The 72,089-nt window shown below is 41.8% G+C and overlaps 1 long non-coding RNA gene across 1 annotated transcript; it reads right to left on the minus strand.

Moving 5' to 3' along the window:
- Positions 1-14,310: 14,310 nt before the first annotated feature.
- On the minus strand, positions 14,311-49,788 carry LOC144263803 (uncharacterized). The gene is made up of 3 exons (XR_013345848.1): positions 49,765-49,788; positions 27,130-27,294; positions 14,311-14,393 (listed from the first exon to the last, which is right to left on the minus strand). It is a non-coding gene; the product is annotated as an uncharacterized LOC144263803 (long non-coding RNA).
- Between the last annotated feature and the right edge of the window lie 22,301 nt (positions 49,789-72,089).

Raw genomic sequence — 72,089 nt, forward strand, 5'->3', positions numbered from 1 at the left:
GCCCCTACTAAAACAGCCCAAAATGCCGTTGGCCTTCTTGGCAACAAGGGCACATTGTTGACTCATATCCAGCTTCTCGTCCACTGTAACCCGTAGGTCCTTTCCTGCAGAACTGTTGCCGAGCCATTCGGTCCCTAGTCTGTAGCGGTGCATGGGATTCTTCTGTCCTAAGTGCAGGACTCTGCACTTGTTCTTGTTGAACCTCATCAGATTTCTTTTGGCCCAATCCTCTAATTTGTCTAGGGCCCTCTGTGTCCTATCCGTACCCTCCAGTGTATCTACCTCTCCTCCCAGTTTAGTGTCACCTGCAAACTTGTTGAGGGTGCAATCCATGCCATCCTCCAGATCATTAATGATTAATCATTAACCTCCTAGACGTGTGGGGTAAGTTTTACTCCTGATGAGAAATGCCACTTAACAAGCAAGTTGACATACAGTCTGTACTAGCTTCAGTTTCTAACTGACTTCAGGTGTAGCTGTGTGCTACACAGAGCACATTGCAGGAAGCTATAACCTCAGGGTGCAAAGTCATTGCCACAATGTCCTTGCCAGATGGAGATTTTAAAAAGCTTGGTCAGCCTAATGACAGCTGGGGATCCAGCCCAAGAAACAAGTGATGATTTAACATCCATCCTTCACCTTCCTGTGTCCGTAAGGGCCAGATAATCCTTGGTACATCTTTGGCAGTTCCCTCTGTACTACGAGCATCACTCCATCTTTTGTGGATTGAGTTTCAGCCAGGTAACCTTCATCTATGGTCCAGTCTCTACCAAATTCAGGCACTCACCAGCACTGGCTGGGTCAGATGAAATATAGACATAGAGCTGGTTTGGATTAGTTTATAGTGTTTAGTAACCATAAGTTAACATTAGCCTTTTGTGAAATTATATGCCATCCTGAGTAGGATCTGTAAAGCAGCCCGTAGACACCAATATGGAAATATCTGGCAACATGTGAATGTACATACCTTTCAGCTGAATCACTTATCCAATGAAAGTCTTGTAATTAGGAGGACATGCCTATTTTTGTAACTCTTTTTGCATGGCTTGGCATACATTTGGAAGGAAATGTAGAATACTTCTACAAATGAAGCCATATGCCCTGAAAAAGCTCCAGCTGGTACGAAATGCAAATAGCCCATCTATTTAGTCTCTCTCCAGTGCTCTACTCTCTGCACTGGCTTCCCATTGAATACTGAATTCAGTTTTCTGACCTGATGCTCAAAAACCTTCACATACTTTGCTCTCACTAGTTGGCAGGTCACCTCTCTTTCCACAACCATAACCACCCACAGCCGTTACTTTCCGCAGTAGAGCTGTCATGCAATATGAGGAATCTCAAGACTGCCTCAATCAGAACTGCTGGAACTAAACTATGGAACTCATTCCAGCAAAAGCAAATAATGACCCCAGAACTAAATGGAACGTAACTTCTTTGACTTAGCTTTCCATCAGTAAGTTTGTCTCACACACAAACATAGACACAACACACCCATTTACTTACAAATGCAGACATAAACAAGCCAACAAAAGCCTTATAAACTTATCCAGCTATTTTTTTTCTGCAGACTGGGAAGGGAGAGACTGTTGGTATTTCTATTTTTAAATACATAGGAGTCCCTTAAATTGTAGGATGAGAGCTTTATAAGTACTGAGAGAGAGAGAATGAAACAAACATAGTATTTCCTTTTCCTCTGTAAGAAATAACGGTGTTCTTCATGTTATTTAAAGGTAAATTGCACTAATTTTGCTCAGCATCTTAATGTGCATGTTCAGAAACATGACTCATCCTGAATAAATTATAATATCTGTTTATAATTTTAGGGCAATTTATTGCTCTCAGTTACACTAGTGTAAATCTAGAATAAGTCCAATGAAGTCAAAAGCAGAATAATTCTACTGAAAGTAGCATGCCGACAGAAGGGGATATGTCTGTATCAAACTGTGAACTCCATTTTGTTTTGTGAACTCTGTGTTGTTTTGTATCTACCATTTTGTGTGCTAGCTACCAAACTGTGTTCTGTGATATAAAACCATTCTGGCTCTGACAAGATCAGTCTATTCCAGATGTGGCCTTGCTCAGAAGGGGTGTGGGCTATCTCAAGAAAGACATTCAGTGAGAGAGCTCCAGCAAGAGATATTAGATCTGACTTTCTCTTGCCTACTGGCACATCTACAAGAACTATGAATTCTCTACACAGAAGCCTGGTTGGGGAAAGTGGCTGGTTTTCCTCATCCTGGGAAAATAGTCAAAAAGGTCAGAGATTGTTATTAAAGTGGAAAGCTCTCTGGGGCGCATCTATCACCTCCTAGGAGACTAGGTGTGTGAGAGAGAGACAGAGAGAGAGAGATCAGTAGGGGTCTGTCTTGCTTAAAATTCTGACTGGACCCAGACAAAATATTTTCATTAACAACTTGGATGATGGAGTGGAGAGCACACTGATAAAATTTGAAGATGGGGGTTTCTAACACTTAAGAGGACAGAATTAGAATTCAAAGGGATTTTGATAAATTGGAGAGTTGGTCTGAAATCAGTAAGGTGAAATTTAATAAAGCCAAGTGCAAAATACTACACCTAAGATGGAAAAATCAAATTTACAACTACAAAATAGGGAATAAGTGGCTAGGCAATAGTATTGCTGAAAAGGATCTGGGGGTTGTAGTGGATTACAATTTGAGTATGAAACAACAATATGTTGCTGTTGCAAAGAAGGCAAAAGTAATTCTAGGATGTATTATGTATCCTGTATCATATGTAAGATACAGGAGGTAATTTTTTGACTCTATTCACCAGTGGTGAGGCTTCAGCTAGAATACTGTGCCCGCTTTTGGGCACTATACTTTAAGAAATATGTGAACAAACTGGAGAGAGTCCAGAGGAGAGAAACAAGAATGATAAAAGGTTTAGAAAACATGACCTATGAGGAAAGATTGAAAGAACTGAGCCTGTTTAGTCCAGAGATGAGAAGGCTGTGGAGGAATGTGATAACCGTCTTCAAATATGTTAAAGGTGGTTATAAAGAGGACAATGATCAATTGTTCTCCACGTTCACTCAGGGTAGGACAAGAAATAATTAGCTTGGTTTGCAGCAAGGGTGATTTAGGTTGGATATTAGGATAAACTTGTTAACAATAAGGATAGTTAGGTACTGGAACAAGTTCCCTAGGAAGACTGTGGAATCCCTGTCACTAGAGGTTTTTAAAGAACAGGTTAGACAAACACTTGGTAGGGATGATCTAGCTATGCCTAATTCTGCCTCAATGCAGGGGGATGGACTACATACCTCTTGAGGTACTTTCCAGCCCTACATTTCTGTGATTCTGACACTCTCAGAAGAAGCAGGATCAGACTAATGGGGTGAGAGTCTCAGGACTGTTATTTTGTTATTGTACAGCTTAACTCTATAGTGTTTTAAAGAATAAAAGTGACTGTGATTAAGACATTTCTTTGCTAAGACTATGTTCCTTCCTTGCCAGCCATGCTGTCCCTGAAGAGGTTAATTTAGAAGCTCAGTGAAGTGGAACTCTGTGGGAAGGTATATAAGCAACTGGGTGGCTCGGGGGGACTGAGGTATTGATTTCAGGGTCTAAAGCAGCTGGGCTGTGGAGCCCCACATCCCAAGAAAAGGTAGCATTAGAGACCCAAAGTGAGGAATAGTGACAGGCACTTCCCAGAGTCAGGAGTCTTAGCAGCATATGGGATCCAGTAGATTGTTCACTCAAAACAGACTATTGACCATCCACAGTGGGGGACAGGGCCACGTTTTGATAAGCATCAATCCCCAAGATGCTATGTGTCCGATGCAGGAATTACTAGGTGAGGTTTACGGTCTGTGTTATGCAAGAGGTTGTACTACAGTATTGTAGCTTATTTGGGGCTGGGACCATCTTTGTGTTTTGTGGTTGTTGATGCACCTAATTCTATTGGGTTCTGATGCATAACTGGGGTTCATAAGTGCTACAGTAATGCAAATAATTAATCGTTATCATCCCTTGAAAGCTTAACACAAAGAGAAATTGTGACTAAAATAATCAACTACATGAAGAACAAAGGATTACTAAGGCAGAGACCTCTGTGGATGTGGGAAAGGTAATTTATTGAAAGGAGTACTACTGTGTCTTCCCAAAAACGAATGGACAATTTACCTCCATCATAATAAAGGAGCAAGGGTGGGGAAAATGGGGAGGAAAAAGGGTAAATGGTGAAAAACGGGATCATTGCAGAAATGATGTCTAGATACTTGAAAGTCTCAAGGCTGACAACTCCTGGGCTAGGAGGCGTGCATCTGACAATTCTGAAAGTTGTCTGTATCATTTTATTGTTTTTCATTGGTTTTGTTCAACATCTTTATTAATGATCTGGATGATGGGATTAATTGCACCCTCAGCAAGTTGGCAGATGACACTAAAATGGGGGGAGAGGTAGATATGATGGAGGGTAGGGATAGGGTCCAGAGTGACCTAGACAAATTGGAGGACTGGGCCAAAAGGAATCTGATGAGGTTCAACAAGGACAAGTGCAGAGTCTTGCACTTAGGATGGAAGAATCCCATGCACTGCTACAGTCTGAGGACCGACTGGCTAAGCAGCATTTCTGCAGAAAAGGACCTGGGGATTACAGTGGACGAGAAGCTGGATATGAGTCAGCAGTGTGCCCTTGTTGCCAAGAAGGCCAATGGCATATTGGGCTGTATTAGTAGGGGCATTGCCAGCAGATCAAGGGAAGTGATTATTCCCCTTGATTTGGCACTGGTAAGGCCACACCTGGAGTATTGGATCCAGTTTGGGTCCTCCCACTACAGAAGGGATGTGGACAAATTGGAGAGAGTCCAGCAGAGGGCAACAAAAATGATTAGGGGGCTGGGGCACATGATATATGAGGAGAGGCTGAGGGAACTGGGCTGTTTAGTCTGCAGAAGAGAAGAGTGAGGGGGGATTTGATAGCAGCCTTCAATTAACTGAAGGGGGGTTCCAAAGAGGATAGTTAGATCCTTAGAGGTTTTTGAGTCCCATCTTGACAAAACCTTGATTTAATTGGGGTTGGTCCTGGTTTGAGCAGGGGATTGGACTAGATGACCTCCTGAGGTCTCTTCCAACCCTAATATTCTATGATCATGACATATGCCCTTCCCCAAATTATTTAAACTCTGTGTGCATAAATCAAAATCACAGTGTAACCAGAGAAGTGGCAGAAAAAAATTATTTATTTTGGAACACAGCTAGCTATCAAAGGACTGAAGACAAACATCCCTAATAAAATAACTCCACTGAGAAGGGATCTAGGAGCAAATAAATTTGGGGGACTGCCAAATCCAAGCCAGGAAAAAGGGCAGATCCGGTTCAGTTAGAAAAGATGGTTCTGGTTTTCTTGGCTCAGATTCCAGGGGACCACTAATTCATTCCATAGAATTAACCACCCACCTGCCCTTTTCGATATTAACTCCTCTCTACAATGCTGATAACATCTAAGCAGTCTGCTAAATCATCTGGTGCTTTTTTTCTTTTTAATTTAAGGCTCATAGTTTCCATTATGTTCACAGATCTGTTCTGAGCTGAACTGATAAAAACACCTTGGTGATCTCCCCTGCTGTTGAATGAGGCAGGTGACAGTCAAGACATCTCATAAGACTCAAAGGAATTGAGTTGAACGTTATCCCAATAGGAAGTGATTTAGGCATCACCAAAGTGGATTAGTACAAAGCATTCCCTCTTTGAAGATAAAATACATAATTATTTAAAAAGAAAATAACAGATGGTAACATTAATTGCTAAATTCAGTTCTGCCTATTAAAAGTTGAATGAGAGATCCTGACAGACTTTGCCTCTAATGATTTTATAATGATGATAGATAGACAGACCGACAGATATCAGATCTTTTTGATTCTGGCCTCACTTAGCTTGAACTTGAAAGTGGCCTTGATCAGATCATTGGACCACCATTTCTGATATTCCATCACAACCATCAGTGGCCAATGCCTGGTATTTCAAAAAAATGGCAAAAGCAATAGCAATGATTCACCCAACCAATTCTATAACACTGTTCATGGCAGCAAAATATCCTTCCTGACTCATATGCTGGTCCATTTACACCCTGAAGATGAGACTTGATTATCATTACTAACTGATTTGACATTCTTCTTTGTCGTGAGGTCTACAAAAAACTCAACAACAGTTAGGCAGCTGGTGTGCAGAGATCACTGCCTATCATCCTGCCCAGCATTGTCTCATTGTTTCCCTGTGCTCTCCATCTGTCTGTCTCCACTTCTTGTCTCTTGAATTATACGCAAGTTTTTGGGGGCAGGAGCTGTCATTTTGTTCTTTGATGACAATACAAATATTCAATAGGAATTATTTGGCTACAGTGCAACAATTATTATGCTTTTGTATTACAGTAGAGCCTAGATTTCCCAATCTCTGGCCTCTATTGTTCTTTTTAATGGAGGGGGTTCCAGCTCTGACAGCAGTACTGGTTGCAGCTATGGGTGTAAGGCAGGGAGAAAGGTGCCCTCTTAGGTAGCTTATCTGAGGCTCTATGGATTAATTAGTACCTAGGGTAGCCTGAAGATTTAAACTTTGTGAGAAGTAGTGGGGGGGGGGGTTGGATAGGAGTAGAGTATCCATGAGCAGATTCTTCTCCCACTCAATGGTCTATTGATTGAGAAAGCTTGAAACCAATGCCTATCATGCTGACCAATATTGTTTCATTGTTTACTCATACGCCTCCTTCTGTCTGCTAAAATATTATAATATTCTGTTGTCTCTTTTCTTATACTTAGCTTGGAAGCTGCTTGGAGTAGGGACCGTGTTTTTGTTCTGTGTTTGTACTGCGCCTTGCACAATGGAACCCTGGTCCATAACTAGGGTTGCTAGACACTTTAGTAATACCAATAATATTTTAAAATATCCCACTTCCTTCAACAGAATGGAATCTGACCCACTAAAGGGTTTGTGTCCTTGGCCTGCTTTAGGGCCTGATCCAAAGCCCACTGAACTCTGTGGGAGTCAGACAAAGATGTATGGTCAGATTGTACTCTCATCTAGACCAGTAGAAACCCACACTGAAGTCAATGGGGTCAGACAGTGCAATGCAGAATTTGTCCCATGGCTCTTAAGAAGTCATACAAAATGCTTGGTATCACATACCGTTAGTTCTTTGAGGGGGAAAAAAGTCCACAGAGGCCTATTGAAGCTGATAAGTGTTTACAATTATAGTATTTTAGAAATTTTTAACCTAACCGGTTCACTGTGACTGCTAATGTAGAATTATTTAGAAGGGAAAGGTGTTTTGGCACTGGAAGTTTTCCACATGAAAGTGGTTTTGACACTGAACTTTTTCTGACACCAAGTTTTCTATTCAAACAGTGCTTGCAAATGAGAGGTTTTTTGAAAGTCAAGAAGGCATTTTCTGCATGTAATTGGTTTCTATATGAAAGGGTGATCTACATAGACTTTTTTTTCTTAAATACACCACTGTAGAGGTGCGACAGATGTATACAGTGGAATTCAACTTACAGGACATTTGTTCATTTTATTTCAAATTCTAAATTAGCTCCACTTACAAGAAATTATCATGATAAAAGCAAGAGAAAGTTGGAGAAAATTGGTCATTTCTCAAGTGAATTGTTCGCACTGCAATCACACATCACTTCTGTTGTTTCCATAGCCAAATTACCATTTAAAAAAAAAACTATTTACCTACTTACCCACCCGATATATTTTTAAAGGTATCCAATGCTGTGGTACGTAAACCCTGATTGTACTAGTGAAAAAACAGGCAAAATGAGGTTATTTTTAAATGAATGTTCAGAAATTCACACAGCCCCAGTTTTCTTCCAAGAAAGTTTTACATCTCATTGAGGCTATCTGCATAGAAAGTATATTATTTGAAGATTGTTTCTGAAGACAAAGTGCTGTATGATAATGAATTAATGAAGAATGTAATATGAATCAGCACTACTGTCTATAAGATTATTCAATGAAAGAAAAATGATGAAAGTTCTAATGTACGGTAGTAAATTAAGTTTTGATGTTCCATCTCCACCAGGTTTAAAAGTGGCTGTCCCTTACTCAAGTCTGTCTACCTGGTGTACATTAAAGTTGGGTCCTCCTTTGTCCACCAAGTACACCCATGTGTTAGGACACTTTCCTTTGGATTTGTCCCTCAGCTTGGTCTCCTGAAGACCAGATCCCCTCTTTCTGCTCACCAACAGATTTCTCATGGGCCCCTGATCTGCATCTCACTCCATCATGCCATTCCCAGTGGAGTCCACCCCTCCACCAACAACACTGCATATCCTTTCCCCAGCAGTTACCCGACCCAGTACACCATCTGGGTCCTAGTCAGAGAGATGACACTATTGAGAATTTGTTGTGCAGGACAGGGGTGCTAGAACAGTTTGTATAGTGGGGGTTCTGAGAGCCACTGAACCAAACTATAAACCCTGTACATGATGGAAATCATTTCAGGCTGCTGCACCCCTACTTCCAGCCCCTATGGTGCAGGATAATCTTGAGCGAGTGCTTAAGTTTTCAAGGTTTTACTGAGAATTGACTTGTTACTCAACAACACTCAGTGGCAGACACATGTATTCACGAAGATTTTAATGACTAAATATTTCAGTGATGAAAGCATGTGTCACAATATTAAGTTATCTGGATTTGACAACCAAATGTTACACAGCTGGAAACATGGACACATATTCAACATGTTTTAGTGATGTCTAGATTTCGTCACTAATGTTCACTCTGGAGTTATAGCTAGTTCTGATATCACACCTGTCCATTATACTCCTTTGATCATGGGACCATCCCATCGCCAGTTGGCTCCCTGGGGTGAATTAGAGCACTGTAGTCTGCCAGTTCCCCCCATCCTAAAAGGGCTATTATGCCAAGCGGATAGTAACTGGTACAGTGTTGGTCTGTGAGTCACTGTGATGGGGGTGGGGAGGGGCGGGCAGGGGAAAGAGGGCAGGCCAATGACCTCATCCACTCTGCTCCTCAGAGAAGATTTTCTCACCACAGGGGAGGGTAGGCAGTTGTTGGCCTTATAAGCTAAGTAGAATTTGACCAGCTTAATACTTGGGTGCCATAGGAAGGGATGTTGGCAGTTCAGTAGGTGGTACTCCTCTGAATCTATATTGAATTATCACCATAGCATAGTGAAAGGACCAAAGGGCAGTGTTATTAGATGGAATGTATCTGATTTTGATCACATTTACACCAGTTTTATACTAGTTTCAATCCATTGTGATTGCCATTGACTCTAATGATGTTACTACCAATTTACCCTGCTGTAAGTGATATCTGAATGGGTCTTTTTTAGAGTTGGCTGAATTTTAGAAACTATCTGAAGCTTCAAAATTTGAATCTGGATTTCCACCCTAAAACAAATGCAGGTTGTGGAGGTCCCAGCATTTGGTTTGGGTACATTTCTATTGCCCATAAGTGGTGGATTAAGTTATTCCTTAATAGAAAGAGCTCACTGAGGTCCTCAGAATGAAAGGCACCATATGATGCAAAATAATTTTCATATTGCTAAAGCAGTGGTCAGAATATCTTATTTCCACTCATTGGTTCCTTTCCTAGCCTCTAGTTCTACAGGGCATCCAGTATATACACTATGTAGTTCGTCTTATCAGTACATGCAGTGAATTTGCCTGTAGATTTTGCTTACTGGCTAAAAGCAATTGTTTGTATTTTCCTCATCTCTGTAGAAGAGATGATGACCAATATTTTCAAATCTGACTAGTGTTTTTTTTGGGTGCCTAAATAGACATATCTTAAATAGGCCTGATTATCAGAAAGTGTTAAGCACTTGTTTGATTCAATAGAGGGCCCCTTCATTAAGGTGTATCAAGTTAACCACCCAAAAAATCAAAGCACCCCAATCACCAGTGACTTTTGAGAATCTTGGCCAATTACTGTCTATCTGCTTTTCACATCTGTGTTGTGTACACTCCTCTCTGGCTTTTAGATACCTGCAGGAATCTTTCAGATCATTGAAATGAGGAAGTTGGTGGGTTCAGGCCCAGTCTGTGGCCACTGATTCATTACAGATTGACATGTGTGTTAGATTTAACTAAGAACCCTAGCTTCTCTGCACAGCACTCAAATCTGGATGCTGCATTAAGAATGGGGGAGTATACAATTGTGATACTGCCATCTGTGAAGAAAAATAAAGGAAGCCCCATTTTTAAAGAAATTTCAAACTAGACTTCAGAAAGCAGTCGAGAATAAACTCTAGGGAGCAACCGTACAGTGGCTGGGGTGGAATAGGTGATCTATACATTTTTTTAATCCCTGGCATCTACGCTTGTGTAATCCTCTGACAATCAGATGTGGTTATCAAGGTAACCCTGTTTTATCATTCCAAAGATATTAATATTGCATACAAATCCTCCTTTGTAAAGGGTGGTTTTGTTGCCAGTGGAGACAACTAAACAAAAATCATATAATTGAAGAAATCTTTGTAAAAAAATCTGCATATCTATATTGCCTCTCCCCTTTTCATTTAGGTGCACTATTCTTCTTCACACCCTGTGCTAACACTGTTGCATAGCATTACTGAGCACTGTTAAATGGCTGCCATGTTTCAGCCTGCACTTCCATTGGGATGGGACGGTTACTATTGGATGGAAAGTGTGTACTTCAGTCTGGAAATAGTTTCAGGATCCTTTGAGATGAAATTTGCTGTAGTAGCATGTCATTATCATTATTATTACACTAACGTTGAGTAGCCCCATGATAACCCTGAGGAATGGTGTCCAATAATGAAAAGGCTTCATTTTAAATTATTCATAATCAGTGCCCCCCTTAAAATCATCTGCCAAGAGACAAGGAAAGCGGAGGTCATGAGTGAGCTATCCTCCGAGCTGATATGCGAACATAACCTTTGTGATCATTGTTGTAAATGTTTTAATTAAAAGGGTAATATCAGACACCACAACATCTGGATCAGATTTAGTTCACGATTCCTATTTTTCACCTTATAATACCTTCAGCTCTGAGGTAGCTGAAACAGCCACAGCTAATTATCTTCTCCTTTCTATTCTTCTGCAGATGCATTATAAAGACCACTCTAATTTTTAAATTGCGGCACTATATAAAGGCATTTCAGTGCGTCCACCTCAAGAGAACTGCACTGTTCAGGCTACACAGCTGACACAAATCCCTTTAAGAGGGTGAAAGGCCAGATTTATTAAGAGGGTACAGTAAGTATCCATTATAACCTCTCATAGCATCCAACCTTCAATGCCTTCTTATAATCACAATTCAAGGTTTGGTTGTTGAAGTGAAATCCTCTGAGGAAACAATAGCCCAATCTTAGTATAACAATAAATTCAAGTGAGAGAGATAGACAGGGGGAGAAAGAGAAACGAACAGCACCAAGCTCTATAGTTAAGGCTGCAAAGCATTTTCCATTGCTTAAATTTTAAGCCCTTTGGGGGCAGGGTCTATTTTTTGTTCTGTGTTTATACAGCACCTAGCACAACAGGATCCTGGTCATGACTGGGCCTGCGCTAGAAATAAAGAATTATCTTTCTAAAGAATGATCAAAAAAACCTTGCAATTTTATTTTAAAGCAACCTTACAGCCCAAATGGCTGAGGCTTGAAAGATGAAATTTGGAGGAGAACGGCTCCTGCTGAGAATATAGTACATGGCCTTCCAGTGAAAATTAGTTTTGGTTTTAAACAGAATATGATTTTGCTAACTTGTTAGATTTGCCCTTATGGAAAGATACGACATACATGCATGTACCACTATACTATACTAAGTTACAGAGAAATTTAGGTAGGTAGATTGCAATTAATTAAATTAATTTTGTCCAGGACCCTGACTGTATCTATCTAAGGTACTTATGTTGTCCAACACTATAGTGTCTGAGCACATAACAATCTTTAATTTAACACCTCTGTGAGGCAGTGCTATTGTCCCTATTTTACAGAGCGGGAACTGAAGCACAGAGAGGCCGACTTGCTCAAGGTCACACAGGAAGTCTGTGATGGATCAGGGAATTGAATACACATCTCTCAAGTCTTTGGTTAATGCCCTAACTCCTGGGTCATCCTTCCTGTCTATAGGTAGGAGTCATCTCTCTTGTGATACAAAATTCCATGGGGCCTTTAATGAAAGGAGAGGTATCAGACTGCTTGTAACACGTGGTTTAAGATTAGTGAGTCAGACATGGCAATCACATGCAGTAACTTTGGAGACCAATTAAATCTATGAATGGTTTATGTGTGATTGTGTTCTACTCAATGGAGGAGAGTTACCACCGCTCCTATGTGAGCTAAAATCAGTGGGAGGTAATTAAGGTGAATGACTTAGGTTCTAAATGCCTCCAGAGAGGTACCATCCCCTGGGAAGTCTGGTTTATATTGGCTCACACTGCTTTTTCCAGAAAACAAAAGGGCTTTTGATATAAAAAGTTTGGGTTTAAACAGACTTGGGGCCTTCTTTCTGATCCAGCAAATAGGACTTTTTATCCAGGCCCTCACCCTTGCAGAGGGTTGGAAAGACCTTATCCTACTAGGGCCCCATCAGACCACTGGGAGACTCGTGGTATGTTCCATGTGTTCAAATCTGTTTGTTGTTTTGACGTGCTTTTTTTATACTGCTTTTACTTAAGAATAAATGTGCTTGCTTAGAAAAGGCTTTGGGGTGACTTGTAACTGCTGGCAATACACTGATCATAGCCCTCAGAGCAAAAACAAAAATGCACAGGTGCTTTCCATTAGACAGACTGGCCTGCTGGGGATATCACAGTGTGAGGCAGGGAGCTGTGCATCTTTCAAACCCCCAGTTAGTAGAGAGTAGGGAAAGGGACCCTGCCCTGAGACACGTGACAGCTGGAAATCTCAACCTGACTGGGGAATTCTGGAGTAGACCATGAAGGGGGAGATAGAGGTGGCCACCCTGAAACTGTGACGGTATGGGTGTGGCTGTCAGAATATCTGTGGTAAGCCTGTTAGCATGCTCCATGTGTTTCCAGAGAACTAAGCAGCCACAGGCTGTACTGAGTATTTGTGCAGTTAATGAAAAGTGCTGTGCCTTCTCTGCTGACAAGCTAGATTACTGAGTGTTTGTTCGTCATTACACCCAGAACCTTGGTTTTAAATCTCATCCGAAAGATGACACTTGGAGCAGCGCAATAGCCCCTGACCCCAGGCAGAAGAAGTGATGCCATCAACTGAATCTCATTCAGTGCTGGAAAACAGGAAGACCAAAAAAAATGTGGAACAATAATACAGGAATCTTTTATTCTAGCACAGTGGTTTTCAGTTTTTTTAGGTTGCATACCCCTTTCCAAATAATGTAGTCTACTATGTGCACTCATCTGAGATAGGATCCATAATAGACCTATGAAAACAGGAAGGGGGGAAAGATCTGTAAAGGGTAACACAATACATTGTCCATCATTACATAATTTTTCTCATGTATCCCCCTATTAGAGCTCATGTACCCCGAGGGGTACACATACTCCAGTTTGAAAATCACTGTTCTAACACAATCAGGGCTCAAAGGCTTTCTGCCTGCTTCATCCATACAGAAACAAATGTCTCTGAGCCAAGGAGACTGACATATGACAACTCTCTCCCTCTCTCTATTTTAGTGGTCAAATTCAAGCCTTGCTGACAAACTAGGTCATTCCCTCAGATGTATATTCAAAAATACTGGCATAGCCAATCTTTCAGGGTAGCTGCATGAATCACAGCCAACTACTGGTCCAGCAGCATGTGCCTTCAATCTTAGGTACCTATCTTATCTCCATCATCCTAGTATTTGTGCTCCTGACAATCTTTAATGTGTTTGTCCTCACACCACCCCTTATGGTAGGAAAGTTTTACAGATGGGGAACCAAGACACTGATGGCCAGATTTGTAAAGATTCAGATAAGCTCCCAGTAGGATTTTCAGAAGTGTCTAAGCATCAAAAGTGTCTAAAAGTCAATGGGAATTAGGCACTTATCTGCTTTTCAAAATCCTAGTAGGTACCTCTCTACATCTTTGGCTGCTTAAGTAGCTTCCAAAATCTGGCTCTAACTGTTTCCCATGGCCACACAGGGAATCTGTGGCAGAGCAGGAAATAGAAACTGGATCACCCTAGTCCTAGTTTAGCACCCTAATCACTGGACCTTCCTTCCTCTTAGAACACATATGTTGCTCCAGCTCTAACCAGACAGTCACCTGATTAGATTCATTAGCTTGTGAACTAATGTGGCCATTTGGTGGTCTTCTGGGCTGAAAAAAGAATACGTTTTAATCTTTGAGAAGCTAAGTGATTGCAACTCCATAGACTTCAGAACAATTCTTTTTGGAAAGTGCTGGGCTGATATCTTTGCAGACAGAAGATTTTTGTTTTACCTCCAGCACAGATACATCATGGGGCATTTCTGGAAAACATGCCAACAAAGGTGCCAATTAGACTGTTAAATTGCACTTGTTGGCACCAGATTTGATGCTGGCCTCTGAGTCTTTTACTAAAAATATTGCTCTATTCTGGAGGCTACATGACTTAGGAGACAGGTCTGTCCACCATTGCAGTCACTTTTAAGTGACTAGCTGATAAAGCACAGGTCTGCAGTGAACAACAGTCACTATGACCTGAAGACCATTTGGTGAAATGAGCTGGTGAACTTACATAGTTTCTAGTGGACAGGTGTTCGTATAACAGGAAGTATCACCACTACAACTGTCTCTAGCTGAAACCCTCATTGGCAAGGCCCGCAGATATGCCAACAACTGGAGATGGAGCTTCCCTCTAGCCCTGAGTTTCGGCCTTCCAGAACATGTCTAAGCTATAATGGAGAGAAACTCATGCTGATGCCGCTTATGTCATACATGTCCTATTGAACAGAGGACTTCAGTCTCCAGGGCTGTCCGTCCAACAGCATTCATAAGCACTAAAAATTCACTTTAAATTTCAGTTAAAAGAAAAAAAAATCAACATTCTGACTCTTTCTAGAGTGTTTCTTTCCCTAATGTTATGCAGTCCCATGTCCCAGACCACTCTCAGCGGCACTGCCTACCTGTAGACAGTCGGACAGATGTCATTCGTCTCTTTACTGCACCTCCTCTTCCTTGCCATGCTCTTTGTCAGCCTGTCTCTCTTCCGCCGCATTACCAACACATGCGCCCCACCGCCCATGTCACTAGTGCTATCATTTCTTCTGAGTCTAAAATCAACCACATGTCACTGGCAAAATGCTAATATTGATTGATCTTCCTGGAAACATCAACCTGTGTCACTATCTCTACCATCCGATCCCTTCGCACAACAGCTAACAAACTGACACTACTAATTACAAATACTGTTCTTTTTCTACTCGGCCCTAGCAAGGAAAAATTCTTGACACTCAATATGCCACATTGTACTTGCTAGAAAATTAGGTATTATTATTATCATGATTGTTACATGCATTTATAAGGTGCCTGCTACACCAATACACTTAACATGCTTTAAAATGGGGTCTATTAAAATTTCTGACAAAGAGAGAGCGCAATACTAGTCCCTGCCGCTTTGACGGTATTCAATTCTCCCCTCAGACTGGGGTGATTTAGGAATAACTCCATTGAAATCAATAGAGTTGCAACAGATGTACATTAGTATGGGGTGAGAATCAAGCCCATAAGTTGAAGAATCACTGGGCCAGTCAGTTCAGAGCAAAAGGTATTCATACCCCCACAGTTAATGGGGCAAAGAGGTATATCATGCAGTTTGATAAAAATATGGCAATCTTGTGGTTTAAGCGTGTATCCTGTGGAATTGCCTTCCAGAGGCATGAGCCCACTGATGAGAATGTCCTGCCACTGGCTCTTTTATACATTTTACCTTTGGGACACTTCTAGCTTTGTGAACGAATGTTAATGATTTAGTAGGTCAGAGATGAAGAAATCAGCCTTGCAGGCAATCTGAGCCTAAATTATTGTTTAAACGTGACCTGCAAACGGGAAACATGTTTTTGGGTGTGTAAAGGCCTGAAAGTTTGCTTTGGTGCCTTAGAAATTCAGGTTTTATCTATCACATTTTTCTTAGAAGACCACATGGATGATTGGAGGGTTTATGAAACTGCATACGGAGGAAGTGAAACCCAACCAAATGAGAGAGGAAGACATTTTTTATTCAGACTGGTTGAAATGCTTTGCCAAATGTTTACGTTAATTATGGGAGAACAGGAAGAGGGGGTGTGACAGGATGCTCCACTCATTGCTAAGATGGTGCCTCCTCCTGCTCATTCTGGGGAATAGCTCAGAAGATCAACACCCCTTCACAAGGTTGCACTCTGTCTCTTTCTCTGGGTTGGCAGACACTCTCTCGCTCCATGAGATGCTATTGCCTCTTTGTGACTCAGCCCTCCAGACAGGTCACCAAATCATAGAAGATTAGGGTTGGAAGAGACCTCAGGAAGTAATTTAGCCCAACTCCCTGCTCAAAGTAGGGCCAGCAACAACTAAATCATCCCAGCCAGGGCTTTGTCAAGCCAGGCCTTAAAAGGATGGAGGTTCCACCACCTCCCTAGGTAACCCATTCCAATGCTTCACCACCCCCCGTAGTGAAATAGTGTTTCTTAATAGCCAATCTAGACCTCCCTCACTGCAACTTGAGACCATTGCTCCTTGTTCTGTCATCTGCCACCACTGAGAACAGCTGAGCTCCATCCTCTTTGGACCCTTTCAGGTAGTTGAAGGCTGCTATCAAATCTCCCCTCACTCTTCTCTTCTGCAGACTAAACAAGCCCAGTTCCCTCAGCCTCTCCTCATAAGTCATGTACCCCAGCCCCCTGATCATTTGTGTTGCCCTCTGCTGGATTCTCTCCAATTTGTCCACATCCCTTCTGTAGTGGGAGGACCCAAACTGGACGCAATACTCCAGGTGTGGCCTCAGCAGTGCCATGGTTTCCCATTCTGGGGTTGGAAAGTCTCTTCCCACAAACAGGCTCAGGCAGTCTTTCTATTCACCACCTCATAGTGCCATTCCCTCAGTGGCTGGCAGGGGAACCTGGGCCCACCCTCTAGTCTGGGTTCCAACTGATGGACCTCTAGCTAGCAGTCAAGGTCTGTTCCTTGATAGACCTTAGAGACTTTCCCTGTGCTCTATCCTACCATCAGACACACACACCCTCTCTGGGTTTTCAAGCTTCCTAACTCCCTCCTCCAGGGAGCAACTGTAGGCCGCCTATCCCTGTAGCCTCAAAAAACCTCCTCCCTTCTTCTATGCAGTAACTGCAGATTTCCCCAGCAGCACCCCTTTCTATGCCCATTTCCTGTCTTTTTTATTTCAGCCCAGCTCTTTCCTCACCAGCTGGGCTCTCTCCCTTCCTCAGGGGATTGATGGGGCACCTGATTCCCCTCAGCTGTGGCTTATTGAGTTAATTAGCCCCTTTCTTGGTCTTCAAGAACCCTTACAGGGCAAATGAGAGATGAATACTCCATCACGGGGGGGGGGGGGGGGGGGGGGGGGGAAATGAGCTGGAAGTTATGTTAAAGGACAACCTGTTGGGGTTTGTGATTGTGTTAGCTCTCATGAATTCAGCACAATTAAGCCAGGTCAATAATTGACTGGGAGACCGGTGATTTGGGAGTGGGCAGTCTTCCCCTCTGAATGAATGCTAATCCAATCCCCCAGCCTGTTAAACAGAGGGAGTTTTTGTGCTGCCAGCTCTTTTGCAAGGTTTAGGTGTCAATCCCAATGCCAAGTCAGATTCCAGCGTGGACTATTATTGCAATTTTAACTGGATAATGATTTTTCCCCACCCTACTGTTAAGTGCTGTACGTATTGCTATCTCTTGCTAATCAGATGTAGTATTTAACCTCAGAAGTGGATGTGTTACTTATGTTGGGGAAGCCATTCCTTTTTGGAAAGCAGTTCAAGAGCCTGTGAAATAAAACAGGGACTATAAACAGAAGATCTTATTAATATTTCACCAAGGTTAATAATAGTAAAATCTGTCACACTGAATCACTGTTACCTTTCAGGCTAGTTTTGAAATCCAGTTTATTTATTTATTTTCATGCCTCTTTTATTCCCATTGTGCCGCAAGGATCTGGGCTACTTTCTATGTGCTAGTTTTCATTGTTTGTCTTGTGTTCTTCTGAATGCAGGGCAGATAAAGTATTGAGCTGGAAGTTGAGGAATAAGAAGCAAAAGAGCAAAGCAAAATAATGATTTGACCTTGTGTCCAAAGCACAGACACATCTCACGGTGAATTTCAGATGCTATTTGATTACACATTCACACACTGCTGAAAGTTTGTTTATCCAGTTTGACAGTGGTTCTGGGGGAGGGTTCGATAAGTCCTAATTGTGTTAATTTAAATGGAGCCAGAGGCTTTTGCTGAATTACATTTACCATCCAGTTCCAGGCAGAGCTTTTCATGCTGGTCATTTCACATTTGGATAAAATATCTGCTCCTTCATCTGATGCTTTGCTAGGTCTGAGGAGGTGAATAATTACTAAGACTGATCAGAGGATCTAATTGCTTCTATTTGTAAATAAAACAGAAGTAAATGAGGCAGTGGAAAGAAAGGCCTGGAAAGAGGGCATGGGGTGGGGGCAAAACAAACACTCCCTCATCCCTGACTTTTGTTTTTGGCTTGTTCATTTGTTAATATTCAGGCTCATTAAATTTTGTTCCAGTTGGGAGAGGGAAGATAGTCTTTCATGTATTTACAAACAAAAGCAACTCTCTGAGTGAAAGATGTTGACATTTGGTAAGGCTACAGAATCAGAGACTATAGGTTTGCCTGTGTGCTACTTGCTTGATGGGTCTGATCCTTCACTCATTTAAGTCAATAGATGTCTTACAATTAAAGTAGGGGCAATATTGGGCTTTGGACCTTCAGGTTTTGTATGTTGTTGTTGTAACATTAAGAACAACCCAAGAGCAGAGGGCCACATACACCCTGATATCTAGTAATTCATTTCATCTCTACTGTACCCTAGTTCTTTAATGTTATGAGATGTATCCAAGTGTCATATAAGGTATCAATGAAATGCTCCTATCTCCCTGGTTACTAATATCATTGCATAATGTAGGTGCAAGCAACTGATGCAAAGTTATGGACAAACTGAAATTATAATTCTTAAAATGTGTTTGCCAGCCAAGCAGAAGTTATCCCATCCTGGACAAAGGAATGTAGTTTCCCCACCTGGGAGTTACTGCGAAAGTACTTTGAAATACTATAAGAATATATTTACATCTTGCATCAACAGATCATCAAGCTTACAAGGGGTGGAGGTAACTTCATATTATTCATGGTGGGGGAGGAGATTGACAATCATCTGTTTAATGTTCATTCATAAACACTGAAGGGGGCAGGAATTAAATAATTTGTATTATAATGGACAGCTTCCACTGGGAGACAAGGCAGCAGGACACATCCTTCAAGATAGACTTCACATTGCTTGCCTCGCAGCTGACAATAGACGTTTATCTGTGGATATCCTTCAGAAGAATCCATTTCAAAGATTCAATAGATGCTAAAAGAGAGGGGTACAGAATCCCAAGGTATCTTTCACCTAAGAAGACAAAGGTACCAGCCCTTTGACATTGGGGGATAGATCCTGACCTAGAAGTTCAGTCAGGCATCTTGCTGGAAAGATGGGGTGAGGCTTTTACCTTGAACAAAGCCTAGTTTGTTAAGTTTTAGTCATTAGAAAGTTCTCTATCTTTATTTATTTTGTAACCATTTCAATCTTTAATCCTTATACTTGTACTCACAACCTCTCTCTTTGGAATTAAATGGACTTGTTTTATTTTAAATCTAAACCATTCTAGTGCTGTGTTTGAACTGACCTCCATTCTTCCTGGGCTTGCCCACACGTACACAGGAAGGTTTGCAAGTAAACAGAGCCATTGTGTGTCTGTTGCTTCTCACTATCCCATGTCCCTGATAATAAAACTGCAAACCCAGAGCACCTACAAGGCTGGAGTTCATGGAGAAGATGTACTTAAGCTACTGTGGAGACTAAGGAAGGGGAGACAGCAGTGGTCCTGGGGACTAGGCTGCAGGACCCAAGTTCTGTGAAGGGGTAGCAGATTGACACATTTTCTGGGCATAGGTTCTCTAAGAGTCCAAGGGAAAAAAAAAACAGTGCTGCAGCCTACTTAAACCAAGGGAAACTTAAGTTAATGGATCTAGTGTATTGGTATCCTACATTCCTACCACAGCAGTTTGTTGAGTATCCATCAGAAGGAGCTTTACTGGGTCTATGTGTGACACAAGTCAGTAAGACTCAATATAGGGAGCACAACAGAAGACGGTTTTCAGAGAGACTTAAGCCTTAAGATGACTTAAGAGACTTAAGATGGCCGGGGCCTTGCAGATGAGTCCTGGGACAGGTATATCATGTATAATGGGTCACATGAACAAACCTACAGAGGTGACAGCTCAAGAGACTGATTTGCAGGTAGACAAGGGTAGGACTGAGTTCAGGTATGTTGTGACTGAATGCACCCTGTGTGCACATTCTAAACACTATTGTAGTAATCTTTGTGCAAAATATGCCTTGTGGGGAATCATTGGAAAACTAATAATTTACTGGTCAATTATACCATGGTGAAATGTATGTAGCAACATGGTGTGTAAAGTTGTGAACATAAACTGAAATTATGACTGAAATGTGTTTACCAGACAAGTCTGGGGAAGGGCTAACCCTGTTCCTCAAAGACAAAAGGACAAGTTGACGCCTCTAGTCAGGTGTCATCAAAATTGACTGTCAATCACTGGTCACGTGGCCATTCTTTGGCAATGGAGGGGGACAGGAACAGATCAATCTGCATTTTAATAAACAACAACATGGAACCTTTATCACCACAAGACAGAGTGTCTCCATTCTCACAGTGGGAAGGAACTTTATCTAGAAATAACCCTTGGGAAAATGCATTTCAAAGGGTGACTGGACACAAGGTGTGGGGGGACACCCCAGGCGTTCTCTTGCTTTCTCTCTCTCTTTCACCTAAGATGACAAAGGAACCAGGCTTTGGACATTGGGAGTGGTTCTGACCTGAGAATCTGGACAGCCCTCTTGCTGGGAACATGTGGTAAGGATTGTACCTTGAACTGAGTCTAGTTTGTTATGTTTAGATACTAGAAAGCATTTTATCTTTATTTCTCTTGTAACCATTTCTGACTTTAATGCTTTATACTTGCTCTCACTTAAAATCTCTTTGTTGTTAAATACACTTGTTTTACATTTAATCAAAACTAATCCAGCGCTGTGTTTAATCTGAGCAGTTTGGTAACTCCAGTTAAGGTAGCAAAGAGTTGCATATTGACCTCTTACGGGGGCAACGGATCTCTAATAACTGAACTGTCCAGGGGAGGGCTAGAAAATGCAGAACACACGTTTTTGGGGGAAATTTGGGACTGGAAGTGTGTTGGGGCCACTCTACAAGTAGTAACTGAGGCTGATAGGAGCCAGAGTGTGGTGTGTTGCTGACAGGCTGCTGGGGTCAGGCTGCTGCATCAGGTCTGGAGCTATACAAAGATACACAGGGTGTGACCTGCATGCTGTTTGTGAGGGGCTCAGATTGGAAGCTACAACAGCAAAGCATGGTGAGGGACCCAAGATTGCAGGGTAGGTGTGACATAGCCTCTCACCAGTCTGGATTGCACCCTGGAATGTGACACATGCCAACAAAGGTCAATCTTGCAGTCAGTATTCTTATCCGCCTTGTTGACTCAGCTATTTTTAGTATTCCTGGCGCAACACATTATTTTACCTAAGTATACCATAACTCACTGTACCTTAGCCAATGATCTCAAGTTTGAAATCTCATCAGATACTTTCAATAAAATCTATTCTTTTCACATTTAAAGATGGAACAATATTGTGCAGCTTAGCCCTCTGTGGAGATAGAGGTGGTTAGGGACTATTTAGAAAAGCTGGACGTGCACAAGTCCATGGGGCCGGACGAGTTGCATCCGAGAGTGCTGAAGGAATTGGCGGCTGTGATTGCAGAGCCATTGGCCATTATCTTTGAAAACTTGTGGCGAACGGGGGAAGTCCCGGATGACTGGAAAAAGGCTAATGTAGTGCCAATCTTTAAAAAAGGGAAGAAGGAGGATCCTGGGAACTACAGGCCAGTCAGCCTCACCTCAGTCCCTGGAAAAATCATGGAGCAGGTCCTCAAAGAATCAATCCTGAAGCACTTGCATGAGAGGAAAGTGATCAGGAACAGCCAGCATGGATTCACCAAGGGAAGGTCATGCCTGACTAATCTAATCGCCTTTTATGATGAGATTACTGGTTCTGTGGATGAAGGGAAAGCAGTGGATGTATTGTTTCTTGACTTTAGCAAAGCTTTTGACACGGTCTCCCACAGTATTCTTGTCAGCAAGTTAAGGAAGTATGGGCTGGATGAATGCACTATAAGGTGGGTAGAAAGCTGGCTAGATTGTCGGGCTCAACGGGTAGTGATCAATGGCTCCATGTCTAGTTGGCAGCCGGTATCAAGTGGAGTGCCCCAAGGGTCGGTCCTGGGGCCGGTTTTGTTCAATATCTTCATAAATGATCTGGAGGATGGTGTGGATTGCACTCTCAGCAAATTTGCGGATGATACTAAACTGGGAGGAGTGGTAGATACGCTGGAGGGGAGGGATAGGATACAGAAGGACCTAGACAAATTGGAGGATTGGGCCAAAAGAAATCTGATGAGGTTCAATAAGGATAAGTGCAGGGTCCTGCACTTAGGATGGAAGAATCCAATGCACCGCTACAGACTAGGGACCGAATGGCTAGGCAGCAGTTCTGCGGAAAAGCACCTAGGGGTGACAGTGGACGAGAAGCTGGATATGAGTCAGCAGTGTGCCCTTGTTGCCAAGAAGGCCAATGGCATTTTGGGATGTATAAGTAGGGGCATAGCGAGCAGATCGAGGGACGTGATCATTCCCCTCTATTCAACATTGGTGAGGCCTCATCTGGAGTACAGTGTCCAGTTTTGGGCCCCACACTACAAGAAGGATGTGGATAAATTGGAGAGAGTCCAGCGAAGGGCAACAAAAATGATTAGGGGTCTAGAACACATGACTTATGAGGAGAGGCTGAGGGAGCTGGGATTGTTTAGCCTGCAGAAGAGAAGAATGAGGGGGGATTTGATAGCTGCTTTCAACTACCTGAAAGGGGGTTCCAAAGAGGATGGCTCTAGACTGTTCTCAATGGTAGCAGATGACAGAACGAGGAGTAATGGTCTCAAGTTGCAGTGGGGGAGGTTTAGATTGGATATTAGGAAAAACTTTTTCACTAAGAGGGTGGTGAAACACTGGAATGCGTTACCTAGGGAGGTGGTAGAATCTCCTTCCTTCGAGGTTTTTAAGGTCAGGCTTGACAAAGCCCTGGCTGGGATGATTTAACTGGGAATTGGTCCTGCTTCGAGCAGGGGGTTGGACTAGATGACCTTCAGGGGTCCCTTCCAACCCTGATATTCTATGATTCTATGATTCTATGAGATGTAGTGCAAGTAGATGCATTTTCCATAGGCAAAAAGAAAAGGAGTACTTGTGGCACCTTAGAGACTAACCAATTTATTTGAGCATAAACTTTCGTGAGCTACAGCTCACTTCATCGTATGCATATTGTGGAAAGTGTAGAAGATCTTTTTATATACACACAAAGCATGAAAAAATACCTCCTCCCACCCCACTCTCCTGCTGGTAATAGCTTATCTAAAGTGATCACTCTCCTTACAATGTGTATGATAATCAAGTTGGGCCATTTCCAGCACAAATCCAGGTTTTCTCACACACCCCCCCCCAGCCTGAAGGATGACCCAACACTCTCACAAATCTTGGGAGACAGGCCAGTCCTTGCCTACAGACAGCCCCCCAACCTGAAGCAAATACTCACCAGCAACCACATACCACACAACATAACCACTAAGCCAGAAACCTATCCTTGCAACAAAGCCCGTTGCCAACTGAGCCCACATATTTATTCAGGGGACACCATCACAGGGCCTAATAACATCAGCCACACTATCAGGGGCTCGTTCACCTGCACATCCACCAATGTGATATATGCCATCATGTGCCAGCAATGCCCCTCTGCCATGTACATTGGTCAAACTGGACAGTCTCTACGTAAAAGAATAAATGGACACAAATCAGATGTCAAGAATTATAACATTCATAAACCAGTCGGAGAACACTTCAATCTCTCTGGTCACGCGATTACAGACATGAAAGTTGTGATATTACAACAAAAAAACTTCAAATCCAGACTCCAGCGAGAAACTGTTGAATTGGAATTCATTTGCAAATTTGATACAATTAACTTAGGCTTGAATAGAGACTGGGAGTAGCTAAGTCATTATGCAAGGTAACCTATTTCCCCTTGTTTTTTTCCTACCCTCCCCCCCCCCCCGGGACGTTCTTGTTAAACCCTGGATTTGTGCTGGAAAGGGCCCACCTTGATTATCATACACATTGTAAGGAGAGTGGTCACTTTAGATAAGCTATTACCAGCAGAAGAGTGGGGTGGGAGGAGGTATTTTTTCATGCTTTGTGTGTATATAAAAAGATCTTCTACACTTTCCACAGTATGCATCCAATGAAGTGAGCTGTAGCTCACAAAAGCTTATGCTCAAATAAATTGGTTAGTCTCTAAGGTGCCATAAGTACTCCTTTTCTTTTTGCGAATACAGACTAACACGGCTGTTACTCTGAAACCTTTCCATAGGCAGAGTATGGGTGCCCTAGAGATGTTACTGCACTGGGCAACAAAAAGATTCCATATTTTAAGCTTTACATCTATTATCATATATGGCTTGCTCTGCATTTCCCTGCAAAGTTTCCAGGGAGACTAGAGATTGAACTGAAGATGGAGAGACTGAAGACACCACATATTAAAAAAAAATAATCAAGAAAACAAAAGACATTAAGAAAAGGAATTCTTGAATTGCCTATATACTAATCCTAGAAGTCTGGGTAACAAACAAGAGGAATTGGAATTGCTCATTTATTAACATAAATTCGATCTAGTTGGTATTACCAAAACCTCGTGGGATGATTTGCGCAAAATCAGTGGTTATAACCTACTTAGGAAGATTCAAGTGGGCAAAAGGGGATGGCGAGTGTCACTTCACATCCAAAATGGCATTACCCGTTTCCAAATCACTTATAATTCAGAAGAAAATGAACCTGAATGCTTATGGATCAATGCCCTAACAGATAAAGCATAAGATAAGGTTTTAGTTGGTGTCTGATATAGACCACCAAATCACATTAGGGAACAGGATGACCACCTCCTACACAGCTATCCGTAACATGCAGGGAATAAAAATTGTGTGATCATAGGGGACTTCAATTTGAGTGACATATGCTGGAGGTCTCATGCTGCCAGTATGAAAACATCCTTGGAATTTATAAACATTATAGATGGCAATTTCCCAACTCAAAAAATTTTGCAGCTAACATGGAGATATTCTATATTATACCTCATCCTAACAGGTAGAGGAACTGATCATAGAACTAAAAATAAATGGTAACTTAGGGACAATTGAACATGACTTGATCACATTTATATTGTGCAAACAGACTAAAGTCCAGACCAGTAAAATATATACTTGGTGCTTTAATGGGGCCAATTTCACAAAACTGAAAACCATTATGAGCCAAACAATATGGGAAGAAGAATTTAATCAGAAAAAAAATGTGAATACTAACTGGGAACCATTTAAGAACACCTTACTAGATGCCCAAAAAGCCATAATCCCATAATTAAGGAAGAAGATTGTGCTGGTTAAAAAAACAACGTGGTTTAGAGGGGAAGTGAAGACAGCTGTAAAAAATAATATATAACAAAAGGAAGAAAGGGGAAGTTGATAGGAATTGTAGAAAATTGACAAGGGAAGCCAAGGGACACAAAAAAATATCTATGGTCAGCAGAGTTAATGACAGTAAGAAGATTATTTTTAGCTATATCAGGAACAAAAAGAATCCCGAGAGTAGTATTGGTCCATTACTTGATGAAAATGGTAAAATTGTTATAATAATGCAGAAAAGGCAGAGATACTCTATTAATATTTCTGTACTGCATTTGGGGGGAAATAGATTATATATTTTCATCATATGGTGATGATAAACACTCTTTCCATTCCATTAATATCTCTGGAGTATGTTAAACAGAAACTACCAAAGGTAGAGATTCCTTAATCAGCAGGTACAGATAAAATTCCTGGATGCAGGTTAAGAGCTTGCTGAGGAGTTGCTGGACCGTTAATGTTGATTTGCAATAAATCTTGGAGCAATGAGGTAGTTCTATAAGACTGGAAAAAAGCTAACGTCTTGCCAATTTTTAAAAAGGATAAATGGATGACCTAAGTAATTATCGGCCTGTCGGCCTAACATTGATCCTAGGCAAGATAATGGAGGTGCTGATACAAGACTCGATTAATAAAGAATTAAAGGAGGGTGATGTAATTAATGCAAATCAACACGGTGTGTGGAAAATAGATCCTGCCAAACTAACTTGATTTTTTTTTTCGGAGATTACAAGTTTGTTGTTAAAAGCAATAGTGTTGATGTAATATATTTAGACTTCTGTAAGTTGATTGACTTGGTAATGCACAACAGTTGGATTAAAAAACTAGAATGATATAAAATTAACATGACACATATTGAATGGATTAAAAACTGGCTAACTGACAAGTCTCAAAATGTAACTGTAAATGGGGAATAGTCGTCAACTGGGTCTGGTTTCAGTGGAATCCCACAGGGACTAATTCTTGGACCTATTCAATATCTTTACCAATGACATGGAGGAAAATATAAAATCATCACTGATAAAGTTTGAAGATGACACAAAAATTGGGGGAGTGGTAATTAAGAGGACAGGTCACTGATTAAGAGCAATATATATTGCTTAGTAAACTGGGCAGAAGCAAACAATATAGGTTTTATTATGACTACATGAAAGTATATACATCTGGGAACAAAGAATATAAGCCATACTTACAGTATGGGGGACTCTATCCTGGGAAACAGTGACTCTGAACAAGATTTGGGGGTCCTGGTTGATAATCAGCTGAACGTGAGCTTCTTGTGTGATGCTGTAACCACAAGAACGAATACGATCCTGGGATCCATAAACCAGGGAATCTAAAGTAGTAGTAGCGAGGTTATATTACCTTTGTATTTGGTACTGGTGCAAGCACTGCTGGAATCCTGTGTCCACTGCTGGTATCCACAATTCAAGAATGATGTTGACAAATTGGAGCGGGTTCAGAGAAGAGTCACGAGAATGGTTAAAAGATTAGAAGACGTCTTATAATGATAGACTCAGGAAGCTCAATCTATTTAGTTTAACAAAGAGAAGATTAAGGGGTGATTTGATTACAGTCTGTAAGTACCTATAAGTGGAACAAGTATTTAATAATGGGTTCTTCAATCTAGCAGGAAAAGCTATAACCTGATCCAATGGCTAGAAGTCGAAGCTAGACAAATTCAAACTAGAAATATGGCATACATTTTTAATGGTGAGACTAATTAGCCATTGCAACAATTTACCAAGGATTGTGGTAGATTCTCCATCACTGACAACTTTTAAAAGCAAGATTGGATGTTTGTCTAACAGTTCTGCTCTAGGAGTTATTTTTGTGCAGTTCCTGGGCCTGTGTTATACAGTAGGTCAGACTAGATGGTCACAGTGGTCCCTTCTGGTTTTATAATCTATATGTTTAATCTTGGATCAAATGGAGGCACCACATATGTTTAATCTGGGACCAGATTTACTTTATAGAAAGCCCACAAAATCCCGGTAGACACATGAGTCCTGCTAAAACACTTCTGAGGGATACTGCCTAGAAGATGGCAATGTTCTCCAAACAGTGGTAAGTGCATGGCTTTGAGGGACATGTCACTTTGTGAAATGAGCCTAAAAAGCGCTAAGCCTTTCCTCAATCTGTAGGATGACAGTCCCAGTACTGATGTGCTCATGCTGTAATGTGGACATGGTGCAACAAGAATGGATGGGGAAGTAAGATGGGCAGAGAGGATTTGGGGGATGGCCACTCCATCACTTAGGTGTAAAAATATTCTTTTTGTTACAAAATGTGTTCCCCAATATGTATAAAACTCCACACAAAACTCCACTAAAATCCTTTTCCAGGAAAGATTGACCCTTACCTGACCTAGACATGTTCCCACCCAATATCCAGCCATCCCCATTGCTCTGCAACCCTCTCTTCCTCTATCCTTCCTTACCATCAGACCACTCCTTCAGGTGGCAACCTCAGATGAGACAACCTGAGAACACCCCATATGTCTTCCTGACAATTAATTGCCTCCCTCAGCACAAGACCCATTCCTGTTATCATCATTACTGATATCAGAGGCTCCATGGGATGTGAAGGCCATTCCAGTTCTGTCCCTGTACCTAGCTCACCTACAAGACATGACCAGACAGGAACTCCTGCCTCATGTGGAGTCGTCCACTTGGTCCTTCTGCTGCCTCATCAATATGTATATAAGCAAGGTCTGAATGAATTCTTCCCTGGCAGGTAGCTGGGAGTGGGAGAGACTTTAGGTGTGTTCATGCAACCACAGTTTGCTGCTGATCTGCTTAGATATCCAGCAGATAGAGAGGTGTTTTGCTCAAAGTAAAATCAACTTTGGCTGGTGTTGGGTTACAAATCACTTTAGTACTGAATGCAGGGGTAGTGAAATGCTGTTATGGACATGTTGTCATTATGGTGTGAATGAAGGGGAATAGAACTGTGCTTAACCTGTGCCAAATGAGGGGGGTCACCTTCAGTTGAAAGGACCTCCTTAAGCTAGGGGTTCGAATGCCAGAGCCCTGTGAAAGTAAGAGGGGTGGGGACAGGTGTCCCAGCCCTGAGATGTGGACCCTCCCCCAAGGGTCCTCCCTGGACTGGTTTATGTGTTCCCCGCACTGTTCAAAAAAAGAGCTAAACAGGCTTCATTAGGAGCTCTTTGTTATTTTAAATGCTCAATCAGAGCTGAAATCAGTTGTGGTAGGACTGTGTTTCTGCCCTGCCAGTTAAGACCTAAAAATCACTCAGAGCTGAAATCACTTGAGATGAGGCAGTGTTTCTGTATTTTCTTTTAATAATTTGTATGAGGCCTGTTGCCTCATTTAAAAACAACAGCAACAAATATAAATAATTTAGTGACCTAAAATGGCATGTGTTTATGTAATATATGTATAGATGAAATTGTGAATTGTCTGTACCAAGTGCATGAAAATTTACTTTGGCTGAGGTTATGATAGACTCCCCTACTTTAAGCACTTCAGAGCAGTTCAACCATTGTGGATCAAGCTCTCAAAGGGCTCTTAAAATAAACAGCTGCAAATTGTGCATGTGTTTAAAAGGCAGCTAAGTATTTCTGAGGACAGAGAAAGGGGTTGAAGGACAGCAGCGGCTGGTCCCTGTACTCTTCCACTGTCACTATTTCCTTCTGCTTTAACATCAGATAACATGGCCTCCAAAGGCTTGCAAGACAGTGGAGTGTTTGTCTCCATAAACTTGCACTGGCATTGTTTCCTTTCTTCTTGACATCTTAATTGTTATTTTCATAATTGATATTATCATAAGATCACTGAGACCGAGCTCAGACCCATTCAGATGAATAATTCATGACTTGACAAATTTGTGACTTGTGGGAAGCCTCCTATTGTGGGTACTCAGACACACTTCAAATCAAAATATTTTGGTGATTTCAAAGCATTATTTTGGCAACACTAAAAAGGCCGATGTTGCTGTCCCTGATAAAGTTTAATAAGGTTTTATCCTGAACTTGGTTTAGAAAATAGTATTTGCAGCGGAGTTCAAATTATGTTTTTCCCCCCAGCAATCTGTGGCCCTGATTCAATAGCATACTCCAGGGCTCTACCCACATGCTTACAGTTAGGAATGTGCTTAAGTATTTTGCTGAATCTAAAGCCTCAGGCCCAGTTCCTCAAAAGTATGTAGGTGCTTATCTCTTGAAGATCTGGGCCTCAATCTCTAGAAAGGGGGGTTTAGAACAGACTCCTTTGAAAACACAATGGCATAACCAGATAAAACCACCGCTTCAAAACCAGCTATTGTACTTCGAGCCTTCATTATCAGAACACATGAACTCTGCAATGTCACATCCAGACTGATGACCTGAATGCCAAGTGTCTGTCCCATACAAATGATCACAAAATGACAGAACAATAGAAACTGAAGATGAAGAAGACTTATAGGCCATCCAGTTCATCCCTCAGTGGACACAGCATCATTCTGTATAATACAGTGTATTCTGTTCTGCATATTCCTCTGCTTTGTATAGCCTTGTTCTCACATCTCAAGTTCCTGGGCATTAACCTTTTCCTTTAGGAGACTATTCCACAGTTAAATAGGTATAGTCATTTGGAAGTGGATCCTGATATCTAGCTTACATTTCTCTCCCTCAATTCCATTCCATTTTTCCTAGTTATATCATTCCAGATACACTAAGCAGTTACTGGTGTTTGCAACCTTCAAAAATGCAGTTATCACACTCCCCTATTTCCTTTTAATTATCTTTGGTACCTATAGGACCCTCATTACCTCAGTATCTGAACACCTCAGTCTTTAATGTATCCTCACAACATCCCCACGAGGCAGGGCAGTGCTATTATCCCCATTTTACAGACCGCGAACCGAATCACAGACAGACTAAATGGCTTGTTCAAAATCACACTGGAAGCCTCTGCAAAGCAGGGAATTAAACCAAGGTCTGCCAAGTCGTAGAATTGTAGGACTGGAAGGGACCTCAAAATGTCTTCTAGACCAGTTTCCTGCACTCAAGGCGGGACTAAGTATTATCTAGACCAGTGGTGAGCAACTTGCGGCCTGTCACGGTAATCCACTGTTGGGCCGCGAGAAAGTTTGTTTACATTTACTATCCACAGGCATGGCCACCCACAGCTCCCAGTTCGCCATTCCCGACCAATGGAATCTGTGGGAAGCGGCAGCCAGCATGTCCCTGCAGCCTGTGCTGCTTCCTGCAGCTCCCATTGGCCGGGAATGGTGAACCGCGGCCACTGGGAGCTGCGGGCGGCCATGCCTGCGGACGGTCAGTGTAAACAAACTTTCTCAGAGGTTGCCCATAACATATCTACACCATCCCTGAGAGATGATTGTCTAACCTGCTCTTAAAAACCTCCCAGTTAGCACCGTATTGAAACCGGTATGTTAAAACAATCTTGGATCACTAGGGACTGTTGCTGCTAAAAAGTATTCCATTGGAAAGTGGCTACAGACTAGTATTCCACAAAATATTCCACAAAAGTGGCTACAGACTAGTTCACAAGCACGAGAGAAAGAAGAGATGAATATAACTGAAAAATCTTGTCAAGTCAATATCTATCTGCAAGAATGTTTTTCATTTACTATAATTTCCACAAGCTATTTATTGACTTTAAGAAAAAATAGGTTTGGATTGATTTTCTTAAACATGAAATTGTGAAATAAATACTGTGAAGCAGCACAAAAGCAAATAGTAAAACTAAGTGTGGGAATATACGTCTAGAGAAAAACATAGAATCATAGAATATCAGGGTTGGAAGGGACCTCAGGAGGTCATCTAGTCCAACCCCCTGCTCAAAGCAGGACCAATCCCCAACTAAATCATCCCAGCCAGGGCTTTGTCAAGCCTGACCTTAAAAATATCTAAGGAAGGAGATTCCACGACCTCCCTAGGTAACACATTCCAGTGTTTCACCACCCTCCTAGTGAAAAAGTTTTTTTCTAATATCCAACCTAAATCCCCCACTGCAACTTAAGACCATTACTCCTTGTTCTGTCGTCAGCTACCACTGAGAACAGTCTAGATCCATCCTCTTTGGAACCCCCTTTCAGGTAGTTGAAAGCAGCTATCAAATCCCCCCTCATTCTTCTCTTCCGCAGACTAAACAATCCCAGTTCCCTCAGCCTCTCCTCACAAGTCATGTGTTCCAGTACCCTAATCATTTTTGTTGCCCTCCGCTGGACTCTTTCCAATTTTTCCACATCCTTCTTGTAGTGTGGGGCCCAAAACTGGACACAGTACTCCAGATGAGGCCTCACCAATGTTGAATAGAGGGGAACGATCACATCTCTCGATCTGCTGGCAAAGTCCCTATGTATACATCCCAAAATGCCATTGGCCTTCTTGGCAACAAGGGCACACTGTTGACTCATATCCAGCTTCTTGTCCACTGTAACCCCTAGGTCCTTTTCTGCAGAACTGCTGCCGAGCCATTTGGTCCCTAGTCTGTAGCGATGCATGGGATTCTTCCGTCCTAAGTGCAGGACTCTGCACTTGTCCTTGTTGAACCTCATCAGATTTCTTTTGGCCCAATCCTCCAATTTGTCTAGGGCCCTCTGTATCCTATCCTTACCCTCCAGCGTATCTACCTCTCCTCCCAGTTTAGTGTCATCTGCAAACTTGTTGAGGGTGCAATCCACACCATCCTCCAGATCATTAATGAAGATATTGAACAAAACCGGCCCCAGGACCAACCCCTGGGGCACTCCACTTGATACCGGCTGCCAACTAGATATGGAGCCATTGATCACTACCCGTTGAGCCGGACAATCTAGCCAACTTTCTATCCACCTCATAGTCCATTCATCCAGCCCATACTTCTTTAGCTTGCTGGCAAGAATACTGTGGGAGACCATGTCAAAAGCTTTGCTAAAGTCAAGGAACAACACGTCCACCACTTTCCCCTCATCCACAGAGCCAGTTATCTCATCATAGAAAGCAATTAGATTAGTCAGGCATGACTTGCCCTTGGTGAATCCATGCTGACTGTTCCTGATCACTTTCCTCTCCTCTAAGTGCTTCAGAATTGATTCCTTGAGGACCTGCTCCATGATTTTTCCAGGGACTGAGGTGAGGCTGACTGGTCTGTAGTTCCCAGGATCCTCCTTCTTCCTTTTTTTAAAGATGGGCACTACATTAGCCTTTTTCCAGTCATCTGAGACTTCCCCCGATCGCCATGAGTTTTCAAAGATAATGGCCAATGGCTCTGCAATCACATCCGCCAACTCCTTTAGCACTCTTGAATGCAGCTCATCCGGCCCCATGGACTTGTGCTCATCCAGCTTTTCTAAATAGTCCCGAACCACTTCTTTCTTCACAGAGGGCTGGTCACCTCCTCCCCATGCTGTGCTGCCCAGTGCAGTAGTCTGGGAGCTGACCTTGTTCGTGAAGACAGAGGCAAAAAATGCATTCAGTACATTAGCTTTTTCCACATCCTCTGTCACTAGGTTGCATCCCTCATTCAGTAAGGGGCCCACACTTTCCTTGACTTTCTTCTTGTTGCTAACATACCTGAAGAAACCCTTCTTGTTACTCTTAACATCTCTTGCTAGCTGCAACTCCAGGTGTGATTTGGCCTTCCTGGTTTCACTCCTGCATCCCCAAGCAATATTTTTATACTCTTCCCTGGTCATTTGTCCAATCTTCCACTTGAAGAAATGGTTCCACTTCTTGTAAGCTTCTTTTTTGTGTTTAAGATTAGCAAGGATTTCACTGTGAAGCCAAGCTGGTCGCCTGCCATATTTACTATTCTTTCTACACATCAGGATGGGTTGTCCCTGTAACCTCAATAAGGATTCTTTAAAATACAGCCAGCTCTCTTGGACTCCTTTCCCCTCATGTTATTCTCCCAGGGGATCCTGCCCATCAGATCCCGGAGGGAGTCAAAGTCTGCTTTTCTGAAGTCCAGGGTCTGTATTCTGCTGCTCTCCTTTCTTCCCTGTGTCAGGATCCTGAACTCAACCATCTCATGGTCACTGCCTCTTAGGTTCCCATCCACTTTAGCTTCCCCTACTAATTCTTCCCGGTTTGTGAGCAGCAGGTCAAGAAGAACTCTGCCCCTAGTTGGTTCCTCCAGCACTTGCACCAGGAACTTGTCCCCTACCCTTTCCAAAAACTTCCTGGATTGTCTGTGCACCGCTATATTGCTCTCCCAGCAGATATCAGGGTGATTGAAGTCTCCCATGAGAACCAGGGCCTGTGATCTAGTAACTTGCCTGAGTTGCCGGAAGAAAGCCTCGTCCACCTCATCCCCCTGGTCCGGTGGTCTATAGTAGATTCCCACCACGACATGAGAGAGTTCGTATTACTATTGAAATTACTCAAAACAGCAAAGACTTCTGAACCAAAACACAACACTACCAGAGGAAGCTACAGAATGGTAAGATGAGAAGATTTTGGGTAGGTTACTTTCTGACTTTATGAAATCCAGGGATGGAGTAACAATTTTTTTTTTTTTGGCCAGGGCATCAGCTGGTATAAATTGGAAAGTTTCCATTGAATCAATGGAGCTGCACTGATTTACTGCAGCTGACTATCTGGCCCCTTAAAAGTTAATTTCTTTCTTCACATCGCTAGCATAAGTCACAAGGAGGGAAAGAACTTGACTTTCTCTCAAAATCAGATCACACAACAAGTTGATTTGAATTAACATGATTTGATTTGGGACAGAAAATTAAGCCAGATTTTACCAGCTAAATGCTTTTAGATATTTTTTGTACCCATTTACATTGAATAGAATTACTTCTTAGGGCACTGAGGGTTATTAATTGGACCATGAGATAACTACAGAACATAACAAAGACAAGGGCCTCGCTCTCTCTCTCTCTCTCTCTCACACACACACACACACACACACACACACACACACACGCAGTGTAAAATGTGACATTTATTAGTACTTAAATGTATTAATAGTGCTACATTTGTGCTTAGAGCCCATCACCATATCAGGTTATGCTATGCTATTGTGCAAGGTGCTGTACAAATCCCTGCCCCAAAGAGCTTACATTCTAAATAGAGAAAGTAAAGAAAAAAACGGGGGGGAAGGAAGTGTTATTTCTATGGGAAACTGCGGTACAAAGAAATTAAGTGACTTGCACAAGGTCATGAGGAATTTGTGACTGAGCAGACCACTGAACCCAGATCTTCCAAAGCCCCACAGAACCAGCCATCCTCTCTTAAATGCATGCCTTCTCATCCTGATGACACATGCCCAGAGTCTTCTGCAAATTTGAGGGATACTGCTCCTTATCTTCCTTTCCCATGTGTTTCATGTTTTGGTCATTTTAGGTCAGTACATAAAGTGCCTTTCACTGCTTCCATGTCTTAAATCACAGGGGGGATGATTTGGACTCAATCTGAGTTAGGAAGTGGGTGTAATTCCAATCCTTACAATTTTAATCTATCCAACCTCATTGTTCACGTAAAGCATTACACTGGAGATCTCTCCTCCAGATAGGCACTCCAGACTATGAATTCCATGGCAACTATAAGGATAGGAGAATACAGCATATTTATAATACATAGCATTTTTCATTAGTGTGTGTAGAACTTTTACAAAGGTGAATAAGCCTCATGATCCCCATTTTACAGAGTGCGACACCAAGAGGTTAGAACCACAAGTTAATGACAAAGCTCAGAGTAGAATAGAACCCAGGTCTGTTGCTTGCCAGGTTGGTGTCTCTTAAGTTCTGTTTAACACAGGCTGAGAGAAGACTATGTCCTGTTAACCACTATAATTATTTGGATCCAAAAACTGTAAGCAGAGGGTGACAAATTACAGAAAATGCCAAAATTGCAATTTGTGCAAGTAAAAGTTGGAACCATGAACAGCAAATGACCTCAAGGGATTACCATTGCTGTACTATGGCAATATTCTAAAAACTTAAGTTTCTCCACAACATGGATCTTCCTTCCAGAAGAAAGTTTATCATAGAACAGGGCACATAAAACTCACTTTAATTATTTAGAGGATGGTTACCTGTATTAGGACAGCATATTAGGGCTCAGTCTGAAATCATCACGAAGAAAGCTCATGTTTTTAATACTCCTGCCAGAGTAGAGCAAAATATCCATTTGAAAAACAAACAAATGCATCCAATGAAGTGAGCTGTAGCTCATGAAAGCTGATGCTCAAATAAATTGGTTAGTCTCTAAGGTGCCACAAGTACTCCTTTTCTTTTTGCGAATACAGACTAACATGGCTGCTACTCTGAAATAATTTTAACAAATTCTTACTGGTATCTTATTTCTAAGAAAAAAAACTCTCCAAATGGATATGGCCCCTAAAACATAAAACCCATCCATGCATCTTGTGGTTTTCTATGGTTGATCAAAACACACACACGTACGCACACACACACACCCCCCCCCCTGAAAGTAAAGTTTTAATATACAAATGTTTTTAAGACTAAAAATCTGGTTTTAGGAACTGACACTGTTCCAGCTGTTGATTTATGACAAGTTCTTTCTGCAAGTGATGGCAGTCTGCCTTGTGCGTTCTCATTTTAAGATAGTTTATGATTAGAACACTGTGTGTAAATCATAGACCAAGTTGATCATTTTCATGGGCTGATGACAGGGAATATAATTAGGACTCTCTCTGGTTTGCCAGCGATACATACATAGGTAACAAAACTATTCAAATTCTACATGTTTTCAGTTTGTCGCGGGGCAAGCATATTCTGTCCTCCTTTGGGGTGCAGAAAAGTTATGATAGCTCTGCGGCTGAGACCACCTAGCCTCAGAGAAGAATGATCCAGTAGCCACAGTTGATACAATTGCCCTCTCTCACAGGGCTGTGCGTCCCAGTGGCCAGAGTCAATATGGTGGCCCTCCCTTGCAGGGCTATATGGCTTAGTAGCAAGAGTCAATATAGCTGCCCTTTCTCACACGGCTGCACAGTTTAGCCAGCAGAGTAAATATGGCTGCCTTCCTTAGAAGGGTTGTGTGGCCTGATGGCCAGAGGGGGGTAGGGAGGAGAGTGGCCAGGGTAGCGTGAATCAGGCCCTCTCTACTCCAATGGCCCAGCCCAGGGCCCTGTCAGCAGCAAGTGTATTCACCACTGGGTCAGTGGGTATCCGACTGTAACATGGTGACTTATTGCTCAGTTCTACAATAGGGTCAATGGTTAGTCTCCCATGGCTACTTCCTACCTTGTCTTCCATTGACATGGTCCACAGTTCTCCTAGGTCTTCGGCCTGTGAAGTTCCCAATGGTTCTGATGTCTCCTGGGCATCCTCTGGTAGCTGGGTATCCACCTGGGTTTCAATGTGACTGACCTCCGCAGTCTGGGGATTTAGTAGCTCCTGGGCGGGAGCCTGCAACATGCATCCTCTCTCCTCAGCAGCCCACCCTGACTGAGCTGGGCTGTGTTAGTATATAGACTTTTTTGACAGACAGAGATAGAATTTTGGGTTTGAATTTTTGATACTCTTATATCTTATATTAATATTTGTGAAGAACAATGAACAAAGACAGTGTGTTGCATTTCCACAGCGAGATGGGGCTTTTAGTACAATGGGAAGAGATAAGGGATAGAGCAGTTAAAGTATTACATGGTATGGTGGGAGTGTAATATATGAGCATACACTGGAAGGCTGCCTGGCTCTTCTCTCAAGCCAAGATCAAGCAACCAGTTAGGAGGGGCAAGGGGGATTGTGGGGGGAGGCATAAGAAACACTAAAAGTCGAAGAAAGGCCTGGGCTTGGCCAGAGCACAAACTCACTCCTTACCCCTCCCATGGGGTACAAAAGGGGTGGCATGAAGAACCCAGACCCACGACCCCCCAAAATTGAACATGGCCATACAAGGTAAGAGGTAGGGCTGTGTGTGTGCATTGCAGGTATATTTGGGCATGCTAAGAAGGCAGAGGTAGGGAAATGGGAATGGGGGTGGGGGGTGAATTGGGGAACAGGGACACAGGCAAGGCTCTATGGCATTACAGCTGGGAAGGGGGACATGGGGTAAACGCTCTGCGGCATCAGAGCTGGGAAGGGAACACTGGGGAACAGACTCTGCCGGTGTGTAGAGCTGTGAATATGTTTGCTTGGAGCTATCCCCAATGAACATCACATTGCCTGCACTTCGGACTTCTGCTTTCTGTCTGTGTGACAAGAACCAGGGGAGGGGGTGAAGGGAAAGCCCTCCAACAGGCTTCTCCATTTTATACTGATGCTTCAGCTACAACATGCCCACCAAGGACAAAGGGGCATGGTTTCCTCTGTCTTCACGAACAGAGCATGGGGTCAACCCATCCGTGTCCAGTGGAGGGCAAGAGCGCCTCATCACAATTTTCTTTACCATAAAGATAATTAATATAATAAGCTTTATAGACTCTGGTGCAATTACAATACTGAGGTGTCATATAACACTTTTCATAGGATGTCATAGAATCAAAGAATATCAGGGTTGGAAGGGACCTCAGGAGGTCATCTAGTCCAACCCCCTGCTCAAAGCAGGACCAATCCCCAACTAAATCATCCCAGCCAGGGCTTTGTCAAGCCTAACCTTAAAAACTTCTAAGGAAGGGGATTCCACCACCTCCCTAGGTAACGCATTCCAGTGTTTCACCACCCTCCTAGTGGAAAAGTTTTTCCTAATATCCAACCTAAATCGCCCACTGCAACTTGAGACCATTACTCCTTGTTCTGTCATCAGCTACCACTGAGAACAGTCTAGATCCATCCTCTTTGGAACCCACTTTCAGGTAGTTGAAAGCAGCTATCAAATCCCCCCTCACTCTTCTCTTCCACAGACTAAACAATCCCAGTTCCCTCAGCCTCTCCTCACAAGTCATGTGTTCCAGTCTCCTAATAATTTTTGTTGCCCTCCGCTGGATGTTTTTCAATTTTTCCACATCCTTCTTGTAGTGTGGGACCCAAAACTGGACACAGTACTCCAGATGAGGCCTCATCAATGTCGAATAGAGGGGAATGATCACATCCCTTGACCTGCTGGCAATGCCCCTGCTTATACATCCCAAAATGCCGTTGGCCTTCTTGGCAACAATGGGACACTGCTGACTCATATCCAGTTTCTTGTCCACTGTCACCCCAGGTCCTTTTCTACAGAACTGCTGCCGAGCCATTCGGTCCCTAGTCTGTAGCGGTGCATGGGATTCTTCCGTCCTAAGTGCAGGACTCTGCACTTGTCCTTGTTGAACCTCATCAGATTTCTTTTGGCCCAATCCTCCAATTTGTCTAGGGCCCTCTGTATCCTATCCTTACCCTCCAGCGTATCTACCTCTCCTCCCAGTTTAGTGACATCTGCAAACTTGTTGAGGGTGCAATCCACACCATCCTCCAGATCATTTATGAAGATATTGAACAAAACCGGCCCCAGGATGGACCCTTGGGGCACTCCACTTGATACCAGCTGCCAACTAGACATGGAGCCATTGGTCACTACCCTTTGAGCCCGACAATCTAGCCAGCTTTCTATCCACCTTATAGTACATTCATCCAGCCCATACTTCTTTAGCTTGCTGGCAAGAATACTGTGGGAGACCGTGTCAAAAGCTTTCCTAAAGTCAAGGAACAACACATCTACTGCTTTCCCCTCATCCACAGAGCCAGTTATCTCGTCATAGACGTCAATTAGATTAGTCAGGCATAGAATCATAGAATATAAGGGTTGGAAGGGACCTCAGGAGGTCATCTAGTCCAACCCCCTGCTCAAAGCAGGACCAATCCCCAACTAAATCATGCCCTTGGTGAATCCATGCTGACTGTTCCTGATCACTTTCCTCTCCTCTAAGTGCTTCAGAATTGATTCCTTGAGGACCTGCTCCATGATTTTTTCAGGAACTGAGGTGAGGCTGACTGGCCTGTAGTTCCCAGGATCCTCCTTCTTCCCTTTTTTAAAGATGGGCACTACATTAGCCTTTTTCCAGTTGCCCGGGACCTCCCCTGATCGCTATGAGTTTTCAAAGATAATGGCCAATGGCTCTGCAATCACAGCTGCCAATTCCTTTAGCACTCTCGGATGCAGCGCATCCGGCCCCATGGACTTGTGCTCGTCCAGCTTTTCTAAATAGTCCCGAACCACTTCTTTCTCCACAGAGGGCTGGTCACCTCCTCCCCATGCTGTGCTGCCCAGTGCAGTAGTCTGGGAGCTGACCTTGTTCGTGAAGACAGAGGCAAAAAAAGCATTGAGTACATGAGCTTTTTCCACATCCTCTGTCACTAGGTTGCCTCCCTCGTTCAGTAAGGGGCCCACACCTTCCTTGACTTTCTTCTTGTTGCTAACATACCTGCAGAAACCCTTCTTGTTACTCTTAACATCTCTTGCTAGCTGCAACTCCAGGTGTGATTTGGCCTTCCTGATTTCACTCCTGCATGCCCGAGCAATATTTTTATACTCTTCCCTGGTCATTTGTCCAATCTTCCACTTCTTGTAAGATTCTTTTTTGTGTTTAAAATCAGCAAGGATTTCACTGTTAAGTCAAGCTGGTCGCCTGCCATATTTACTATTCTTTCTACACTTTGGGATTGTTTGATCCTGCAACCTAAATAAGGATTCTTTAAATACAGCCATAGATCTGGACGGAAATAGTCCAACAAAAGCTTTCTTCGATGGAATTTGCCAATTCACTAAAATTGAAACATTACACAGAAACACTTTGATTTTGATAAAGTTTCTCTGGAAACCAGGTGTGGTCCTGTTGTTTCCTCAGCAGTCTGCCTGGTGGCCTCATGAGGAGCCCAGGCTTCCAGGGTTTGTGGCTGCAGAGCAGCAAACCAGACTGACTGATCTGAAGCCAGGGACCCCAGAACTGCCACAGTCCATGGCAGCTATCCCCGTACACACATAATTTTGAAATGTTTACCTTTTGTTACAAATCAGAACTAAGCCACGTTTCAAAAACTTCAAAATCCTTCATGAGAAGGAAGACCTTTCTCTGCCCAGTCCACAGATGGGGAAGCAGAGACACACAGATACTAAGTGACTTGGTCAAGGTTACCAAGAAGGTTAGGGGCTGAGGTGGGAACAGAACTCAACTCTGCTGAAGTCCAGTGTAGTGTGCTAGCCACCAGAACACACTGCTGGATGCTGATGTGTCTTTTATATGGACACTCAGCTTAGTTGGTTGAACTGCTGTTTGAGGAGGAATCTGAATTCTATTCTATTAAGGACACACGTCAGGCTTATTTAAACCTTAAGTTAACTCATTTTATTTTCCATCCAGGAAAATTCTGAGTGGAGAAATTTGTTGTGAGAAATTACTTTCTGAAGGAATTAATAAGTATGGTGCAATTAGAAGCCACAGTGAAAAAAAAAAAAATGAAACCAATTGCAGTGGCAATAGTAAGAGAAACCAAACAAATATGAGAACATGCCTAGATTTAAAAGAATAGTAAGACAATATAAAGAAAGGGCACTCTCAGCTCCCAGATGTGGAAAAAATAAGCAAAATTATTTTATTTCTTCGGACAGATCCAGTGGCTGCTGCCAAATCTCCCCCTATACAGAAAGTTCTAGATACAGATTTATAATGCAATTTGACAAATGCTGTTCCCTTTGGTTAAAATTTGGTTTGAAACATAAGAGTTCCACAAGGAAATGGCAGAGGTTAGAAAGAGAATAGATAGTAGGACTACTTACATTGTAAACACAAAGGGACATGATGCTAGAATAAGAGAGTCTGAATGTTGGCAGGGAGGAGAGTATGAAATTTTATGAAAAGATGCTGTGTAGAAATGTTACAGTAAAAATATGTGGGTAATTACTAGATTTCAGGCACCTCCGTTTGAAAATGTGGGTCTGACATTCCAAACAATAAAAGGAAATAATGCTATGTCATACTAACAAGGGATGTTGGGGTGTTGAATTATGCAACAGCAGAACCAGATTAATCATTTAATAGCCTAGTATTAACATCTAGATTTTTGGTATGATTTTAAAAAGTTCAGGCTGACAATATTATTCATATCCACCTAAAGAATCATTAAGTCCTCAGCAAGTACCAAAAACAGCACGGCAGAGGGGACATCAATTGATGCCTTATTTTGAAGGCATACACTTTGATGAGGTGGATAATTGTATGCTCTCATTTTGCCAGTGATTATTACCTGCCTGTAGGCAACTGTTATAGTCTGACTGTCCAGCACTTTTCACTACAACCAGATTCATTTAAAAAGATTTACCCCTCACATAATTTTGAGTCCATTTTCCACATATTTCATATTATTGAGTGAAGCAACGTGCCTTATTTTTCTATAGAAACACATTAATACCAATGGTAATTACCAATGGTACAAATTCCAATAGTTTCTTTTGTTACACTGCCAACCAATGAGAAAACTAGGTCTGAAGTGCCAAAATTCCAACAGGTTTATAAAGCCAACCCTTCAGCGATGGTAAATTGGCTTAATTCTCTGAAAGTCAATTAATGGAGATAGGCCAGTTTATGGATGAGATCCACAGCTTGCTCTATCTTCAGTTTACACTTGACAAGGTATTGAGAATTCATAGTGAGCGAAACAATGGCTAGACCTGGAGAAAAGACTATTTGTCATATTTTACTGTATAGCACAGACTAGTACAGATTTATGGTATTAATTATTTTCCATGACAATGTGCTCTACATTTGGACACGTTGTAAAATGGTCAGTGACACTGGGCCTCTTGTTAGTAAAAGGTGACACATTTCCCAGATTGCAAGGGACGGTCCTGGAATCAAAAGGGCAATATTCTAATAATTCACCAAGTGATTAAACTTATTATAATTTATTAGTTACTAGAAATTTTTTTGCCCTGAGATCTTAATGTTTTATTGGCTGGCTCATGCAGAAAAGACTTTCACTCCCAAAGATTCATATTGATTTTACTATATCTTAACACTGCTTTAAAAAAAAAAAACAACAGGATTTTAAATTTAACATACCTTATAAAATGGTATATTTTACGGCCCACAAGAAATTATATTAAGGTAAGTATCATGTCCCACTGGCATATCACTGTGCATGACTTTTACATACCCATATGTCATTGTAGATGTTGTCCCTGAACCCCAACATGAAAAGATTTTTCCCATGCACACGTCTATCCATTATTCTGTCGTGGTTTATTCACAACTCACTGACAATCACAGGGGCAAGTCACTATAATGCACTCGAAATGATGAGAGCCATTCTTGCCTGAATTTTGCCACAGTGCTGACCATCACAAATACAGCTTGTTCCACCGTAGCTCAGATAAAACAATTGAAATATACTATGTGCTTCACCTTTTAAAAAAATGCAGCTGATTGAGCAATGGAGAATGAAACCCATTCTTTTTATCCATAAAATCTATGCATGATATGCCCCACCATAGGTAATATTCAAATGCCTCCCAAACATTAATTCATTTATCTTCAAAATATGCCTGTGAGCTAGCAAGGAATAGTTAGGTTTCTGGTGTTCCGAGACTGCTGCCTGTCGTGCTGATAAATATTGGCTCATTGTCTCCTGGTACTGCCCAGTCTGTTCCATCTGTTCTCTCTGGTCCTATACTTTGATTGTAAACTCTTTGGGGCAGGGGCTGTCTTTTTTATCTGTGTTTGAACAGCACCGAGTACAATAGGTTCCTGGGCCATGACTCCTAGGCACTAGGATAATACAAATAAATACTACTAATAAATTATCCCCATTTTACAAATGGGAAACTGAGAAGTGAAGTGACTTGCTCAAGGTCACACAGGAAGTCCTTAGCAGAGGGGGCTGTACCTAGCTCTCTGGAATCTCAATCCAGTGGCTCAACAACAAAAGCATTCTCAGGATTCATTGCCACTGTGCCACTGTGCCTCAATCCTGTTTATAATGGGGTCAAAGACTCTCTTTTCTCAAAGATAATCCAGTCTGAACCATTTTCCCAGCACTGCCAAATGAGGGAGCTTATCTGTGCCAATTGTGACGGTGGTCAGTACCTCCATCCACTGGGAACTGGACCAAGATCACCATATTTAGCCTACAGAAGTCAATGAACAGTCATCTTTGGATAATACTCTATTTAAGGCTATTGGACCTGATTCAGCAATGCATCACAACCGTTTTATGTCAGGTTAATATCACTGAAATCACACAGATGCTGAGATCAATGGAGTTACAAATGGGGCAAAACTGAAGTAATGAAGAGGTAAGTCATACCCTTTATGTTCAACAATATGAAACACAATATTCTCTATGGGTTCATCATGAAACCAGGGGAGAGTGGGTGATTTGGACTGAATTTTGATAGTTCATTTGACCCGGAAATGCAAAACACTTCACACATGCATCCCTACAAAGCAAACACACTGACGTTTAGCAGCTAAAGCTGTGTAAAGTTACATTCATCTGACCTTTTTTCCTCGATGAATTTTTCACAGTATCTACAACCCGGCAGTCAGATATGATGGTGAGGGACGAAGGGAATAGAAAACACCACAAGGGAAAGAGTTTGGCCAGAACAAGTCTGCTCAGAGATAAAGCAGGTAAAAAATGGCAAAACAAAAACATGGCTGCATTCATCTATTTGCAATTCTGCAAACTGGCCGTGCAACTGCCCATGTTCAAGCTTGAATTCCTTTTGTAGATTGTTTTCTTTCTGAATTAGTGGTAAAATCTCCAGGCTCTCTGCAGTGAATTCATACATTTATTGATGTGCAGTCAAGTATGTCATTCTTTGTAATACAGTCCTCGGGTATAGTTCCCTAATCAGTCATATAGGAGGTGAGTTAAAACAGAATACCAGTTAGTACTGAGTCAATGTTTCCCTTCAGAGTACTGCAGGACTATTGTATTACCTGTAGACTGATGGAATTACAAGCTCTATTTTATTCTTCTGAAATATAGCCAGGTCCTGGCCTTAAAGTGGTGCAGTAAAAGAAGTGGAAGCGTTGGCACAACATACCATGTGCTCAGCCAATTTACGAACAGTGAGTCTATTTTAGAGTTTGTGTACTGCTTATACCCATTGCCATAAATCTGTATCAGTGAAGGTACTAGCTATCGGAATTGAGAGTGGTCATTGTATTTGGAAGAATTCCCATCCCCCTCTTCACTGAGTAGCAATAGATACTGTCAGGAAAAAGTTAAAATTTAACTAACAGCTAAAACAGAAACCACAGGCCAAGCAGGACAAACCCTCCCTTCACAGCCCACGGGATATCTCTAAGCACTCATCCCTACCCCACCTATCCTGCCTCCTTCCCCCGCAAGGTAGCCATAGATGCTTGATGCAATAGGATGACCTCTATATGTACATACTGTTCTTATTTTTATCTTTGTTTAGGATTCTCTCTTGACTTGTAACAATGTTTGACTCTGTACGTACAGATAAATGCAAATGAACTGATAAGAAGATGTATATAACTGGACACTATGGCACCATATTTTCGAAGCTGCTTGTCAGTCTTCCCAGTACTGTGAATAAACCCCCTTCAGTATTGTCTGTGCCTGCCTGATTCTTGGGGAAAAGAAACCTTTTGCTGAACAGCGAGCAGGGTGTGATCGGGAATCCTTGGAGAGTTTCTCTCAACCAGGGAGAGAGGTGCCACTTACCACCTCTAGTGCACACCTTGGTTCGGGACTCCCCGAGGCACCCCTCCACACCCCTTTTTTCGTACAAACCACATATAGGATGCACAGGCAAGAGGACTGAACGGGACTGTGTTTGTGGCCAAGATTATTGGGGTGCAGGGATCGCTGAAGGCGAAGGCTGCATCGCCAAGTACTGAGCACAAGGGTGTGTGCTGCAGTAAACAGTACAAGGGTGTGCTCAGTCAGTCTCCCCTGAAGCGCCGCTGAAGTGGGTTTCAAGAAGCTGGGATACAATGCCTTATGAATTGCCCCAGAATGTGTCAATGATACCTTCCACGGGGGAGGGGAGGAAGGGGGGGAGACTCATTGGCATGCCCCAGGGTGCACCAATGGTACCCTATAAAGGAGGGAGACTCATTGACTGGCCCCGGGGAACATCAATGATGCCCTCCATGGGAGGGAGACTCATTGATTTTATAAAAGGCAAACATGAGAAAGTTCAAAAGATGGATGGAATGAAGGTACGAGTACGATGAATAGCGAGTTGTGGTGGTCTGGTCAGATGAAAGGAAGATTAGGGAAAGGGATCCTAATAATGTATTGCAAATATGAAAGAAAATTACAAGAGTTGGAAACACTCCAAAAAGCTCTTATATCAGAGCTGAATCAAAAGGCAGATTGCAGCCGCAAGCTCAGCAAGCTTGAAGCAGAAAACAAGGCTCTAAAAGCAAAACTAAAAAACAACAACTCCTCTGCACGTTGTATTGTTGCTAGCATACAACGCAAGGGTACTTTTTACTGACCCAAGCAGTGATACTCATAAAGACCAAAACAAAACTATTGGAAACACCTTGAGAAACAAATTCAAAATTGGAACCCGGCACACATGGGAGAAGATCAAGATAATTGGCCTCCTCCTCCTCCTCCCCCCCGGCTTTTAACCTCAAATTAAGTGCCAGTGCTCCCTTGGCCCCTCGCCAAGTGACCACTTGGTGGTCAGGGACAGGTGAAAACAGAGTGGCTTGTAATACTTATAAGGACACTCCTGTCAGCACAGGGGAAATGAGGGGCTTACTGAAAGATCTCCCTGATCTAAAGCCCAAAGACCCATATTTGATATTCTGGAAAAGAATAACCAGATGGTTACCACCTATATGTTACATCCCAGGGATCTTTATATCTTAACAAAAGGTAAATGCCCCGATCTATCATGAGCCACAGTCCCTACAGAAGGACACCAAAATGGTGTTTGGGCCTCTGTTAAATTTGAATGTCAAAATGATATGACCCGCGCCTGCACTGAGTTTAAGGAAGCCGTCCAAGAAGCCTTGGGGAACGGAGCTGGTAACTGGGGACTGATCCTGGGCTGCGTACAATGCAAGGACGAGCCTGCCTCTCAATATTGTGAGAGAAAATAGAAGATGTATTCCAGCAATTTGCAGGGATTGCGGACCCAAAGAAAACGGATCAGGCATTTTAAAAGATTTTAAAGGAAGGTTTTAACTCCCACCTACAAACAGCCCTTAATTTGGGAGTGAACCCAGGCCATGATTATGAATCCTTGGGCCTCTGAATGCGAAGCCAGACAGTCCAAAGAGATAAAGAGCAAGTCTACTTGCATTGCCATGGTAACAGAAAAAGATAATGTAAACTGTTATAATTGTGGATGTTTTGGACATACCCAAAAGAACTGCAAATGCAAAACCCAAAAGCCTACTCAGGGAAAGAATCACGACCAGTTGACTCCCTGAAGCACCTCACTGCCCTTACAATCTGGTTCTGGTCCAGTTCCCACCCTCCCCCCCCCTTCCTCACAGTGTTTTGCATCTGGGGAACCGGACATTGGGCAACTGAATGCCCAAGCCGAGTAGCCCTGGGCAACCGGCCTCAACCGGTATCTCAACCAGCTGCCAACCCTTACTCACACCTGAGTAAAGAGGAAATGACCAGGCTTTTAAATTCCATGGCCTGCTAGGATCCAGCGCCCCCCCTCCGGCCCCCTTTCCTGTCAGTACTGCTGATGCAGATATAAATCCCTCAAGGCCACACTTACAAGCATGGATAAGGGGCCAGCCATGCACAAATCATGTGGACACAGAAGCGTCTGTTTCCATTACTGACCTTCCCCTCCCCACTACTAAACAGTATATTACTATTTCAGAGGTGGGAGGTGCACAACTCATGGCTTACAAAAGCTACCCTGTTCTTATAAAATCTAATCTAGTCCCCTGGACTCAGTCTTTTTTTAATGTAGCTCCAAATGGAGAGGGGACTATTTTGGGCATGGACACCCTCTGCGACCTTGCAGCAATTCTTAACCTCGCTCAGAGTACAGTTACATTTACTGATAAACTTATGCGTGCTCATACCATCCCCCTCCGCAATGATACATCCCACTCTTCTGTTGCCAAATCTGTGGCTCTTACTTGGGATACATCTAACCCTTTTCAAGATTATGTTGCAGGTTCCCCTCTGTTTGGGCAGAAAAGAAGCTGTCGTGCAGTTCAATGCCTTCTCATCTTTGCTCACCCATCCAGGTTACCAATCAACTCCCTCCATCTACCAAGCAATACCCTCTCAAACCTGAGGCTGTGGATGCAGTAGGTAATATTATTTACTCTTTACTTCAGCAAGGCATACTGGTTCCTTGTGGAAGTGCACCCTCTTAAGTCCAGGACTCTCCAGAGACCCCCTCTTGAGCGGACATACAGGAGGGAGATCAGGTCATGGTAAGAACATACAATCCCGCGGTACTTCAGCCAAAATACTCTGGCCCACACATGGTATTGGCCCACACAAATACCCCTGTGAAAGTGCAAGGAATTCCAACATGGGTCCATAAAACCAGAATTAAAATGTATAAATAAATTCATTTTGTTTATATTGTATCCTTTTAGGTAACAAATGTGACTCCCTACTTTAATCCTCCTGGCATACATACTTGATGCAGCCTCCTGGGACCTGCCCTTGGTACATGTTATACAAGATACCTGTTTCAAAACTGGCCAGTATGTGCAACTCCCTACAAAAGACAGCGGTGAATGGGTAAAAAAAAAGAGACACTTGGCTTACCCCCAGACCGAACCACCTAGGACCTATTGTGGTTACAGCTCCCCTTCAAAAACATCCAGGCTCCAAAGTCTCAATCCACTACCGCAGCTGGGAGCAGTCTTCAGCTCCCTCTCTGCAACTCACCGAATCTGGACTGTAACTGGGTATTTAGCTTCAGGGGATGTGGGCACACACACCTAGGACCCCCAATTTCAGGATGCAAGGTCATACAATTCTTGGGTCAAAGGCCAAACCACCCAAGCCCTTAAGCATACCAACACCAGGTTATTTTATGCTCTGACTGCAATTGATGTAGCGATAGAGGATTTTTACAAAATCATTGAGAAAACCTCAGATGCTATAGTCAACCTGGCCAAGTCACAAGCTAAAGGTCATGCTGGTGATATTCTGGCTCGTAATCTGTTTAACATTGCAAAAGAAAACATATTAGATGTATGCCTGGGTTTTCCCCCGTCCCATACCCTTTCCTACCACACCCTTGCCCACATTGCAGGCATCTCAACACAACTAATAGTAGCCTCTCTACTTCCTCCAGACTCACCCTCCTCCTTCAATTTCCTTCTTGTGTATCCTTCTGTCATTCCTACTCATATGTTTCCTTCTTCTTCCCGTTTTAAGTCTATTGAATATGCGGCTAATAATATGGTGTACAAAGTATGGCTGTCTGGATACCTGACACCATCCCCTGACAATGCTACACTGATGACAACCTCGGACTGTTGCACAGAAACACACAATTACATCGTGTGCTCCTGTTCTACCCTTCACCCTTTGACCTAGTCCTCTTCTGTTGTTGTGGATGTCCTTCCTTTTGCAGACGGTGAAGTTGCTGTACAAGTATCCGCTACCCAGTGGTGTTTCATCATCATTGCATCTTATTGCATGTATGGACCATTACAGTGCCAAGCAAATGCTTCCATGTGCCTACTGATTACTGACTCATTTACCCTAGGTGATGTGCACCTCCCCTGCCGTGTGTTCACTGGAATGACAACAACTCCTCGGTGTTTACAACAATCTACACCTGGACAATACACCAGTTCAACTGGCCAAGGAGCTACTTCTTAAAGTGGTCCTGGCTGCTGTGTCTACCACCGTTCATAACCACATCACCAAAGGTTGCATTCAAGTCCAGCTCTCCAATCAAACCCTCACCCAACTGGAAGATTCTGCTCATAATGCATCGTACATCCCCATCTCCTGGTGGACAATTGTCCAAACAGCAGCTGCCACTGCTTCTATATTTGTGTTAATAACCTCTCTTGTCATGTGTGGGTACTTTAAACACGGTTAAAAATCTTATTATATTTCCTACTTTTACCCCATTCCCCTCTCCCTCCCCCTTTCCTCGGACAACCCTAAAACAGATCATGTATATCAAAGTATTTAAAGTATTGACTTTATACTCACTTAAAAGTTCGATTTGTCAAAAGGAAGGGATTGTCAGGAAAGAGTTAAAATTTAGCTAACAGCTAAGACAGAAACCGCAGACCAAGCAGGAATGTTTCAGTAACTCAAAAGGCACTGACAACTGTAAACAACTGATAAGCTTATATGGTCAATGCCTGCCCAGTAACTCAGTTCTTAGAACAGGACAAACCCTCCCTTCACAGCCCACTGGATATCTGTAAGCACTCATCCCTACCCTACCTATCCCGCCTCCTTCCCCCGCAAGGTAGCCATAGATGCTTGATGCATTAGGATGACCTCTATACATACATGCTGTTCTTATTTTTATCTTTGTTTAGGATTCTCTCTTGATTTGTAACAATGTCTGCCTCTGTACGTACAGATAAATGCAAATGAATGGATAAGAGAATGTATATAACCTACCACTATGGCACCATATTTTTGAAGCTGCTTGTCAGTCTTCCCAGTTCTGTGAATAAACTCCCTTCAGTATTGTCTGTGTCTGCCTGATTCTTGGGGGAAAGAACTCTTTAACCTAACACTAGGCATGGAGTGTTGATTTAGATCAAAACATTGTTGCACTCTCAGTTATTCCAATTTTCTATTTGCATGTAAACAACGTTCCGTACTTTACATAGGACTGCCCATAGAATGCTATGAAAATGCTTTACAAACACAAATGCAGCTCACAACAGCCTTATGGAGGTAGATAGAGCTTCCGGTCACCACTGTACACATGCAGAAACAGAATAACAAGGTCATATTAGAAGTCTGCGGCAGAGCCCATCACAATGCAGAGCCACCAAGTCACAGTCCTCTTCCTTTTCCCCTCAGACCGTGTATGTGGTGGTGTTATTTAATTCTTGCAGCACTGCCAAGAGAATATTCATTAAAAACTATTATGATAGCAAGCAATGATTACATTGCTGAATGCTATTAGGGACCGAGACCTCACAAACCCTTACTCACAGGTGTACTCTACTCACTCAAGGTTTCCCATTAAAGTCAATGGTACTACTAATATAAGCAGAGGGTTTGCAGGATCATACTGACATTGATCTGGTGAATGTAGGGAAGATTGAATACCCAATTATTTTAAGTTTGGAAGCTTAATTCCACAGCCATGGTGCAAATCAACACTTAGGATCCTTAAAACCCCATGCATGCCTGTGCTCCGATCTAAGCGGACATATGGAGGATGTGGTGCCCGAGATTCAAAAAAACTGCTAAAAATAAATAAGCAAGACATAAAACTTGGGAAAAAATATTTGGCAAGTTATTAGGCTGTCAGCTTGTTGACCTAGAGACATTCTTCTAAGTGAAAGCAAAGAGGGCTAATACCCTGGTGCATTCCTGCAGAAACGGTAGTGGTTGAAAGCTACCACTAAAACCAGGACATCAAAAGGGTGGCCACATGACCCCGCCCCCTCCTCCTAGATATGAGCATGGGAGAGGTAGCAGATAAGTGCAAGTCTTCAGAATCTTTTGGCATTTTCTCCCTAGAATACAGCTGTGTTTCCATATGAGGGAGGGTGAGGGAACCTACATTCTGAAGCAGTTCGATTGGTAACTTGATAATCACATGGGTGATCAGCAGGAGAAGAGGGAAACTGGGACACCATTTTATTGCTCTTTGGACACATTGTCTCTTTGTTGTTTGTCTGTATCGGTCTGTCTGTCTTTTGTACATTGTTAGCTCTTTGGAGAGAGGGCGCACTCTGTTCTCTGTGCGTACAGTTCCGTGCCTTAGGCATTACAAGAATACAAGTAACTATTTCTGCTACCAATAATACAATAAATTTGAAAGGTAATTCAAGAGGGAGCAGGGCCCAAGACAATCATCCCCATGACACTCTGCCTGGCCACCAGATGAGACACCTGTCAACGAACAAATATGGAATATCCCCAGGTGCTCTTACACTTAATTATGGTGGCATTGCTAGCAGTGTTTATTTAATTTAATTTGGCTTTGATTTCATTTTCCCTCCTCCCATTTTCCTTTTCCAACTCCCAATCCACAATGAGCTTTCAAAATGGCTGCCAGCACTTCCTGTGCAAAAACATACCTACTTTACATAAGTATTCTCCACACTTCCGATTTCCTGATGTTATTCCAGATAAGGGTTTGCCTGCTCAAATGTTATCAGAAAAGAAAAGGGTTGCAAATATCTGCAGAATGCTTTGCCAGATTTAATTCCAGCATTTGTGATTTTTTTCTGTACCCATCCAACACCTTAAGTAAACTGTGACCCCCATACTGTGAGTCAATGCATTTTGTGGTGACACAATGTAAATTGAGAGCTCTGTATTGACAGGTGTTAAATGGAGGGATGGGTTAGATGTAAAGTTGCCTAACCTACCCAGATACATTGTTGGTAAACGCCAAATATCCACTTAACCCACTATCCCCCTCATCAAGTCTGTAAACTTGGACTAGAATGCTGCAAGAATAGGCCAGAAATAAAGACAATGATTAAGCCTGGTGGGTCATGACATCATAACAGCACGACATCACCTCATCACTGGAAAAATGAAGGTGCCATCTGTGGCAATTGCACAGCTCTGGGGTCTTGATGGAGGAGCAACCTTAGTATCAGATTCTCCGGGCTGAGGACTATATGGCCCCGCTACATCAAGCTGGTCTATTCATCAATCCTTCCTGCACAGCACAGACCATGCTTGCAAGGCCCATAGGGCAACACACATATAACTGTGTATTGTAGGGATACTGATGATACATTTTCCCCAGTGTTTAGAAATGATTTTACTAAGGGGCTTGATAGACTCTGAACTGCACAATACAGAGTTAGTGACCCAATACAATAAGGGCCTAGGAATGAGACAACATATTCCGATTGATCAGGAAATGTTGCAATAGCTGTTTTTCCCCCTTATTGTCTTTTCCCAGCAGACTGAGTTTATGTGGATCCTGTATGCCAAAAAAAGATTGTTGGACTGTTCAAGAACTTTCATCGGTGCTCATCATGCAGTTAGCCTTCAAATACCCAGAGACAGAGAAATGTTAGCTCATTTCAAGCACTTTATTATGATCTAATTGCCCCAGAACTTGCTAAATAGACTGTCTACCAATAGTGTTTATATTTAATTAATGGTAATATTGTCTGTGTGGTATTGATAGTTCTCTCCCATTTAACTTCATTCTTTATTTCATTGTACATCAGTTATACCTTGTTAAAATAAATTAAAAGCAGGATTAGATTTCTTACCAAGTATACATGGAGATGATATTATCCATGGGAGGAAGGAGATATAGTGGTTGCAATTAAGGAGTCAGCGTTCGTTAAGAGAGACCAGATAGTGGTATCAGAATAGGAGATTGCCGTAGTAACTGGCATCTATTGGCAAATATTGAGGTGTAGTCACTGCAAGTAAGAGATAATCACTTACTGCAGTAGGAAGAATTACCTAACTGGGTGTTGTATTCTTATTATGGTTAAATGTGGGCCCAAGCCACAAAGTTCAGTTCCAGATCCAAGTTTCCTCCAAAGATCTGTGGCATTTTTGTTCAGGGTCTAGTTTATGCCTAAATTTGGTTACAGGACCGGAAACAGATGAAATGTAAGAGGCCTCTTGCTGATAATAAGGATACAAAGAAGGGTGGCAATAGTTGGAACACCCTTCTCAGCTGTATGATTACAGGACAAGGATTATCTCTTTGTGATGTATTTCTATAGTGCCTACCAGAATGGAGTCATGATCGAAGAATACGTCTTCTATGCATTAATTCAATACTAATAATCTTAGCATGGGCTTGTAAAGGAAAATCTAGTAGGCCTAAACTTCTAGGCCTAAAACTTTGGTCAAGCTAACTGTGTATATGAAGCATAAGAAGAGAGTGTGGAAAATTCCATTGAGGGGCAATTGCAAACAGCACAGCTTAAGAAATGTAATCATAATCGCTAGAAGTTAGAAAAAAACATTAACTGCAAAGAAAACACCTGTCAATAACAGGAAAAGCTTGTTTTTGCTAAACTCCAAGTAAGGCAAAGCTACTGTTAAAGCTTGCACTATATGCCAAATAAGGAAAATGCTGTTGAAGGAAGTGGGTTTGACAAACACTGGTTTTCAGCAATATAAGCTCCTGTATTTCTGTTTATGCCAGAGCAGCTCCTGCTGACTTTCCCTGTATGCACATGCTTAAATAAAGGAACCTCAGGTTTGTTCTGATCCAAACACAATGCAAGGTTATTTTTTCCACAATAGGCTAATATTTAGATACTACCATGTGTTAGCTGGAACCTGATGCACATGTAGTGGTTAGTGACCATCCACAAAGAAAGACAAGCCACTGTGCCAAGCAAGAGGTGCTTCTGTACTAAATTTACATGTCTGTAGTGAATTAGAATTAGCAAGGAAAGCCTGTCCCTTAGCTATAATATAGCGCCAGCATTCACTGTAAACCAGAAGATAACACTGAGCAGTCACACTTTCAGTTCATTTGTGGACATAGTCAAACTTCCACAGATACACGAAAAACCTTTCTGAAAAGCAAATGATGTGCATGTTTGTTTCCGTGGAACAGGTAGCATGTTCAAACTGAATGTGGGTAAATATATAAACCATAATGCAGATGATGAAACCCTAAATGCTTCCTCTGCAGGGAAACATCGATATAAAAATCGACACTGGAGCTAATGCATATAGGGATAAATATCCTCTGATCTTCAAACCAGGCTGCCTAATGCATTGGGTTTGTTGGAATAAAGTGCAGTACAAGCATTAGGACAATATGGAAAAACATCCTTTTTCAACACTTTCTCTGAACCATCCTAGGGAGTATATGGGTGTTGGGAGGTTAGAAGAGATATCATGGATATTTTGGGTTTCAGCATCATATTTTTTGTGTGGTTCACACACCAGCACAATAAAATGAGGCTGCAGACACTGTCATATATTAGAATTCTCCTGCTCAGCTGAAAAACACAGCTCCCCTTCACACCAAAATATATGAGGGCTTTCTAGGCAACTGAAGCAAATATAATTGCCTACTCCAGTAATACTCAGGCTGGATTCCTGAGCTGTACACAGAGAGCTGGTCCCCGCCGCACTGATTTTTCCTGCAAAGACTTTTTGGAACATGTGTTACCCCCCCCTCTATTTCTCTATCTTCCAGAGTTAGAAGAGAAAACACTGGGAATACTGTGGCCAAAAGAGCTAATGCAATCCTTGGATGCATAAAAAGGGAAATCCTGAGTAGGAGTAAAGAGGCTATTTTACATGTGGATTTGATACTGGTATGACCACTGCTGGAATTCTGTTTCCAGACATGGTGACCACAATTCAAGAAGGATGTTGACAAACTAGAGAGGGTTCAGAGAGGAGCCAGAAGAATGATTAAAGGATTAGAAAGCATGCTTTACAGTGAGAGATTCATAGAGCCTCAATCTATTAAGCTTACAAAGAGAAGGTAAAGGGGTGATTTGGTTACAGTCTGTTAGTACTTGCATGAGGAACAAATATTTAATAATGGGCTCTTCAATCTAGCAGAGAAAGGTATAACATGATCCAAAAGCTGGAAGTTGGACCTAGGCAAATTTAGACTGGCAATAAGGCATACATGTTTAACAGTGAGTGATTAACCATTGGAACAACTTCCCAAGTGTCATGGTGGGCTATGTATCACTGACCATTTTAAAATCAAGACTGTATATTTTTCTAAAAAGATATAATCTAGGAATTATCGTAGAGAACTTCTATGGCCTGTGTTATGCAAGAGATCAGACTAAATTATTGCAATTGTCCCTTCTAGCCTTGGCATCTATTAAATTAGTCTTTTCTCATCTGGATCTAAATCACCAACAGACCAGTTGAGCTTGTATGATATACAGAACAGAGGATGATAAAAGCCCTGGCCCAATCTCCCAGTCTCAATCGCCAATGAAGGTGTCATGACTCATTCATAGGCTTGCAGAGACTTAATTGTTTAAGGCCAATACCCTATTATTTGACACTTATGTAATCATGTCATTCTTTCTTTTCCATCTGAACTCACCCCAGATCTACTGAAAATATGATCCTTTTGGCTCCTGCCTTAACTTTCCTTCATTGATTCTGGCCACTGTTTAGTGCTTCTCTTCCAGGGTACCAAAGTCCCCCTGGACCAGCTGTCTGGTTGGTGTCTCCAACAATCCTCCACCACTTCCTAGGGGCTAGTAGAGGAACCCAGGCTCACCTGCTACACTGGGTTCCAGCCCAGAAACCCTATAATGGGCAGCCAAGGTCTTCTCAGTCCTACTCCTTACTGCTATTTTACTGAGCATCTTCCTACTCAGCCCTCGTAGGCTTGCTTTCCCCGCAGTTCCTCTGGGGCTGACCCTCTGTCCAGGTCAAAGATCCCAGAGCATCCTCTTGTATTTTATTCCCCCGCTTGGATTTTCTCCTTCCCATCTCTCTGCTCCCACAGCAAACGCTCTCCTTGCAGCCTCCTTTTGCTCTCAATTTCCTGTCTTTATACTAATCAGCCTGTTCCTGGCCAGCTAGGCTTCATGATCAGTTAAGCCTGGCTCGTCCTCTGGGTGCATCCAGGTACCATAATTGGCCTGTCAGGCCCATATTAACCCCTTCAGGGCCTGTGTGGGGTAAGCACCCCATCACAGACCTACAGGTGGAGAAGATTTAAGACAGAAGAGGGAACTTTCATCTAGCAAAGGTGTAATGAGATGCAATGCTGGAAGCTGAAGGCAGACAAATGCAGACTAGACATAAGGTGAACCCTTAATAGTGAGGGTAACTACTGGAATAATTTACCTAGAGATGTGGTGGATTCTCCATCACCTAATGTCTTCAGATCAAGACTAGATATCTTTCTAAAAAAGATGCTTTATTGGTTGGGAAGAATATCCACAGTCAAAATGAATATTCTGCCAACGATATTATTCTTATTTCAAAATCTTTCTGTGATTATCCCACACAAAACCCCAACAGGAATAAAGAGGATGTTGTTACAGTTTATAGGTAATAAGAAAAGACCAAGAGTGAAAAAGACTCATTAAATGCTGTGGACTAGGTACTCCAGATATTCGGTGGAACTACCAGCAAGCCAGTAGTGGGCTGGGAGTGCTCTAAACCAGACAAAAACTGGGTTGTTATTGAACAAGAAAATTTCAGCAGTGTAAACATTGGTAGGCTACCAGGTACTAATAATATTTTTTTAAAAAGTCACACCCATCAGAAATTTACATACATTCTTTAACAAAGGATACTCTATGGGTCTACGATAGAACTAGACATAAGATCAGTTATTTTCCTTCATCAATGGCACATATTGCAAATAATACAGATCTTAACCCAAATCACGAATAGGAGAGCTTTAAAGATTGGGAAAGCCATGGAATGCACAAGGATACCAGTAAAGAACGTTTTCTAATTTATTTTGATATCAAAACTAACTTTAAACTGGCTCATTGGCTCCTAGTACCATTACTTTCAAGTCAGGCACCATGTTTCTCAAGTTTCTAGAAAACCTGTTTTATACAGAAAGCTAACTTTAGTAGAAGCAATGGCGTCTGCTCAATTAGGAAACCAAAAAATTAGAGAGGTCAAGCGATTAGAAAAATTAATTGTGATTAATTGCACAGTTAAATAATAATAGAATACCATTTATTTAAATATTTTTGAATGTTTTCTACATTTTCAAATACATTGATTTCAATTACAAAGCAGAATACAAAGTGTACAGTGCTTATATTTTTGATTACAAGTATTTGCACTGTAAAAAACAAAAAAAGTAATAGTATTTTTCAATTCACCTAATACAAGTACTGTAGGGCAATCTCTTTATCTTTGAACACACAAATGTAGAGCTATATACAAAAAATAACTGTATTCAAAAATAAAACAATATAACATGTTAGAGCCTAAAAAGAAAAGGAGTACTTGTGGCACATTAGAGACTAATACATTTATTTGAGCATATGCTTTCATGAGCTACTCTGAAACATGTTAGAGCCTGTAAGTCCACTCAGTCCTATTTCTTGTTCACCAAGACAAACAAGGTTGTTTACATTTGTAGGAGCTAATGCAGCCCACTTCTTGTTCACAATGTCACCTGAAAGTGAGAACAGGTGTTCACATGGCAATGTTGTAGCTGGCAGCGCAAGATATTTACATGCCAGATGTGCTAAAGACTCATATGTCCCTTCATGCTTCAACCACCATTCCAGAGGACATGCATCCATGCTGAAGACAGGTTCTGCTTGATAATAATCCAAAGCAGTGTGAATCGACACATGTTCATTTTCATCATCTGAGTCAGATGCCACCAGCAGAAGGTAGATTTTCTTTTTTGGTGGTTCGGGTTCTGTAGTTTCCACATCACAGTGTTGTTCTTTTAAGACTTCTGAAAGCATGCTCCATGATCATCCCTCTCAGATTTTGGAAGGCACTTCAGATTCTTAAACCTTGGGTCGAGTGCTGTCGCTATCTTTAGAAATCTTACATTGATATCTTATTTGTGTTTTTTCAAAATCATTATCTCCCGTGAACAAACTTGTTTGTCTCAGTGATTGGCTGAATGAGAAGTAGGACTGAGTGGACTTGTATGCTCTAAAGTTCTGCATTTTATTTTGTTTTTTCACTGCAGTTATGTAACAAAAAAAATCTCCATTTGTAACTTGCACTTTCACGATAAAGAGATTGCACTACAGTACTTGTATGAGGTGAACTGAAAATACTGTTTCTTTTGTTTATCATTTTTACAGTGCAAATATTTATAATCAATAATGATAATATAAAGTGAGCACTGTACAATTTGTATTCTGAAATCAATATATTTGAAAATGTAGAAAAACATCCAATAATATTTAAGAAATTTAAATTGGTATTCTATTGTTTAACAATTCATTTTTAATCATGATTAATATTTTGAATTAATTGCATGAATTAACTGTGATTAATATATTTTATATGTATTATATATATACATATATATAAGATATATATACATATATATAAGATATGCTCTAGCTCCAGAAGAATTTATTATGGGCTTGATGCAGAAAATAGCTAATGCTCCCAGGAAGACATAAGGCAGATGTCCAGTAGCCCAGAGGCCCTTTCACAAATATGGTTTCTTCCTACTCATCAGATCTGCTTTTCCCCTGTATTCTCTTTTTATTTTTGTGACAAATATAAAATCTAACTACTCTATACTCCCATTGCCCTGAATAACCAATATAGCTAGAGCAGAGATATGGATTCTATTTTGGATTGTCTAGCACCAGAACTGCTAATTAAGTCACAGTTGCACGCAAAACCCCTGCAGTCAGTTACACCAAGTAACACAGGCACAAATAAGGGTAGAATTCAAGTAGTGTAAACTTTGTCATTGATGATGATGATGCACCAACCAGAGAGGACAACATTTTAATTTCCAGAACCCACATTGAGTTTTCAGGGAGGGTTGTAGGCAACTGAGAATATCTGATCTGGAGTCATTAAGACACAATGAATGACCCCAAGATATTATTCCTATGGACATAATTTTCAAAACAGAGTCACTCTTCAAAGAGTCCCTGACTTGGTGAAACTGTCTTCTACTGAAGCTATTGCCCCATGATGGAAGGTGAAGATGAGGCTAGGCAGCTGATGGTTGGACATGAAAGAGGGTGACATACCCTCCTGTTTTAGTCACACAAAACCATTTGAATAATCATGTTAATTAACTCCTTTATGTGCCTCCTATGAGGCTACCCATGCCTATGAAAACTCATGTGAATCTAACTAAAACTGAAAAATTTGACATCCATACTTTAACATATTCCCCCTGAATTTACACTGAGATGGTAGTCAACTCCAAAGAAGTCCCAACAGTTTCCATGCTAAGAGTGTAACATAGTCCCATAGGCATGGGAAAGTTCTCCATATACTTTCTTCTAAATATTGCAGTAGTTGTTTTGAAGCAGCTGATTAGGTCAAACGCTTGATGTGACAATGCTAGCATAATAAAGCCTTCTCTCATAAACAATAAGAATTCACATACAAAAGCCACTTTAAACAAAAGTTAAGGATTCAGAGTTATGGAAATCTACAGCAAGGAACCAAGCCTCCAATACCTACTTCACCAACAGTGAGGCTCCATTTCAAAATTATATATTTTGGTTCTGTTATTTACAGTTATCTATAGAAGGTTTGAGCCTTAACTATAAATGTTGACTCCTTTGGTTAATTTTGTGTAACATCAACATTGCTGAAATACAACTCACAACATAAATATATGTAATTCCACATCTATTCCAACTGTGTATTTATTTTATTTAAATACACACACACATTTCAACCCCTGTGAGCAAACATTAAGCAGAGACAGTGCTACAGTAAAGTTGTATATCACAACAAATTAATAGTACATTTTCCAATCATATGATCAGATCAGGAACAAGGGTTTAATATGGCACAGAGAAATGGAACTCTACCAGTGTAAGATAAAAATGAAAGTACAAGAACCAGATCACGATAGAAAGCAAGACTGTTGAATCTCAATTTTTAAATTGCCCCATTAAAATAAAACTATTGTGACCAGAATGAGTAGAATAGCGGTGCCTGGATTTTACTGTGCTTTCTGTACATATTGTAAGAGAAATCTCACATTGCTGGGTTAGATTTAAACTATCAATCCAGAATTTGGACTGAATTAGATCAAGCCCTGCGTACTGCTGCTGATAGCATGTGTTCATATTTCACTATTCTATTTATTTCAATACAGAGTATTGTTTGCTACACAGCAACTCAGTATAGTATTTTTCAGTACTCGTGAAGGCAGTGCTTACATATAGGCCATTGATGTTTATATCTGGGCTGACGGCCAGGAGCTAGGTATATATGGGTTGAACAATGAATTTGGAGTATGGAATATTTATTGGTTGTCTATTTTATCTCTTTCATACCAAAGAGAGAGGCTTTCATCTGTTACATGGTACAATACTATTTTCTTCACTTGAGAGGATTATTTCCTTAGCAGTTTTTTCCTTACCCACCCTGGCATTTCTGGTTTTGATGTTTTTTAAATATACAAACACACCTATTTGCTAATAGAATACAAATATTCCTGTGTATTCTTGACATCCCATGTTCTACTAATATTGTAAGAATATTTGCCTGCATTTAAATGTCAGGATGAAGTCACCTCACATAATCACTCCTTGCCGACTGTGTGTTGCTAACTTCTCTTTTGTCTGCATAATTCTCTCTTGCAAAGATCCTTTTGCAAACTAGTGTTTTTAAGAATACCACAGAGAAATACAGCTCTCCTATGGCATTATGAATAAATGAAGCTGGTGGTGGGTGAATAGCAAGGGAAGTGAGATGCTAAAAAGAAGAAGAGTGAAGTAATGAAGGAAAGCAGACTTCGACTCCCTCAGGGAACAGATGGGTAGGATCCCCTGGGGGACTAACATGAAGGGGAAAGGAGTCCAGGAGAGCTGGCTGTATTTCAAGGAATCCCTGTTGAGGTTACAGGGACAAACCATCCCGATGTGTCGAAAGAATAGTAAATATGGCAGGCGACCAGCTTGGCTTAACGGTGAAATCCTAGCGGATCTTAAACATAAAAAAGAAGCTTACAAGAAGTGGAAGGTTGGACATATGACCAATAAAAATATTGCTCGGGCATGTAGGAATGAAATCAGGAGGGCCAAATCGCACCTGGAGCTGCAGCTAGCGAGAGATATTAAGAGTAACAAGAAGGGTTTCTTCAGGTATGTTGGCAACAAGAAGAAAGCCAAGGAAAGTGTGAGCCCCTTAATGAATGAGGGAGGCAACCTAGTGACAGAGGATGTGGAAAAAGCTCATGTACTCAATGCTTTTTTTGCCTCTGTCTTCACTAACAAGGTCAGCTCCCAGACTGAAGCGCTGGGCATCACAACATGGGGAATAGATGGCCAGCCCTCTGTGGAGAAAGAGGTGGTTAGGGACTATTTAGAAAAGCTGGACGTGCACAAGTCCATGGGGCCGGACGAGTTGCATCCGAGAGTGCTAAAGGAACTAGCGGCTGTGATTGCAGAGCCATTGGCCATTATCTTTGAAAACTCGTGGCGAACGGGGGAAGTCCCGGATGACTGGAAAAAGGCTAATGTAGTGCCAATCTTTAAAAAAGGGAAGAAGGAGGATCCTGGGAACTACAGGCCAGTCAGCCTCACTTCAGTCCCCAGAAAAATCATGGAGCAGGTCCTCAAAGAATCAATCTTGAAGCACTTACATGAGAGGAAATTGATCAGGAACAGTCAGGATGGATTCACCAAGGGAAGGTCATGCCTGACTAATCTAATCGCCTTCTATGATGAGATTACTGGTTCTGTGGATGAAGGGAAAGCAGTGGATGTATTGTTTCTTGACTTTAGCAAAGCTTTTGACACGGTCTCCCACAGTATTCTTGTCAGCAAGTTAAAGAAGTACGGGCTGGATGAATGCACTATAAGGTGGGTAGAAAGTTGGCTAGATTGTCGGGCTCAACGGGTAGTGATCAATGGCTCCATGTCTAGTTGGCAGCCGGTGTCAAGTGGAGTGCCCCAAGGGTCGGTCCTGGGGCCGGTTTTGTTCAATATCTTCATAAATGATCTGGAGGATGGCGTGGATTGCACTCTCAGCAAATTTGCAGATGATACTAAACTGGGAGGAGTGGTAGATACACTGGAGGGCAGGGATAGGATACAGAGGGACCTAGACAAATTGGAGGATTGGGCCAAAAGAAATCTGATGAGGTTCAATAAGGATAAGTGCAGGGTCCTGCACTCAGGACGGAAGAACCCAATGCACAGCTACAGACTAGGGACCGAATGGCTAGGCAGCAGTTCTGCGGAAAAGGACCTAGGGGTGACAGTGGACGAGAAGCTGGATATGAGTCAGCAGTGTGCCCTTGTTGCCAAGAAGGCCAATGGCATTTTGGCATGTATAAGTAGGAGCATAGCGAGCAGATCGAGGGACGTGATCGTCCCCCTCTATTCGACATTGGTGAGGCCTCATCTGGAGTACTGTGTCCAGTTTTGGGCCCCACACTACAAGAAGGATGTGGATAAATTGGAAAGAGTCCAGCGAAGGGCAACAAAAATGATTAGGGGTCTGGAACACATGACTTATGAGGAGAGGCTGAGGGAACTGGGATTGTTTAGTCTGCAGAAGAGAAGAATGAGGGGGGATTTGATAGCTGCTTTCAACTACCTGAGAGGTGGTTCCAGAGAGGATGGTTCTAGACTATTCTCAGTAGTAGAAGAGGACAGAACAAGGAGTAATGGTCTCAAGTTGCAGTGGGGGAGGTTTAGGTTGGATATTAGGAAAAACTTTTTCACTAGGAAGGTGGTGAAACACTGGAATGCGTTGCCTAGGGAGGTGGTGGAATCTCCTTCCTTAGAGGTTTTTAAGGTCAGGCTTGACAAAGCCCTGTCTGGGATGATTTAATTGGGGATTGGTCCTGCTTTTGAGCAGGGGGTTGGACTAGATGACCTCCTGAGGTCCCTTCCAACCCTGATATTCTATGATTCTATGAATGTAACTACAGTGAAATAGTGTAAATTGCACAGCTGAAATGTAGGATAATGAGTTAAAAATAACTAAAATACATATTATTCTTCATTTTTAAGTGAGCTAAATTCTTGCTAAAGGTGTGAGATTGACAGATGTTAAGTCCTCCATGAAAAGCATGGTACAAGCAGGACAAATGTAATTTTTTGCCCCAGCATTGTGACTCAGCTCTGTTTTAGAGTTGCCTCTGTTATGGGGAAGTATGCAGTTATTTTTCTATGCCTATTCAGTCCTTTACCTGGTTGTGATTTTGGTCCATTAGAAATTTATATGTAAACACCAAATCATTTCACATAACAGTAGGCTAAACAGGATTCATATTATAATCACTGATGGTTATTCCCTTCTCTCGGTAGTGGTTTGAAAGTAGTCATTTACAGTTATATGACTTTGGGGTGAATTTCCTTGCTAACTAGGGTTCATTGTGGATATACAAAAAAGGTCCAATTTAAAGGAAAGCAAAATAAAATGAAACAAAAATTCTCCCCAACCCCGAAAATCTTTTAATCAAAACCAGGATGATTACTGAGTAAAATTGTATATTTTGTATGTATGTATTTTGTATGTAAAATTGTTTAACTCAAATGTTTGTTGTTGTTTTACACAATGTCATCAATATTTTCAAAGTCTGGAATTTTGTTTGGATGAAGTTAAATTTCTCATAACATTTACAAAAAAATGGAAGCTTTCACATTTCAAAGCAAAATTGGTCACAATGTGAAAAATTCACAAAAAGTTACATGAGTGGGTTATGAAATGGCCTGGAAAACTATTGCAAATATTTTTCCATTGAATTTTGGGGCACAGTGTTCTGCATTTGTAGACACCATTCCTGAACTATAACTAGGTTATACTGTGCATATAATTATTTATTCTCACAGTTCCCAAAAGAATGAAAGAGTGGGTTTTAGCACCTGCCGGAGAATGAGCTGAAGATATATAGCAGGTTTAAGAGAGGAGTCTCGAAAATAGAATTAAGAGAAAGTAAATTCATGTTTCCAAGATTGTAAATAGACACGATCCTTAGAATGAATCCCTTGATCAATAACCTATCTTTGGGATTCACAGAATGATGGCCAAAATGCTATCATCATGATACTGATGATATTTATTTCAGCGTGGTAGCCGTGTTAGAATGTATCAGCAAAAAAAAACCGAGAAGTACTTGTGGCACCTTAGAGACTAACAGATTTATTTGGGCGTAAGCTTTCGTGGACTAAAACCCACTTCATCGGATGCATGCAGTGGAAAATACAGTAGGAAGATATATACACAGAGAACATGAAAAAATGGGTGTTGCCATTCCACTGCATGCATCCAATGAAGTGGATTTTAGCCCAAGAAAGCTTATGCCCAAATAAATTTGTTAGTCTCTAAGGTGCCACAAGTCCTCCTCATTTTTGATGATACTTAGTATTATTCCTAGGTTTTTGGTCACTCCGCATTTGAGAGAACAACCTGAAACATTTCAATAAAGTCTGATTTTAAAAGTGTGAGTCCTTTACACTTGCTGAAAATCAGGTCCCTTTTCTTGGCACCTTAATAACTCAAGTTGGCCAACCAAAAATTGAAGCACTGGAAAAAAATCACTGCTCATTTTTTGACAATGTAATCATTTGTGTTTCAAACACTCCAGGCAACATTGTACATAGACCACTTAGTTTTTTAGTTTGGAATTTAAAAAGCCATTCTCATAGCAGAGACTCTGATCTCTGTTGTATACACTGTAGTAAGCCCATTGCTCAAGTCATAAATATTAGAGAAGTTAAAAATGGAAAAAAAAACACAAGTATAGATAATCTAGTATATCCCTCATGCCAATACAAGACTGCCCTCTATAATATAATCTACATTTCTTTGTCCAGCCCAGTTTTCAATTACTCAGAAAAGTGGCCCCAACTGATATTTGGCTTACATTTTTCTTTCCTGAGTTTTATCCCATTATTCATAGTTACACCCCGGGGCTGTACACGCTTGACACTGATAGCAGTTATGTCAGCAACGTTTAGATGCCTTAACACATTCTTCTTTTTAAATCCTCCTATCTCTTCCCATGAAGAAACAACAAAAAAAGAAACTCTGGGTCCTCAAAGTAGTTTTGCACCAAAGAACCACCAATCAGTAGATGTACAAGAAAAATGTCCTAATTATTTGTATAGTAATGTACATAGCACAACGTCAATGGCTTGCAAACTAGAGAGACATTTTTTCCTTTCTGAATCTAAAACTGAGTGGCCTTTGTATCTTCATTTGAATTACAAAGTGAGCAACATTCTTTCAGTGGGAGACCCTGTAACTTTTGATTTGTTAATATTAATAAATGGCATTATTAGCAATTGGGTTTTTTTTTTTTTCTTATTTTCTTTGCTTTATCTGTTTTACTTCTTCAATCTATTTTGGTTTGGGATGAAAACCTTTTAAAATGCAAATTAATTCAATATTTACATAATAACATTTACCCATGTGATTTTTTAATCCAAGAATTTAATATAGCCTATAATTTCCAAATGCAGAAATTACATTTGTGTGTGTAGGTAGGTACTGTATTAATTGTGATTAAATTCATGAGCCAAAATAACTATAAGAGATTAGTTGACACTAAAAGGTCTGGACAGCAAGAATCTCTGATGCTTTCCATCCTTCTGTAATCTTGGTCACCTAGCTAATTTGAGCATCCAAGACATACCCTCTACATTTTTCAAGCTGGGGATTAATAAGGAATAGGAAAACAAACTAATTCATTAAAAATAAGAACTGGACTCATGCTGGCTCAAATAACACAAATTAAAATCAAAGTTTCAGCATTGGAATTGATTTAGATAACGACTTCTTGTCTCTCCCTAAACAGCGCCATTTCTTTGCTGGTACCCTGAATGATCCATTGTAGGAGTCTCAGGCCTAGAAAACACAGATGAGGTGACTGTGGCATCAAATCCCATTGTTCTTAGGGTCTGATTTAAAAAATGCCAGGCATCCAAACACCAGTTGAAATTAATCAGATTTGTGAGCTCACAGCACTTCTGAAAATTAGATCCTTACCCTTTGGGGCTACTCTAGACTCAATAACCTGTGATGCAATGTTATATTTCCATGCACCAGAGAGCTAGGTATGTACTTTCAGTCTGAAGAGACTTATTTTAGATTATAGAAAACAACAAGGAAAGTACCAAGTAAAGTCTGCATGAGAGAGTAGAGTATGTCTACTAGAGTCTATTGCAGCTACACTAGTATTTTTAATGCAGTAGCTCAAGCCGAGCTAGCATGAATATGTTTCCTTGACCTGTACTCCAGCTCCATGCCCTGTAAAATATGCTCTAGCTCAACCAGAAGTTATGGGCTTGGGGACTGAATCACTGGGTGAGGTTCTTTGGTTACTGTTATGCAGTAGATCAGACATAATGGTGCTAGATGAGAGAGGACAATAGAAGTGGAAGCAAGAATGAAGCCCGACCATTGCACTGTCTTGTCTCTCTCTTTCTCTACTTGAACACTGAACAAGAAGCATCACAAACCTTATGAGAGACCCTATTATCGTGAGGTCTTCAGTTGTGCATCCTCAGACATCACCAACACCAACTCCACCATAGTGATCTGCACCTGTAGAGAATCTTCTAACCAAGCACTGCAAAATGCTTTATGACATTAAATGAGCCTCACAATACTCCTGCAACATATGAACATATTATCCCTCTTACGATTATCTTCTGGAAAACCTGTCTTATGGTGAGACACAAAACCAGCATAATCTATTCAGTTTATCCAAAAGAAGGTTCAGCGTTGACTTGATCACATTCTAAGAATGTTCCTACATTGAACGAAGATTTCTGGCAATAGTGAGGTCTTTAATCTAGCAGAGAAGATTCAAGGACCGGGAGATAATGGCAGACAAACTCGGGCTAGAAATGAGGGGCACATCTTTAACAGTGAGGGCAAATTAACCATTGGAACAATTTGCCTAGGGATATGGTGGCCTCTCCATCACCTGAAGTCTTCAGATCAAGATTAGATGTCTCCCCAAAAGATATGGTGTAGCTCAACCAGATGTTATAATGGGCTTGATGCAGGAATCATTTGGTGAAATTCAACAGCCTGTATTAGGCAGGCAGACAGCCTGGATTACCATAATGATCCCTTGTCATAAATATAAAGGGAAGGGTAACAACCTTCCTGTATACAGTACTATAAAATCTCTTCTGGCCAGAAGCACAAAATCCTTTTACTTGTAAAGGGTTAAGACGCTAAGGTAACCTGGCTGGCACCTGACCAAAAGGACCAATAAGGGGACAAGATACTTTCAAATCTGGGGGGCAGAGCAGGGAAAGGTTTTGGTCTGTCTGTTCTGTGTGCTTGCCTGACAGATCAAGGAAGCAAGCAATCCAACTCCATTAGAATCAGTAAGTACTAGCAAGGGACTGTGTTAGCTTATTTTTGTTTTGGCTTGTGATTTTCTCTGTGCTGAGAGGAAGATGTATCCCTGGTTTTATTTTTGTAACTTTAAAGTTTGGCCCAGAGGGAAATCCTCTGTGTTTTTGAATCTTTTGTTACCCTGTAAAGTTATTTTTCATCCTGATTTTACAGAGGTGATTTTTACCTTTTTTTTTAAATAAAATCCTTCTTTTAAGAACCTGACTGATTTCTCTAATGTCCTAAGACCCAGGGGCTTAGGTCTTTGATCACTTGTAACCAATTGGTTAGGATATTATTCTCAAGCCTCCCAGGGAAAGGGGGTCTAAGGGCTTGGGGGGGTATTTTGGGGAATAGGAACTCCAAGTGGTCCTTTCCCTGATTCTTTGTTTAATCACTTAGTGGTGGCAGCCTACCCTCCAAGGGCAAAGAATTTGTGCCTTGGGGAGTTTTTAACCTAAAGTGGTAGAAATAAGCTTTGGGGGTCTTTCATGTGGGTCTCCACATCTGTACCCTAGAGTTCAGAGTGGCCAGGGAACCCTGACATCCCTTCTGGCTTTAAAAAAACTATGTATAATATAGGTTTCAGAGTAACAGTCGTGTTAGTCTGTATTCGCAAAAAGAAAAGGAGTACTTGTGGCACCTTAGAGACTAACCAATTTATTTGAGCATGAGCTTTCGTGAGCTACAGCTCACTTCATCGGATGCATACCGTGGAAACACGGTATGCATCCGATGAAGTGAGCTGTAGCTCACGAAAGCTCATGCTCAAATAAATTGGTTAGTACACGGTATGCATCCGATGAAGTGAGCTGTAGCTCACGAAAGCTCATGCTCAAATAAATTGGTTAGTCTCTAAGGTGCCACAAGTACTCCTTTTCTTTTTATGTATAATATAGTGTGACAAAGTTCCTCCTCTGCCTTGGTGGGTCCCGTGCTTATTGGCTGATTTGCTCACCTCAGACGTTCACGGCAGCCCTCAGTTTGGCCACTTTCATGGCTCAAATCTGCCATTCACTCTGTTCGCCTCATCATTGGCCTGCATGGGGAAAAGGAAGAACAACAATCCTCACAGTCTCTGCTGATCCACCTAGTGGATCAGAGAACAGGCCAGAGACCTTCCTCTCTGGTGGAACTCACAGTCCAGGTCAACTCCTCCGGTATCAATTCGGGAGTTGGGGGTATAGAGGGATGGGGGGAACCCTGGCCTGCCCTCTACTCCGGGTTCCAGCCCAGGGCTCTGTGGATTGCAGCTGTCTACAGTGGCTCCTGTAACAGCTGCGGGACAGCTACAATTCCCTGGGCTACTTCCCCATGGCCTCCTCCCAACACCTTCTTTATTCTCACCACAGGACCTTCCTCCTGGTGTCTGATAATGCTTGTACTTCTCAGTCTTCCAACAGTACACCTGCTCACTCTCAGCTTCTTGCACCTCTAGCTCCCAGCTCCTCGCACGCACACCACAAACTGAAGTGAGCTCCTTTTTAAACCCAGGTGTCCTGATTAGCCTGCCTGTCTTAATTGATTCTCACAACATCTTGATTGGCTGCAGGTATTCTAATCAGCCTGTCTGCCTTAATTGTTTCCACAAAGTTCCTGATTGTTCTGGAACCTTCCCTGTTACCTTACCCAGGGAAAAGGGACCTGCTTAACCTGGGGCTAATATATCTGCCTTCTATCACTCTCCTGTAGCCATTTGGCCTGACCCTGTCACAATAAATATAGATATATAAAGGAATAAAGCTGAGTGACATGGCCAAGATCACAGCGTACTCTAGAAAATCTGGAAACAGCTCCCATATGCTAATCGCAAACTCATAATGAAATGCCCAACAGCTAATACAGTTGCAAAATGCTATTTGCCTAAGTGGAAGCTGCATAGAATGTCTGTTCTGTGGTCTCCTTGCTGCCTTACCCTTGTGAAGATATAAAAAAGTATTTGAAGACTTCTGACTGTGTATCTGGACTGAATCAGCATGCTGAACCTTTTGATGTTTTCCTATCCCTAACTATGATTAATGATACCGGTGAACCTCAAGAGGTTTGTTAGGATAAGCATGCAAAAGTACATTTGTATCTTAGCTGAACTTATCCAAACCTGTCTCATTCAGAAACTGGGCTGGAAATAGAATGATAAACAAGTTCTTTCATGAGATTTACAGATTCAATTTCCCAATTTATTTTGGTTTGTGCCACTTAATATAGTTTTCCTATTTAATATTTTAAATGCACATTTTCAATAAATTCCCATCTCAATCTGCAGTTCCTTTAGGCAGTACTCCCCTCCTGATATACACTCGAATCCTAATGTTTTTGCACATGGACAGCATGTCCCCAGATATTGTCAACAGATGGATAGTTTAAAGCTGCATAAAATACCATTCAAAAGTCTCACCTGGGGTACAATATATTTCTACCCTGCTTTTATTCTGCCTTCTCTGCCTAGTACATGAGAAACTAAAATTGACAGAAACAATTTCTAGAGAGAGAACTGAGGAACCAGCAAGGGGCTGTTCTATTTCCAAGCATGGAAAGTTGTGTGGCTACATCATCACTATTTTCAGGCCTCTCAGCTGGCTGCCCATACATTTCAGCCTGCCTCAAGACTCCATCTCCCTCACCATTTCCTCTACTCTGACTAAAGTATAACTTCCAGAAAGGCATCTAGTCTCAACCTGAAAAATCAAGAGATGGAGAATCCACCACAGCCTTTGGTACTTTGTTCCAAAATGTTAAATCAACCTCACTGTTAAAAAAGTCATGCCTTACTTCCAGATTGAATTTGTCTCGCTTCAGCTTCCAGGCACTGGTTCTTGTCATGTATTTTTTTACTAAATTAAAGAGCCCTTTAGTACCTGGTATTATCTCCCTGTGAAAGTACTTACACACTGTAATCTAGTTTACCAAAAAGAAGATTGAGAGGTGACTGAACAGACTGAGCTGTTTAAATCTCTTGTTGTAAGGCATTTTCTCCAGTCATCAACTCATGATTGTGGCTCTTTTCTGAACCATCTCCAGTTTTTGAACATCCTTTCTAAATATGGACACCAGAACTGTATGCAGTATTCCCCGTATCAGTCTCACTAATGCAAAGGTAAAATCACCTCCCTGCTCCTCCTCACTCCCCGCTGGGTCAATAAGGGTGCATACATTCACCCTTATTGACACAGCGTCATCCTGAGAGCTCTGGTTGAGTTGCTTGTCCACTATGACCCATAAATCCTTTTCAGAGTCACTGCTTTCCAGGATACAATCCCCCATGCCATGGGGCTGGCCTGCATATCTTGTTCCAAGATAGTTGTATTAAAACACATTTTCTTGTTATGAGCCTGACTACCAAGCAATAAGGAGTACTCTGTATAACTGCCCTGCCTCATCATTATTTGCCCATCCACCGATTCTTGATTCTTCTGCAAATTTTACCAGCAGGGATTTTATAATTATTTCCAGATCATAGATGAAAATATTGCACAACATGGGGCCTAGAAATTCCACTAGAAACACTCGCCTGTATTCTGATCAGTGGAACTGGAGTCAGAAGGCCAGTGTTCCCTGGATGGGACACCAGTGAAAAGGGACAGGGTGGGGAATTAAGCTGGAAGCAATTCTGTGACATGGACAGGGTTTAGTGACATTTCCCTTGTTCAATTTATCCTGAATTCAGCGTCACTCTTTGTAAATGAAATATTGGTGGCAGTGTCTGAACTGTTGAGTGCTTTGAAGAGCAGCGGCTGGCAGTGTGAGCCATGGAACCCTGAAATCCCCCAGAGCCCTGGATTTTGCAGACACAAACCCAGCAATGGGCACACTGGAATGAGGAGTTCGAGCGGTCCACGGACCTTGCCATGCACGAGGATGACATCATCAGGAAAGTAAAATTGTTCCTTTATCTTATGGGGGAATAAGGCAGAGAGATCTGCCCCACTCTGAAGCTAATCGCTGCCTCAAGCCTCACAGCAGTCCTCAGGGTCCAGCAGACCTATTGCTCCCCAGGGCAGAAAAAAATCTGTGGAGCAGCATAGGGTTTTCATTAGATAATAATTCAAAGGCGGGGGGGATAGACCCCTACGTTACTGCCCTATGCACACTGGCTGCTACACAGATTTTTGCCTGCTTGATAGACTCCCTGATTCAAGGCAGTATAGTCTGTGGCACCTGGGATCACCACCTGCAGAAGCAGCTGCTCCAGGAAGGTGATCTTAAATCAGACAGATGCTTAGACATGGGAAGTGGAGCAGAAGCTTCAAGAGAAAGGATGAAAGCCCGAGAAGGCATAACACCTCCAGAAGTGAGAAAACAGTGAAGGAGAGCAGGTAGGTAGGGTTCCATACCCATAGTGAGATGCATTGACTGTGAGAGACACCAGGAGCAGGTAAAGGAGAAAGACC

This window comes from Eretmochelys imbricata, chromosome 4 (assembly GCF_965152235.1).
Source record: "Eretmochelys imbricata isolate rEreImb1 chromosome 4, rEreImb1.hap1, whole genome shotgun sequence".
Lineage (NCBI taxonomy): Eukaryota > Metazoa > Chordata > Testudines > Cheloniidae > Eretmochelys > Eretmochelys imbricata.